Consider the following 70,970-nt stretch of genomic DNA (forward strand, 5'->3'; position numbering starts at 1 on the left):
AAAGAGTGAGAGAATGAAAGACACTCCCTCAACTTGATCAGAGGCAGCCACTGAACATTCGGAAACATACAGAATAGCAAACTACTTCCCCTAAGCCGAATGACTGTGTGGTTTATTTCTGGCTGGTTAACTTTATCGGGGTGCTTGTCGATTACCATCGGGAGCAAAGCAGCCCTCAACAGCAAGCCCAGGACGTGTGTGGGGGTTGGCTTCATCCTTATACACAGAAGTTTGATCATCAAACAAAATCTAACAAATGTCACACGTCCTTAGAGTCCCTGGTCTGGACAGGTTGTGCGTGCGTGCGTGCGTGTGTGTGTGTGTGTGTGTGTGTGTGTGTGTGTGTGTGTTAGAGGGTTGAATCTGATCTAGAATGCTATAAAAACCAGTCCACTCAGAAGAGTTGAAAGAATAGGCACAGAGGAAGACCCAGTATCATTACAGGATTCTGCAAAGGGCCCCCTCTTCTGCATCCGCTGGGACCGGTAAATGATCATCTTTTCTCACTGATATACTTCCTGGATGAGCGCTATATTTACACAGAGGGAGAGAGGGAGGTGATCCGGTTTGGATCACGGATGGATAGCTGGATAGCTGGCTGTGTGGAGGTGCCAAATGTGTCAGTGTTTATTGGGTCACCTCCTCACCAGGCTGGATCATACAGCTGGCAGCGATCATAGGAGCTAAACATACCAAGCTAGCTGTTATTTAAAGTGCGGTCTCAGCTCTGTGTGTCCCTGTATGGTTGAAAGTGCACAGTCAAATAAAAAAAAACTAGCCAAGCCTCTTCTAAATGGTTTAAATGGACCTAGTTCATCTTTTTGCATGTTATAATTTAAGAAAAGTATTCAACAATGTGACGTGTGATTGCAGGATTCTGTATTACTGTAGGTAGACAGGCAGCCCCAGTTCGATATGGGAACCAGATGAGGGCTGGTTTCATGGTGCAAGTGGAAACGAGGTATTAGGGGGTCTCTGACAGCGCTGGAGGTTAAAGTGGGGCAGTAAGATCCATCCAAAATCAGCCACCGGGGTCTGGACTGAAGACAGGAACACTGATTCGCAGACTGGGAGAGAGGGCTGGAATGCACCCCTCGTCCCAGCTTCTCCCTCCACTCAACACACTCGAGACTGCTCATCTTCATAATGCACACTCCTTCACTGAGACACATAGCACAATGCAGAAATGTAATAGAAATCAGTCCTTTTTTAACCAGTTACTTTATATATATATATATATATATATATATATATATATATATATATATATATATATATATATATATAAACACATACACATACTGCAACTCTCGTCAAGCATTTTGTAACCCACTGGAGTCTTTTCCTCTCGTTCTCGGCAGAGCCAGCTGGCTTCTCCAAGAAGCAGCCCCAGCATTGATTACCGGTTAAATATAACCCGAGGAAGTGGCAGATTGTTTGTTTCTAGGGTTGCGGTGGAATATATTTGCACTTCTCCACCGGCTCGTGAGATATCGGGTGCGAATTCCACAAGGCACTAACTGCTGCCTCGCTCCTCTCCGTCTCTCTCTCACACTCTTGTAGTAGGTGGCCTATCCTGACAGGAGCTGTGATAGCACCCTGAGATCGTTTAAATGAACATATGTTCAGTTAATTTCACTGTGTGGCTCGGCGTGTGTGTGTTTGTGTGTTGTTGGTTGTGTGTGTGGGTCATTGTTCTTGCATGAGACCTGAATGCTCTTAAACATTTCTGAAATGAGACCTTGTGATACAACGGAATGAATACCGTTTGGCCTTCAGTTCTCAAACTGGGCTAGATGTTTGTTAATTTCTCTTTTTATTATTCTTATTATTTATTTCTTAGCAGACATCCTTATACAGCTGTTACAAAGTATCACAATACAAAGTACCACATTGCAAAATATCACCTTACACAATATCACCTTCCAGATGAGAGCAGTCATAAAGTACAGTAAAATCACTAGAAAATAAAATCAAATACAAATAAGAGCAAAATAAAAAAAATACAGTAAATAATGACCTTTAAGAGCAAATTCGACTAAGAGCAGTTAAACTGATAGCAAAGATATTTGCATTAAGGTTCCATTGAGAGCATGTAGTAAGTACAATAAATGGATAGAAACGATTTCAAATAAGAGCAATTACAAAAAACATGAGTATGGTTACCTATAAGAGTAAAAACAACTACAAGATAGTTATAGTTAGGCGCAGGAGTTTAGTACAGCAAGGTATGGAGCAGTTCAGTGCAAAAACAAGCTGATGCAAGTACTGGTACAGTTGGGTGCCATCTAGTCCAGTATAGTGGAGAGCTGTGAGGTTTACAGATGCTGTCTGAACAGGTGTGTCTTGAGCAGGCGCCGGAAGGTGGTCAGGGACTGAGCAGTCCTGATATCCGTGGGCAGGTCGTTCCACCACTGAGGGGAGAGGGAGGAGAAGGAGGTGGGAGAGCGGAGGGGGGAGGGGTACAGCTTTTCCCAATAAAGCCATATAGTCATATACAAATGACTAGCATGATTCTAATAAACAGAGTGACTCCTAGTAGAGCAGAACTTTCCTTGCATTTATTTGGGAAAGGCATGCATGAAAGCCTTATCTCTGTGTCATTCTTGCATAGAGATACAAACAAACTTGAAGGTTTTCCTCGATCACGGCACAGCTCATTGTTTTCCAAAACAAAGAAAAGGAAACCTGTTTCTCTTTCGTGCCCACTTTGATGTATGAAAGCAGTACTGGGATTGAGTTGAAACTAGTATTTTTTTTGTTCCAGCAGAAATCGAGCCAGAGTGGAAAAAAGCAGAGGTATCAAAACACTGCTAAAAAAAAAAGTGGGTACCAATATGTGTTGAGTACCAATATGATATTAAGTTATAAATGCCCCGAAGATTTAAAAAAAAAAAAAAGTGTTTTTTTTTGTCACTATTCCAATTCCAAATCCTTGAAAGGACGCAGTTATTCAACCAATTAAGACTTAGATCGAGCTTAATCTCAAGGTGCATTTTTGTAATCTTTTCACAGTCTTGATGATATATTTTCTTAAAAAATAAGAAGATGGAAAGTGTCATTGTTGTGGGTCTGGGTGTGGGGGGTGTTAGGTGGAGGGGCAGCGTGCTCGAAGCAGCAGATTCGGAGGAGGGGGGTTATTTTCACACCTCTTCACACAGCTTTCACGACCCGAGCTGGAAGGTTTTGTTTTTTAAAGAAACTCCACAACCTCAACGAAGAAAAGTCCTTTAAGCTTTCACTGGTTTTGACAACTTTGAGACGTGACAGAACATGGCTTTTTATAGCAGTTCACTTTCCTAACTGAAAAAATGCAACTCTTAAAAACTTCCATTTCAACTATTTATTTATTTATTTATTTATTTATTTAACCAGGAGATGTACCCTTTGAGACAGAGGCTTCTTTTACAAGGGGGTCCTGGAACACTATCAAACATGCCACTGTATAAAAAAAGACAATTACAATTGCTATGCTTTGTTTCAATTTGCTACTCTCTTACTGTGGGAAACTTTGAGAAGGGTTCAGCGATTACTCAGACACTAGAAGGCAATTTTGTTTTTCAGAAAAGTCCCGCGCGTACGGATTCCAGCTGGTGAGTGGTTCAACCAAAATTACAAGTTAGTCATCAAAATGAACACTTAGTAACTGAACCAGAGCCCGCTTCAGAAGAAGACTGAGATAACAATCTAACTGAGCATTCTTCCTACGACACAGCACTGTGCAGACATTGTTTTTTTTTACATTACGCAAGGATCTGTAACCCCAAAGGGCCAAACTGTGCTGAGCAGAAGTACGTCGTCGGAAAGCGGTCAAAGACCGAAAATAATAATAATAATAAAAAAAAACCGACGGAAATGTTCGGCCACTTTTGTTTGTTTGCATAAATTAAATCAATCCCCCAATCCAACGTGACTTTTTACTGATGCGCTATGACCTTTACTGCCTCCTCGGTCAGCAGTCCCGGACAAAAATGACACCAGCAAGCAGGCAGCCATCTTTAAACTACACCCCGCCCAGACCTGCCAAAGCCTTCTATCAGGCCCACCGAGAGGGCGGGGAGGACGGGGAAATTTCCCCGGGGCCCAACGCCTCGAAGGGGGCCCAACGCCCCGAAGGGGGGCCCTGATGTGCTTCTGTGGTGTAATGATTGTGTATCCAGGCGCTGTCAAACACTTCCTTTCACACAGTGATTTGAACTTTCGCATTTCATATTTTACTACACCAAAAAGCTGATTGCATAGCAATTTTATGTATTTTTTTAAAGACTTGTAAAAACTTTAAAAGTACCCTAAAGTTGCACAATATATACCACAGTATGAATTATTCTATTATTAAGATCTATAATTTGCTCAAAACAACGTGGTGCAGCAGTTTTTTAGAAAAATGAAACACAATTAGAAACACAATTAGAGAATGATCGGTTATATTGCTTAAAATACAAATATATTTACTAATACAAGCTATTAGATAAGAGCAGAGATGAGTGGTTTATGTTTGGCACGGGATAAATAAAATAGTGTATAGCAACCATTAAAATGTAGTTTATGCTAAAAACGCATGTTATTTGAAGTAAGCTTCCAATTAATGACTATTACACATGGAGTTTGTACAAAAATATATATATATTTATTCACTTACCTAAAAAAAAAGTTTGAATACTGTAAATAACTTAAACATAACTACTTTGAGAAAGAGTAAACTATCCTGCTGCAGATTTTAATTGAGATATTGAAACCTCTACGCGTTGCTGACAGTTTTCTTCAAACCCATTATCAAAATACTGTATCGGTTGAAATGATCTTTCTCAAACACTGTTAAGATTGCAAGTATCATTGCTTGGTTTAGAAGCTTGGTTTAGACTACAGTATAGTACAAAGTCGGATGAATGTAGTACCAGCTGCCCTCTGTTGTTTTGTGATGGAGGAAGGAGGGGAGAGTTAAAAACATTGCCTAGAGTGGTATAAGCAAGGCTTTAAAATCGTTTTTATCTATTTTTACACTCCAATGGCCTGATCGACTAACCCTTATCACCATCTCTCTCTAGCAGGTTGGAAGTGAAGCTGACCTACGGCACAGGAAGTGACGGGCTACCGGGATGCAAACGGTTCAACCTTGTCATCTGAAGCACGAGGCTTGAGCCAGCCCCTGGGAACTCCCCTCTTTGAGGGGTGGTATTTAAATAACCAGGTGCCAGGAGTTTGAACAATCTGATTCTTCTCACCACAGCATAATCAAGTCGAGGCAGTAGGTTTACTAATAGCTTAATAGCTTACTAATTTAGATTTTCATGCACCCACGATTTACTTAACATCTCACTACTCCTGGCTCCTGATCATTTTAATATAACTGAAGAATTACAAAAATAGATCTATGATGTGTATTACTGTTGGCTTAGTACAGGGACTTTTAAACAATATTGTAACATGTGTTATCATACTATCCCTGGTATGTAATAATTATCACTGGAGGTATGGGGATGAGTTGTGGGTTTAGAGTTCTACATGTATGAATGTTACAGTTCTAGATTTGAGAATATGTTAGTATTATGAGATTGCATCTATGTTATTTATTGTATGGTAGTTGGCGTGGGAGTTCACTGGTTGCCCATCACACTGTGTGGTGTTACAATCCCCACCCTCCCTCTCAACTGTTGCAAACTACTAAGGATAAATGTGTTTGTAGATAACCGTACTTGTCAAACTAACGATGGCACCAGAGCTGAGGAGAGGGCATGCCGCAGGAAGTACTAAGATGCAGCAAAATCCAAAATCTGAAGCAAACGTTTCAACTAGAAATTGCATTTCCATGTAACAAAAATAATCATAAGAACATAAGAAAGTTTACAAACGAGAGGAGGCCATTCGGCCCATCTTGCTCGTTTCGTTGTTAGTATGATCCCAGAATCTCATCAAGCAGCTTCTTGAAGGATCCCAGGGTGTCAGCTTCAACACCATTACTGGGGAGTTGACGAATCCACGCTTCTTTGGTTCCAGATGATTTGAAATATCTTCTGCACAAATAAGTACGCGTAACAAAGCAATAGGCTTTGACTGAATTCCCACACTGAACAATACCTTTGGCTAAACATAGCTGAGATGAGTGTGCAAATGTATGAGAGCATCCGATTGCTTCTGTTGTTCTGGGTTTGTCGTGCGTATGAAATCAAACCACTGGAACTGAAAATCTTGGGAAATTGTTAAAATAGGCAAATGAGCGATTGTCTAACTTAATTGCTATTAACATTCGTTTCAAATAGTAAGAGAAAATGCACACAGAAATGGTAAAATACATAAGATTGTTTTTTTAGAAGTTGTTTATGATGTCTAATTAAAGCACAAGGTGGTCTAACATGTCACACACGGGTGCCTATTGTTCCTATAGCACTGATTACTGACCGGAAATTGAAATTTTAACACCCAGAGCTTATCATGCACTCATATATATATATAAAGGACATAAATGACAAATGTTGATGTGTTCTACTAAATTTGCACACGACTGTAAGAATGAATACACTGTTTAAACTCGGCCTTTTAAATGTTATATCCTTGGCAAATCCATACCAAAATGCATTTGTAGTATATCCCCTCCAGTCATTGTGAGCACGATTGTACCATGGTTAAGTTTCCTATCTATGCATCTATTTTATAATGCAAATCTGTTTTTTCAAAGTTTTTTGGGGGGGTGATGGGGGGAGGGGGGGGACTTCTGGGTTATGAAGAAGGAAAATAAAAAATGCTAATGTTGCAAAATGTGGATTAACTTCATTTGTGTGTGTGTGTATATATATATATATATATATATATACTGTTTAAGGAAGGACAACGGCCTAATGGCTACAGCCAATAATCGCGTTGCAGTTTTCTGGAAACGTCGCGCGGGGTAATGTTACATTAGTGTAAATGACGGGTTTTGAAGTAGTGCAAAAAACTATCCAATAAGTGTTTTAAGAAAAAGACCAATAGCACACCATATTATCCCTCAAGTGAGTCTAATTGTGCTCCAAACCACATTCTCTCGCCTTTAAAAGGCGTTTGGTTGTCTTCACACAGTCCCCCGTTCGGTCTTCACACCCGCTGCTCAGCAATGTTTATTCAGACTGTCTTGTTAATTATTCTGCCTGTGTTTTGTATATTAGGAAGGCAGACTTAGATTATCGCTTTTATTTGAAGCGTTCAGAGTTTCGGGTGTCTGTCTAAATCGTCTCTGGCGACTTTGATGTGACTTCTCAAATTAGCTGTTAACACGTCTTTATGTGTAGAATGAGATATAGGGGCAGTTATTTTTTTGTCAACTTCCCCCACAGAGTGTATAATCTAAGTGTGTACAATGTAAAGTGGTCTGATGCGCTATGGTCTCGAGGATACAGCAGCAGTGTCTCCCACCTGGGATTGAACCCACGACTGTCCAGTCAAGAGTTCAGAGCCCTAACCACTACTCCACACTGCTTCTCTCTCTCTCTCTCTCTCTCTCTCTCTCTCTCTCTCTCTCTCTCTCTCTCTCTCTCTCTCTCTCTCTCTCTCTCTCTCTCTCTCTCTCTCTCTCTCTCTCTCTCTCTCTCTCTCTCTCTCTCTCTCTCTCTCTCTCTCTCTAATTTGAATTATTAAAAAAATATTCTCAGGTATAGACCCTTGAGATGCACCATCTAATTTACAAGGGTGGCGACAGGAAGAGACACGTGTCAAGGCAAATGCAGTAATTGACATATAAGATTGGCTATAGCCCAGGGTTTAACAAAACAGCGCTTATTTGTAAGTAGCCGTAGAATGATCTGACATGGATAGGAACTTTCCCCATTTGTACTATGCCAAGTAAATATGCCCAGTGTCTGTATTGCCACTGTTAGTCAAACAGTGTATTGAATTACCGGTATCTGTTTAAGTGATGCACAGTTCAACACGAGTCTCTGTAAATCGCTTTGGATAAAAGCGTCTGCTAAATGAATGGCTAAATAATAACAAAATCCTACAGCACAGCACAGCAGTGTGTAGTAGTGGTTAGGGCTCTGGACTCTTGACTGGAGGGTCGTGGGTTCAATTCCAGGTGGGGGACACTGCTGCTGTACCCTTGCGCAAGATACTTTACCTAGATTGCTCCAGTAAAAACCCAATTGTGTAAATAGGTAATTGTGTATAAAAATAATGTAATTGTATGTAAAAATAATGTGTTATCTTGTAACACTTGTAAGTCGCCCTGGATGAGGACGTCTGCTAAGAAATAAATAATAACACGTTTATTTGTGTTGATATTTTATTTTATATAGATGCAATATTGGCAGTGCAATAGGTAATTGACTCAACTCCAAAAAAAAAAAGGCGTGGAATAATATTTAAAATTGTTACATTTAGTGACAAAGAGTCACATTTAGTACATTGTCATATGCCAATAATTTTCTTCAAGGTAAGAGACAAAGCGGAATTCTACGGGACTTGAACATAAATTATGTGGATATGTAGAGCAACTACATCAGATAATATAATGAGAATATATTTCTGCCATAATGGAATATATATATATATATAGTCCATTACACAATATATATACTGTGTAATCATCCGACCAACTTTACGCAGACACATTTCTAAGAATTAACAGAGTGGGAAGAGAGATATGAGTTAGATACGTTTAAATGAATTTGTCATCGTTTCTTGAAAACTGTAGATGAGTCGCTCAATTATATTATGTCAATGCTTATAACTTGAATTACAGCCTACTATAGACTACTATTACTACTACTGCTACTACTACTACTACTACTAATAATAATATTGAGCTATAAACACACACACACACACAGACACACAAATAGGACTCGTTTTTTTTTTTTTAACTGCTTTCCTTTTGCCAGAAATGCAGTATATATTATTAAGTGTTCTTATTTTTGATAAATGGATAATGCTATTATCTTGCAAATGAAGCGTTTTAACCGTATGCTCGTGCAATTCCATACGAGTACCATACTGTTCAATGACTGTAGCAATACTGCTGAACGACCCAGCACCGGCTGCCATCCCAGCACAGCAGCCAATCAACGGGCAGAATAGAAATCTCTTCGAGAAGGTCCCACCCCCTCGACCAATCAGGAGCGGTAAAAACGATATATTATTTAATAAAGAGAGCATGTGTTTTAAGGGTTGAAGGAGCTGAGACAGCGGTTTGGAACTCAGTTAAGGACTGATCAAGCACGTCTATAGATGAGGGCTGATATTTTTTTTTCTGTCGCTTGTCAGTAGCATCATCCTTTGAATTTGACCAGCAGGTGATGAATACAGACCTGATAACACGATTTATGACTGTTTAATTTCGTGTAGTTTTATTTATTAGTGTATGTGTTTGAATTGTGCTAGCTCTTTAAAGCACACGCAACTTATGCCGGAGCGGCACACGCTGACAGATGCTGTACGTGTAAATGGGCGGACTGTATACAAACTTGGGTTAAACTTTCTATGTCAGGATGTTGAATGGGACTGAGGCGATAAGTTTTGGCAAAGAAGCAGAAACGGTCAGCCACCATCACCCCCACCACAACAAGGATCCCTCGGAGCTGAAGATGGGAATTCAAGACGCAAGATTTTTATATCAGGAGCCGAACCCGACCGGACTGGAGAACTGTTCCCTAGCGTTACCTTATTCCAGCCAGACTTTGCCCGGGAGTCAAAGCGGTCGATTTTTCACCTCGGCAGCCCTCAATAGCTGTCACTACAACCCCATGAGATCCCCAAGCGCAGGGGGAGGGGGGCAGCCGTACACAGCACCGGGGAGCGAAGTTTGCGCCGCTCCTGGGGGTGAGATGTACCCCCCTAGCAGTGACGGGTATCCTTCCAGCCTGTTTCACCACGGGTACCCACGGGCGCTGCTCGAACCCTTGCCCGGATTTCAAGTTTGTGGGAAAACGCAGGCGGTTTTAAATAACTACCCGCTATGGGCGAAGTTTCACCAGTACCAGACTGAGATGATCATCACTAAACAGGGACGGTAAGTGAAGTAAATTAATTAATTAAGCCTTATTATTATTATTATTATTATTATTATTATTATTATTATTATTATTATTATTATTATTATTATTAGTCGTCGTCGTAGTAGTAGTATTGTCATTTGATGTTTTTATTGCAAATATTCAAAAAGGCTAATTTGCATTTACGATTTATAATCTGGTGTACAAAGTTATTTAAGCGCAGCTATCTGACGCTGTCACATGCATGGGATATTATTCTTAAGACTCAAATGCAAAACTTGTCTTACGTGCAGATCTAATAGCACAGTGCATACGTACTGAAGCGCTGTGTGGATTGCGTGGAAGCGTGCATGCCTGCTGCCGCAGGGTGAATTGTCACCCAGAGCGTTCGAAGCTGATACCTGTTGCGCTGCGGTGTGTTTTTACCCAGTATAAACACAGAGCTGTTAGTGTCGCTATGTCGTTTAGGACCGGGAGCGCGTTCCTCGTTTGCAGTACTAAAGCAATCACGCTGTGAATGTTTGTGCTGTTTGTTTTGGTTTTATTGCCCCACACACACTCATTCTGCCGGACACAGACACACAAAGGCCAAAACCATCGTCTTTTGAGTATGCTAATATTTATTAGCGGAGGGAAAATGTCTATGCTGCCATGAAGCGTTGTAAAATAAATCTGGAGCATTTAAGTCACACAGAATTGAATAATACCCTCAAGTGTCGCCTGACCATTTATTCATTTTAATTGCATCTAGGAAGTTTTTTTTTTTTTTTTGCAACTGTAAAAAAAAGGGGGGGGGGGTGGTCATGACGTATTTAGATATTTTAATATACATATAGGCCTATACTGTTTTGGCCCATTTAATTTTGTAGATGGATGCACATTTTTTGTTTATTATTATTATTATTATTATTATTATTATTATTATTATTATTATTATTATTATTATTATTATTATTATGATTATTATTATGATTATTATTATGATTATGATTATGATTATGATTATGATTATGATTATGATTATGATGTTGTTGAAGCTGACACCCTGGGATCCTTCAAGAAGCTGCTTGATGAGATTCTGGGATCAATAAGCTACTAACAACCAAACGAGCAAGATGGGCCGAATGGCCTCCTCTCGTTTGTAAACTTTCTTATGTTCTTATGTTCTTCTTCTTCTTCTTCTTCTTCTTCTTCTTCTTCTTCTTCTTCTTCTTCTTATTTCTTTGAGCATAAACATAAGCCATACATTTTCTTATAAGAGGTTTCACAGATCACAAAGCAATACAAAAAACATAAAACCAATCAGAGAAATATTACAAAGGAGAGCAATGCGTTTTGTATAGGGTTGCAGATATGAAGGATTGAGTTCTGGGACGCTTTCAATGAGCACTTTGACCCTTAAGGAGACGGGCTCCAACCACTGTTCACATCAGACCATGAGCCGGACGCCCTATACATCTTAAATTTATTTTGAGTCAGAAAATACTGTGAACAAGCTCCCACTGCCTTCAAAGGAATGTGCAGTCTCGGGTTCAATTAGGCTACTTCGTTCTAGACACTGAAATTAGTCAACAACAAAAAAAAGCAAATGTTCTCCTCTTTTTGTTTTAAGAAATGCATTTAAAGTGTGAATAACGCTTGTAATGAGTGTCACACCTATACAATAATGTATATATCAACCTCTTCTATAGAGTCTTATATAGCGGTATTACATGTGTTAAATACAGTTTTTATTGTAGATACCGTCTTTATTTCCATGGCCCAGTGGCAGCCGCTATATAATCCTTTAAGAATAATGAGTCGAGTTCTTCACGGTAGAACACACAGGTTCAGAACGATAAAGACACGATTCTGCAAAGCTGGATTGGAATGGTTTTAATAAGAGCGAAGTGCAGCGCCCTGTATGCTGCACAACATGACTGTGTCCGAAGAGACCGTCAGTTTCATTGCATGTGTCTAATCTTGTTCTAAGGAGCTGCATTATAATAATGGGCCTATATTGTGTTTGAAGAAGACATATTGAAAATCAGATACCAAAAATATTAAGGTACAATAATGTAAATATAAATGTAAAACATATATACAAGTAGGCCTACAGGTTATTCAATGCAATAATAATAATAATAATAATAATAATAATAATAATAATAATAATAATAATAATAATAATAATAATAATGTGTTTAGATTTTACATGTTATTACTGCTATCGTTGATTCTGTTTTGCTTGATTATAAAATGTTGAAATGTTACAGTATATATATATATATATATATATATATATATATATATATATATATATATATATATATATATATTCAGTCTGCTCGATGCAATGAACACAGTGTAACACAATTCGACTTTGTCAATACGTGTGCGTTCGTAGAATCGGGTCGATTTTTAAAATACAAATTGTACCAATATACGTTAACTTAAATTCAAAGTTCAGATGCACAATAAACTAAAAAAAAAAAATAAGCAAAGCTTCAGGTCGATGAAATAAATCAAATCAATGAGTGCACGTTACGCTGCAATAGGTTATGGTTTACATGAAGTAAATTATGAAACGCAACACCAATATAATGAAGTAATTCCCCCACAGTGTTCACACCTAGTATACCCTCGTTCATGAAAGCCAGTATAACTAGTATTTGACCTATATAACGCTTTACAATACATTCAAAACAACATAAGCGTTCTCAATACCTGGAAGGCGAAACGTGTATTTATTATTTACATTTCTTGCATAGTTAACACTGAGGCCTGCTTTTGGAATAGGCCCTACACACACACACACACAGACACAAATACACACGCACACACACACACAAATACACACACACACACACACACACACACACACACACACACACACACACAGACACACAAATACACACACACACACAGACACACACACACAGACTCAAATACGCACACACACACACACACACACAGACACACACACACACACACACACGTTTGCATTCCTATATTTGTGGGGGCTTCTCACTGACTCTCACTATATGTTTATTTACTATTTCTAACTCCAGTCAGACAAAACTCCACACGGGGCGAAAGTCGACAACAAACTAAATATTTTGGCACTTTTTTTTTTTTTTTTAAGGCAAATTTAGTTCTTTAAAAGGTGTCTTACAAAGTGGGGACGTCCACCCCCCTCCCACACATATTTTAAGAATTAAAACATAAAAAATAAATAAATTAATAAAAACTACAAAATGATCACAAAAGTCTACTAATAGTAGGACAGTATTCCATGTTGGATTTCAAAATGTCACATTTGACATATTTTTTTTGTTTCAGTTTTCTGTTAAGTATATGGAAAACTACAAAGCGCTATAGAATAAGTTAACCTAACCTTATTCAGCAGGTTGCATTCGCCTTATGAAGCAAAATGACTTAATTCTAGAGGATGATGCAACAGTTCTGCCCACAGCTGTATATATCACACAGAAATATAATTTCAGTACTTTTTTTTTTGTGGTCTTCATGGTTGTGACTGGGTTTTAATTATTTTTAATTATGGCACTGCTATCCTTGTGGCAACTTTTAACAAGAACTAAATAACAAATGAAACGTACGAAAAAAACAAAACAAAAAAATGGAGGACGAAGCAGGTTTATGTTTTGGCCTGTCAATTTGAACAGCTTCTACACAAACATTGCCTGGCAGTTGCTGTACACCTGTATCGCAGGGTTGTAAAACACTACACTGTATGGTTATATTCACAAAGCATTTATAACTTAACACCACTTTGTATGCTAAAATGAATGCATGGCTACTTCATATGAGGAGGAATGAAAACTTGGCATTCTTCAGGCATTTTGCAAATCATAATGGTATAGCCCACCTCAGTTCAACATTTAGTCAGTACAGTTTTACATTTCTCAATTTGACAACATGACATGCATCTTAAGCAGTAGTCTGTACTGCATGGTATTCTACAATATTGCACTACAGTATATTGCTCTGTTAAAAACAGCAGACGTCTGCATGTGTAAAGACCTGCTTTGATTCATTAAATCAAATTCTCTATTGTGAAGAGGCTTTACTTTTGTACACTAGAATATTCTCATGCTTTAGCATGCAATTACTGCATCCAGATTACTGCATTATATGGTAATACTGCTGTAATACTGCACATTAAGCACGTTGTAACTATGCACAATAGCATTGTAATTATGTGTAAGTGCCCCTGTATTTACTAAGTAACTACTATGTAAATACACAGTAATTAGACAATGTGTTGCCAAATTAACATTGTAGCACAGTGTAATAAGTTGACATCATTTTAATGCACTACTCTACAATACACTGCCTCCATAAGACTACAGTATTAGTACTATACGTCTAATCTTGCATTTTTAATAGGTGCAAATTCAAACATGCAGTACAATTATTGTATCTAACTGCTTTGAGATAGTCCAGAAGTGAATGGCAGGTAGCTACTTTAAATAAAAAAGCACTACAGAGGAGCAGTATGCAGGGCAACTTTTAATATCTCTGCTATAATAGCACACAAACATCTTGTGTCACTCATGCATGCACTTGCACAGTCTTGAGCAGCATGCAGTGTTTCTCGTGTTTCGCTTGTATTTGGTTGGGGTGTTTTTAGTACAGAAGTAACACCCGCAGGTGCTGAATTTAGTGGGCAGCAGAGGGCATTTGTAGTGGCACACACATCAGCAGAGAGTGCATGCGGGCATTATGACTTGAATTTGAAGTTGTGGGTATTCACCAGCGCATTGAGGTTAACAAGGAGCAAGTGATCATAACAATATAGTTAGAGAAAATTAAAATAAATGGCAGATGATGCCAGTTAAAAATGTTCTAAAAAAATGACAAAATAGGAGGATGCCACTTTTAATAGGTTACATGTTTAAGTCCCAATCATTATCTCTGGAGGGTTAAAACGAAAACTACAACACAGTTTTTTTTATTTATTTATTGAATCCTCAATCGTAACATTTCAGTAAATCATAGAAGGCAGGAAACTGAAAAGTTTGTCACCAGACCAAAAAGTTCTTGTTTTGTTCTGATTGGTATTGAGCAGTGGAGCTGAGCTTCATTTACCACTGCATTCGAATACGTGTCGTCACTTTCCACTGTGTGTTTGTGATTCAGGTAGAGAACTCACAGTTTTTTCCTTTTCGTAAATCTGACAAAGCAGTTTTCTTCATTAAAAATATAATAAAAACACACAGCTGAAAGAGATTTGAGATAGAGCAGCGTCTGACGTTTCAGCACTGTTATTGAGATCCAGCACTGATAATGATACAGTACACATTACGATCAAGCATGTTCATGAAGTTGATTCTTGATGTCTATTTTGGAAGAATGACATATATTTTGAAACTGTTTACTCGGGTCGAAATGAACTTCTAGCCTACTTTTTGAAAAGGAAAAAAAAAACAGTTCATTTAACACAAGCTCAATCATATATATTTAACAAATAAGGTTGTTTCTGTTTTGTAACTTTATTTTCTTGCACACAACTCAATTTAAACAAAAACTTTGAAATCTAGACAGCAGTAATAATACACAGATTGTAATCTCGTTTTAAATCCTGCAAGCGGAGTCTCCAATAGAAATTTAGGAATTTGCTGCCACTCAGTAGTTGGGGTGGGTTTAAAGTATTCAGAATGAATCAACGACAGATACAAGTGCCAACTGCTCTGGGAAAGGTCGTTTTTGTTTTGTAGTAGCTGTGGGTAAGGGGTGAAGTAAAGGTGAATTGAGTAACCATTTCCACTGTTAAGGTTTGTCTTCATCTTTTGGTGTGGCGTTTCAAAGGATTTTAAACTCACAGCTAACAAATACAGCGAAACCTCTAAACAGGACATTCAAATGTTGGGGTAGCCGTTGCACCTAGACAGCCTTTTAAGCAAGTTGATGTACTAATGCCATTAGCAATCTGCTTAGCTATCAGTATATTGAAGTGCAGCATGCCGTTTTCAAGGAAATGCTATTGACTGTAACTCTTCAGAAAACATGACCCTTAACCCTTACTACCAGAGCGCTCTCATAACTACACAGTGCTTTGAAGACTTCCTTTTCTTGTGTATTTAGAGCAAGCCTCAAGCCGAACTGTGGTTGCAATGAAACCTGCCTGCCCCTTTTCAAGTTTCCTTCTAAAACAGGGGTTGAAAAATTGACAGTTACTGTTAATTCCGGGTCAGTGCCTTGGTAGAGTGGCAACGGTGTTTCCTCACTTTACTACAGTAATGCTAGTAAGTTTAGTAACTGTGACCGAGCCATGACCCCCCCCCTGGGGCTAGAGCATCCAAAGCTGGCACCCTCCCTGGCGTGCCGTTCAAGACAGAAATAGACTAGCGAGATGCACAGTTATATGCTTCGTTTCATAGCCTCAATGCACAAGGTTAGCGTTTTTTCTAGATTTTCTTTAGGTTATTAGAAACTAGGGTAAACAGACGTTTTACTGGGACCGTCCCCGTTTTCAACTGTCCTGACATTTTTTCCTCAAAGCTTCCGGGGTTTTTCCATGGTGCCAGAAAGCACTGCTTACGTTGATTAGGTGAGCAATCACATTAAAATATGGTTCTAGAATAATATTCTCCATATAGGCTACTGTACTAAATTAAAAGTATGCATAATGCTAGAAAAGAAGGGTGCAGATAACAATCTAAAATGTTGGTGAATGAACGCAGTGATCACATGCAGATTAAATCTTGATACACATTGTAATTCCAATACGTTCTTTTTATATATATATAATACACCCAAGATAAAGATAAAGCATTGAAAACCACATACACTGCACCTGCAAAACATTGCAGCACGCCAACCGGGGGGCACCAGGCGATGGGCATCAAGGCTTGGACGACCACCAATGCAGGAAATGTACCCAAGAAGCTTAGGTGGCATTGCCCGATGATACGGACACAAACATTAAAACCAGCAGATTTTTCAAGTCGGTTAGCATTGCAAAGTGGCCTGCTGAGTGCCTGCCACTCTGCAGAGTAGTTCAGGGTTGTGGCTGCAGATATAAAGTCACATTGTTTCTGAGCTACTAAAACGCTCTTTAACTTGTATTTCCTGTTCACCGGCGAGGTGCTGCGGTAACAACTTTAAAATGAGGACCATTGGTGCAGACCAATTCTAATTACAATTACACATACAACAGCATTCTCTGCAGAAATTACACTTACATAGAAAATAAATAGCTACACACATTAACATGTTTGATCTATGTATTCTACCGTGCAGCAATCACAGGTACAAATACAGAAACATACTATAGAACTTTTTCAAACAAATGGGTTCACCTTAGGCAAAAATCTGGAAGGCAAAGTCTAGGGGACTGTAACTTCTGTGCTTGGACAGTCTCCACTGTCTGTGTCTGTCTGTCCCTAGTGCTTTCAATGAAACTCTTGCTCTCGCATATGCAAATTAATGTGGTACTTTTCTGATTTCCTATAAAAGGGTTTGTTTTAATAACCCTAAAAATATCACCAGAGTCAATTCAATTCAGGAAAGTGACACAACCTTTTTTTTTTTTTTTTTTTAAATAAATAAAAATTTGCGTGGGTTTATTCAGGTTTCATATCATAAAGTCAGCCACAGGTTTCTGTTTTTAATTTGATCAGGACTTGAGTCTGGAGTTTTCATGAATTAAATCTGCACTGAATGGATTAAAGTGATTTTGAAGAATGTTAGCCCATTAAGTGCCACTGTCCTCATCTGAGGACAGGTTACTTTGTAATTTTTTGAAGCATTTTAAACTGGCATCTACCTGTTATTTTAATTTTCTCTTTAACTATATTGTTACGATAACTTAATCTGATTTTATTAACCGAAAAACATAACTGGGCAAACCTGGAGTCCTGTTACACACAATACTTTTCACGTTTTTTTTTTTTTTCAAGAGGATGGTTATTATTATTATTATTATTATTATTATTATTATTATTATTTATTAATTAATTTATTTCTTAGCAGACGCCCTTATCCAGGACGACTTACAATTGTTACAAGATATCACATTATTTTTACATACAATTACCCATTTATACAGTTGGGTTTTTACTGGAGCAATCTAGGTAAAGTACCTTGCTCAAGGGTACAGCAGCAGTGTCCCCCACCTGGGATTGAACCCACGACCCTCCGGTCAGGAGTCCAGAGCCCTAACTAATACTTATGCCCAAGTAAAAGTTTCATATGGCAATATCCATTTTAATTCTGGAGCTTAATACTTCGTAAAGCATCCTGCACTTGGAACGCCAAATTTGACAGAAAGCAGCAGAAGGGAAAATAAAAAAGAGCCCAATTCTGTGAAGCTGGCTGGCTTTAATAAGCGGTTTCCTGTAAAAAGACTTGCAGGGTCTCGTGACACCAATCAGAAATGTGCCTGATTGAAAACCAGAAAGCAGAAGTGAAAAACATGAGTGGCACATGCCTTCCTGGAGCAGTCTGGCAAGACCACGATCCACCAGAGACTATACCCAACTCTACAGTACCATCTTAAGTGAATTTTTCATTACAGGGTTCTGGCTATAGCAGCGGTATAGCAGGTAAACCATATTTAAAAAAAGCATACCAAACTATGGTAAATGCATAGTATAAAAACAGGAAAAAGCCAGAGTAAACAGCAAAATGACCATGCAAAAATACCCTGGCTTCTGAATGAGTTGCCAGTGCTACTTCATAGCATGTTGCATCGTATCATTGTTGCATTTACATGCAGTCGTGTGCAAATGTATTAGAACACCTCCAAATGTGTCATTTATATCCTTTATGGACCTACCCGGATGAAAACCTCTGGGGGTGAGAATTTCAATTTCCAGTCAGTAATTGGAGGATTGGAGATCCCTGTGTTAGACCACTATGTGCTTTAATTAGGCATCTTAAACAACTTCTAAAAAGTGTCCTGCATTTTACCATTTGTGGTTCTGTATTCCCTTTCTCTTGCTATTTGTAATTAATTGCATGTGTGACCTGTTAAAGTCTGGTTTATTGTAACTGGGTGTATTTAAAGGAAAACTACCTTGATACACCCCCATTGGCTGAAGCCAGGTGAGTCACTCACCTCCCTCCTCTCCTTCCTTTGTGACACAAGGGCCCAGCCTCTTGGCTCATCTCTTTCTGTTGCTCCCAAAAGCACAGTTTCCACCTCCCCCAGCCCTCCTGCAGCTGTGTTGGTGGCAGCGGTGGGATCTCAGACCTGGGTGGGAGGTGGAAGCTGTGAAGAGCTCATTAAAACTCAATGTAGCCGGCACTGATAAAGTCGAGCTGCTTTATAAATGACTCACCTGAAAAATAAAACCGCTACAGCTTTTCATTCCTGTTGAACTCTCTCACAGTTTCCAGTGATTTTGTTTAAGATGCAGAGTTTTTGAAAAATAAAATAAGGCATTGATATTTTGAATATTAATCTGGATTAATTCTGATCAAACGGGCAGTGAAAAGGATTTATTTACGCTCCCCCAAACATCTCTAATAAATCTTAAAAGTAGTTCATAAGTTTGTCAACTAGTTGATCTAAGTATTTTTTAAATTTATTTAAGGACTTCCTCATTAAGAATTGTAATGAATCAACAAAACATGAAAAGTTTGTAACAAGTATTATTATTATTATTATTATTATTATTATTATTATTTATTTCTTAGCAGACGCCCTTATCCAGGGCGACTTACAATCGTAAGCAAAAACATTTCAAGCGTTACAATACAAGTAATACAATAAGAGCAAGAAATACAATAACTTTTGTTCAAGTAAAGTACAAGTTTGACAAACCACAATTCAATAATACAGCAGGTAATAGTGATAGTTACATCAGGATATGATTAAATAGTGATAGTTACATCAGGATGTGATTAAATACAAAGTACTACAGGTTAAAAACTTGGCAGATTACAGTATTCTGAAGTACAGGATTAAATGCAGTAAAATAGGGGCTGATAAGAGCAAAATAAAGCACATTTACATGAAGGGTGATAGTGTCCCAGGATACAAACAGAGGAGTTCTACAGGTGCTCTTTGAAGAGGTGAGTCTTAAGGAGGCGCCGGAATGTGGTCAGGGACTGGGCAGTCCTGACATCTGTAGGAAGGTCATTCCACCACTGCGGAGCAAGGGTGGAGAAGGAGCGGGCTTTGGAGGCAGGGGAGCGTAGCGGTGGTAGAGCTAGTCTTCTAGTGCAGGCGGAGCGGAGAGGTCGAGTGGGGGTGTAGGGAGAGATGAGGGTCTGGAGGTAGCTGGGTGCAGACTGGTCAAGGCATCTGTAGGCTAGTACAAGAGTCTTGAACTGGATGCGAGCGATGATCGGGAGCCAGTGGAGCGAGAGTAGTGTACACACAGTCGTAGTTGATGTACTGTTGTGGTCGTCTTCGTCAGCATTTTTAGCCTTTCTAAAGAAGTAGTCTGTAATAGAAATTCCTAATGCTCTTTTAATTGCATCTAGAGGACTGACTGAATTTATTATTATTTATTTCTTAGCAGAAGCCCTTATCCAGGGCGACTTACAATTGTTACAAGATATCACATTATTTTTACATACAATTACATTATTTTTACATACAATTACCCATTTATGCAGTTGGGTTTTTACTGGAGCAATCTAGTCCAGTACAGTCCTACACCTGTTTAGTTCAGTAGAGACAGAGCCTCTTAGCCACATCTCTGCAGCTCTTGAGAAAAAAAGAGGTGACTATGCAAACTGAACTGGACACCTCCGAGAGAAAGCTGTCCATAGGTAAGATACTTTCCTTGACAGAGACCTGGAGAACTGAAGCTAGCAGTACCATTATCAGACCAGAGCATAAACAGCGGGTGTTGAACACACCACACAGGGAAAAATAAAGGTGTCAAAATATTTCTGTTTTTCTCGGCTCCCTTGCCTAACGAATCGCTGACCTCCCTGTTACCTCAGATAACTGCTGTGTTAGAAAAATCAGTTCACAGGGTCCTCTCTCCCTCATCTTTTATTAAGCAATCATATGAAATATTCACCCTGCCCCACTTTCAGAGCGTGAAAATCCTTTAGCTAAAAATAGCCTTCTTGTGGCTCTAGTGAATTTAGTGCTACTGGGTGTTTAATAGGCATGATGGAGGCTATAGTGAATACCACACATGTTACCAGATTTTTTTTTTTCAATTCAATGAAGCTGTATCAACTCTGAAGCAGTTCAGATTAGTATATATTAAAACAGTTAGCATTTTAAAATTGAACCATTAGGTATATATATATATATATATATATATATATATATATATATATATATATATATATATATATATATATAAAATCAGTTATAAAAACGAATTATTAAACACATAATCAGAATTATTAAACAATAATCCATACGTTTTTTTTGTATAATAAATTACTGCTACAGTTTTGTAAATGTCAATACAAAATAGCAAAATCGATTTAACAATTGCACTGTTTCTGAAAAAAATGAAGGCTGAAAACTGCCGACAATCTCAGTTTTTTTTTGTGTAATTGTAATTACTGCAGCTGAATTGTAACTGCAATTGTAATTTAAATTTAAACCTCCTTGTGCTCTGTCCTTCGGAAGAGACGTAAAACAAACGAGGTCCTATTGGAAGTGACTCTGCAGCAGCAGTTGTTGATGATGCATAGTTCACCCCCTAGTCTCTGTAACTCGCTTTGGATAAAAGGATCTGCTAAATGACTAATTAATAATAATTAATCCCAGGCGGATGTTCCCCTACCTGAGTTTCAACATCACAGCTCTGGACCCAACGGTCCATTACAACGTATACGTGGACGTGGTTCTGGCGGATCAGCACCACTGGCGCTACCAAGGAGGGAAGTGGGTCCAGTGTGGCAAAGCAGAGTGCAACATGCCAGGTAAGAGCAGACACTGAACCTGCACTGTGTGTTACAGTGTATCGCTGTGTTTATGATGCTGGTATGGTGTGTTACAGTGTATCGCTGTGTTTGATGCTGGTATGGTGTGTTACAGTGTATCGCTGTGTTTGATGCTGGTATGGTGTGTTACAGTGTATCGCTGTGTTTATGATGCTGGTATGGTGTGTTACAGTGTATCGCTGTGTTTGATGCTGGTATGGTGTGTTACAGTGTATCGCTGTGTTTGATGCTGGTATGGTGTGTTACAGTGTATCGCTGTGTTTGATGCTGGTATGGTGTGTTACAGTGTATCGCTGTGTTTGATGCTGGTATGGTGTGTTACAGTGTATCGCTGTGTTTGATGCTGGTATGGTGTGTTACAGTGTATCGCTGTGTTTGATGCTGGTATGGTGTGTTACAGTGTATCGCTGTGTTTGATGCTGGTATGGTGTGTTACAGTGTATCGCTGTGTTTGATGCTGGTGTGGTGTGTTACAGTGTATCGCTGTGTTTGATGCTGGTATGGTGTGTTACAGTGTATCGCTGTGTTTGATGCTGGTATGGTGTGTTACAGTGTATCGCTGTGTTTGATGCTGGTATGGTGTGTTACAGTGTATCGCTGTGTTTGATGCTGGTATGGTGTGTTACAGTGTATCGCTGTGTAAGTGCTGGTATGGTGTGTTACAGTGTATCGCTGTGTTTGATGCTGGTATGGTGTGTTACAGTGTATCGGTGTGTTTGATGCTGGTATGGTGTGTTACAGTGTATCGCTGTGTTTGATGCTGGTATGGTGTGTTACAGTGTATCGCTGTGTTTGATGCTGGTATGGTGTGTTACAGTGTATCGCTGTGTTTGATGCTGATATGGTGTGTTACAGTGTATCGCTGTGTTTGATGCTGGTATGGTGTGTTACAGTGTATCGCTGTGTTTGATGCTGGTATGGTGTGTTACAGTGTATCGCTGTGTTTGATGCTGGTATGGTGTGTTACAGTGTATCGCTGTGTAAGTGCTGGTATGGTGTGTTACAGTGTATCGCTGTGTTTGCTCTGTGCAGGTAACAGGCGTTACATGCACCCCGACTCGCCCAACTCTGGAGCGCACTGGATGAGGCAGGAGATCTCTTTCGGGAAACTCAAACTGACCAACAACAAGGGAGGCTCCAACAACACAGGGCAGGTAAGAGCAGCAGCATGCAGACACACACTGACACACACACACACACACACTGACACATACAGTCAACACTCACTCACTGAGACACACACGCTGACCACTGAGCACTCACACATGCCCTATAGCGCTAAATACAGTAAAACAAACAACACATTCAATGCCACACGTTCCTGCTGTTTTTCGGTTACAGTGCCAGATCCAAAACAGAAAGAAATAAAGCAGGTTTTTCAAGCACGCCTGTTCACTGAACTACAGATATAAAAATGTTTTTTAAGTCTGGTTCCAGCAATACTACCCTCTCCCTCTCTCTGCTTAGATGATCGTGCTGCAGTCTCTACACAAGTACCAGCCGCAGCTGCACATTGTGGAGGTGAAGGAGGACAGCACTGAGGAGCCACACATGATTTCCAAGACCCAGACCTTCACCTTCCCCGAGACCCAGTTCATCGCTGTCACTGCCTACCAGAACGCAGACGTGAGTGCATCTCTTTGAAGGATCTCTGGTAGCAGAATACTACAGCGTTCTGTGCAAAGATCAATGGCCAAGTGGTGTGCAGGGTGAGGCATGCAGTCAGGGGAGCATAGGTTCGCATCCTGGGTGTGCCAAGTCGCCGGTCTTCATTGGGGATTTCACAGGGAGCATTGGTTCTGACGCTAGGTTAGGGAAGCAAAACCACCAGGGACTGTTTCTCCTCATCGTGCTACAGCGAACCCTGCTGGCCAGGCACCCATTGAGCTCGGAGCGGACACCTGCAGGGCTGGCCTTTGTACTCCAGAGGCCGGTAGCTCGCTGACATCCACTCTCGAGTTCCTGGGTGTAGGAGAAAGCTGGATTGGTCGCGGGATCAGAGGACGCCCACTGAACCTTCAGTTCTCCTGAGCAGCTGTGGGGAGGAGAAAAAAACAATTGGGCAATCTAAACTGGGGACAAAATCGAGGGTATTATTATTGGGCCGTTTTTTTTAATAATTACTAGCCATCATTTATGTTCTGATAATTCTCTATTTCATTTTTTAATACAATACACAATATTCATTCTCTGTTTCCCCTTGTCCTTCTTAAACAGATCACCCAGTTGAAAATCGACCACAATCCCTTTGCTAAAGGGTTCCGGGACAATTTTGATGCGTGAGTAAACTTATTCTTTTGAAGGAGACCAAAATAACAAAGATTATTGTTTAGGAAACTTGACATAATACCGTTGTGAAACAGCGTGAAATATTTATTCTTAGACCGTGGTGTGCCATGAAATAAGCCTTAAAAAACATTCAGCCCAGCGCTTGAACCCAGATCCAACTGCATGCTCCTTGTTGTGTTTCCCAGGATGTACGGGCACATCGAGAATGACCGGCTCACCCCCTCCCCTACTGATGCCACCGGCTGCCAGCAACTCCTGTCCAGCGGATGCTACCCCCAGTCGTACCGGTCAGAGCCCTACCTGAGCCCCCTCCAACAGAACCGTTACTACAGCCACGATCGGGCAACCGTGGGTCTCCCAGGGCAAGCCAAGGAGCCTGGTGTCAGCAGTAGCAGTCCGCACAGCCGCTGGTACCACCCGGGGCAGCAGACGCCCACCACGGCAAACCGGCTGGACTTCAGCTCCTACGAATCCAACTACGCCGCCAACGCCTTCGTCTCCTACAAACCCTTCCCCATCCAGACCTCCGCACACCACCCCCTGGGTTACTACCCGGAGCATCCTTTTGGATCGTCCACGGCTTCAGGGGCGTGGGGTTCCAGCCGACCCACTTCCCAGTACCACCACCACCACCATCACAAACCCGGGCTCAGCTGGTTCAGACCGGCACCGACTCACCCCTCCGTAGCCCTGGAGCTCCAGCAGGGCCAGCCCACTCTCCCTGCACCCCAGCAGGACAAGGCAAAGGAGGCTGGAGGGGAGGACTCCTCCTGGTTGGAGCCCCCCTCGGTGAAGTCCGTAGACTCTGCCGATTCGGGGCTGTTCGAGGGGGCGGAGAGCAAGAAGAGGAGGGTGTCTCCGTACGCCTCGAGCACAGAGAGCTCGCCCCCGAACCGCGCAGCAGAGGCCTGCGAGAGGGACTGCAGTGGCGATGCTGGCTATTACGGGTTTTACACGAACTGAACGCAGAACCTGCCGCAGAAATGAATACCGAAACGTACTTTTCAAAATAACACCCAACGATTGGGATGGTCCTTAAATATGGGTCTCCTGAACTCTCTCTCTCACACACACACAATCTCACGAACGCTGTTCCCGTCGCCCGTTTTTTTTTTTTTTTTTTTTTGCGTGCTCAGCCAGGTCACGTTGTTGCTGTTGTCATTCGTTTATTCCATTGTTGGTCATACACATCAGAATGAAATGGTACCGTGTTCATCTAGCAGTCTTCAAGGTTTTATCGCACTTAAAAATGAGAAACGCCATTAGAGTCCATCCTCTAGACTTGCCTTTCCCACTGAACGTTAGCGACCCCTGCTGGTGGAATGCCCACACACATCAAAATCAACTTGGTTATTTCTCCAGTGCTCACAAACTGCCCTGCACTGAGAGTAGTGCCTAGCCCCAGTGCCTACAGTGGCTCCTTCAGGGTGTGGAAACTAAAACGCACATTCTGCGATTGTTATGGTTACCAGGGAGGGTGTTGACCCTAGTCTCACCTCAACCTGAGGTATTCTGGGATTTGTAGTCCACCAGGTGAATTGGCTAATGAGGTAGAGTCCGATTGTGTTTGTTAAAAAGCAGAAATGAACAAAGAAAAACAAAAAAAACCTTCTGTGTAAATACTGGTACTGCAAATGAAATGAAACTGTGTATGTTTTTTTTTTATTACAGTGAGAACCAGATGATAAGTGATGTGACATCATGTTTATTGAATATATATTTTTAAAACAAGGTATTTTATTTTAGATTTATAACCAGCCCATATATGAATGGGATAGACTTGTGTCCTGACCAAAAACACAAAAAGCAACTGAAAATTATTACAGACGTTTGGAATCACTCAGGAATCTGATGGACTGTTTTATGCTGTTGCTGTTTATAAGTAGGCCTACTGGGATGAGCAAGAAGGGTTTTTAATGCTTGTCCTGCCTGAAACATTTGAGCAAGATGGGTTAAACAAGATGTACCTTTGACCCTTTCATGCATGGCGACCTCATATGAGCCGAGCGCCATTTCCCCTCCCATATAAAGCAATGAAAAATGAAAAATAGATTTATCATCTGTTCAAAGCTACTTTTTTCCTAGCTATTTTTTTTTATATTTCATGCATAACAGGATTAAAAAGAGAGCACCCTGTAAAAAAAACAAAACCAAAAAAAAACTGTCATATTTTGGACATTTTTAATGCTCAATAAGTCAATCGGATCATGTGACCTACAGCTCAGCACAGGAAGTGATGCAATACCAACATGAACCAGTATACTGTATTCTGCAGCATTCTTGAAAACGCCTGTAGGTGGATGCCTATACATTTCCCCTCACCATATAAAGCAATGGATAACTTTTCAATGAAAACTATATTTATTAAGTGTCCAAAATTACTTCAAATTGTCATTTTTTTCAGCTATTTTCAATATTTCATGCAGAAAATGGTTCAAATAAAACAGTACTAGCAAGCCAAGGGGAACAATGATACGGTCGCACATGCTGATGAGAAGCACAAGAAATGATTTTCAAGCCTTGGTTATACCAGTCCTTTAACAAAGGGGAGAAATTATTTAGCCTTTCTTCTTTCATTTTAAATTCAACTTTCAAGTAAACAGTTTATTCAGGGAGGGGTGTTTTTTTATTTTTTTTATTTTCTTTTGGCTGGTTATAGCATTTTTGTAAATTTGTATTTGAAAGCAATGTTGCACCCCCTTTCCAACTTATTTGTAATACCTTCCACTTAAAAGGGGTACTTTTATATCAAGTACATTTTTCTGATATTTCATTTTTCACCTATTATGTGTGTTCTGTATTATCTGTTGATGTTTCTGTGCATATCCGTATTTACCAGGCCTAATTATCCCAGCAAAAGTTGCTATTAAAAAAAAGGCTGGGGAAGAATATTAGTGATGCTCACGGACGCCCATAGGTGCAACACTAACATTCTTCCCCAAGGTCTACTTTTTCAGACAGAACTTTCGCTGGAATATTTAAGAACGGCAGATATACTAACAGTATATTAGAAACAAAATAATAATGTTATAAAAAATCATAATTTTGAATATATGATTTACGGTACACAGAAAAAAAAAAAGATTTATTTATTTGAAGCTGGCTTTAAATGGAGAAAATGTGCAGTGTCTTTTTTTCTCTCTCTCTCTCTCTCTCTCTCTCTCCAATGCCCCACCAAACTTAATAAAACAAACTCCGGGACAACATCGACTTTATCCTAAAATAAAATAAAGTTTTTAATCAATTAAACCCTTTGTGTGTCATATCAATAACTCTTATTTTGCAGTGAAGACACAAGTACCAATGCAGCACAGGCACCAAATCTTACCTACTGATGGCAGAAATAGTTTAAAAGACAAAACAGAAACTTGCAAGGCTCTTCGGTTTTAAATGTGTTTTCAAAAGGCACGCATTTAAAAAAATAAAACACACACATTAGTTCGGTAGATTTTAAATGATGTGTTCCCTTTTTTTAATGGAGAGTTTTATATACAGTACAAAAAAAAAATTACAACAACAATTGCGGTCGACTGTGCAAGAATCTAAAATTGAGTCAGTTTACAGATTGTTTGGGCTTAGATTTTTATATAGTGACACAGTGACACCTTGTGGCCTCATTTTGCAATTACAATCACTGATCGATCTACTGCAAGATTCCTGTAAGTGTTTATTCACAGATAACATTCGTAATCTCTAAACCTCGATAACTTGTGCTCTGAGTTCGGTGTTATTGGAACGAGGCGACCATGAAAGAATAAACTTAATGAACTGTTTCAGTAAGATTGTTTCCATTTTAATTAAACGCAGGACAACTACCAGCTTTGCAAATCATCGTCAAATAAAATCATTCATTAGTCTTTCGTTCATATGCAGAAATGCTATACGTTCGCTAGGAATAAACCAAAATCATTTTTGTTTTTTGCACGACCCTCACTTCTATTAAATATCCAGATAGACAGATAGATAGATAGATAGATAGATAGATAGATAGACAGAGAGTAGTGTGAAAACCTATTAGAACACCCCCATTGCTTCTGTAGTTTGGATTTGTTGTGCGTATGAAATCAAACCGCTGGAACTGCAAATCTTGGAAGACTGTCAAAATAGGCAGATTCGTGATTGTCTCATTTAATTGATGTCTTTATTACACGTGCAATTCATTTAAAATAGCAACAGAAAAGGAACACGTGATAAAACGCAGGATAAGTTATTTAAGATGTCTAATTAAAGCACACAGTGGTCTAACATGTTCACACATGTGTGCCTGTTGTTTCTATTATTTATTTCTTAGCAGACGCCCTTATCCAGGGCGACTTACAGTTGTTACAAGATAGCACGTTATTTTTACATATAATTACATTATTTTTTACACAGTATTTTTACATACAATTACCCATTTATACAGTTGGGTTTTTACTGGAGCAATCTAGGTAAAGTACCTTGCTCAAGGGTACAAGCAGCAGTGTCCCCCACCAGGGATTGAACCCACGACCCTCCGGTCAGGAATCCAGAGCCCTAACCACTACTCCACACTGCTGCCCATTACTGACCGCAAGTTGAAATTCTCACATCCTGAGGTTTTCATGCAGGAAGGTATATAAAAGGATATAAAGGACCAATCTTGAGGTGTTCCAATAAGTTTGCACACTACTGTATATTTATATATATATATATATATATATATATATATATATATATATATATATATATATATATATATATATATATATATATAAATAAAAAAGACATGCTTTGGAACAGACAGTAAAATATGAAAATACATTATTTAATTACAACAATTGCATCCAGTAACATGTTCATGTATTTATGAATATGGCTTTTTCTTGACCTGGGAGTGTAAAGGTGGGTCACGTTAATAAGTAGTGTGCGTGTGTGTGTGTGATCTGGACACACCAGGCTCTTTCAATAAGGGGTCAGTGCATTAGAAAAAAGGGTGACTGACCCTGAACCCAAACCAAACAGATCCTTAAACAGCACCGTGGATTCACCAGACGGATGCCGCTGTAACCATGACAGCCCGATTCAAGCCAGACTGAGTTTGTAATTTTAAATACTAAACCGTGATGAATTGAGAATGACATTGTTATGTCAGATTAATAAAATTAAAGCTGAACATCAATTATATTGCTTGTTTTTTTTTTTTTTTAATGCCGCCATACGGACAGCAGCGCTATAATTTCAATTGAATCGGAGCCTGTAAAACGCCAAAAAAGTATAAGGTTTAGGGAAGAAGTGCCTGGTAGACAAGGGTCTGCTTAATAGATTCATTTTTTGTTTTCTCTAATACTTCCTAACAAATAGACGTCACAGATATTTTTTGTCAAAACTTTGTGCTTAATTAACGTTGTCTGTATCCTTAAAACACACACACACACACACACACACACAAATCTAAATGAATCCAGAAAAATTCAGGTGTGCGAGATCTGTTTGGTTTGAACATTTAAGTCATACAGTAAACACAATACTGAGTATTGCCAATTTGGTAGACCCCCCCCCCCCCCCCTTCACCCATCCCTTAAGAACCTATTACAGCAATCCCTATTCAGCTGTACAGGATACATATTAAAACATTTTGTAATAGCTCCTTTTTTTTATATATTTTTAGTACATTGTTATTATTTCATAATATTTGCTATAATACACAGTTATTCTTCACCAGTTCCAGACTGGTTTCTGTAGGTATCTCCTACTGGTCCATCCCCTGTGAGGGAGTAGAAATGTTCCGAGGTTGTGTGCTTGTGGCTCGATCGCGTGGATCACTGTCACCACAGAACAGCGTTGTCCATTTCTGAAAATCCCGGGTCCTTCCTAACTTTCCAGTATGTCCCGTTGCTAAACCATAACTCCTTACCACTGACGTCCACCGTTCTCCTGTTAACAATATTAAGAGCAATAATAATTAAAGTGTTACACAGTTTTTAGTCTGTGTCTGGCATAAAACAATGAAGATCTATTGAAGGATGTATTGCCAGCAATCAATTATTAGTAAAAACCACAGAAATGCTGTCAATTATTTAGCTGCAAAGTAAGAGATTCTTAATAAGAACTCTGGTGAAACATCAACCTGCCTTTTATTGGACATGGCACTAGCGTGGGCACTTCAATGATGATTATCAGTGTCGGGCAGACCCAACATCAAGGTAATCACGTAAAGAACATAACAGCAGCATTCATGCAAAATAAAAGCACAGCTAAGTGTAATAAAGCACAGTGGAAGCATGGTCAAGCGTGGGGAAGCATTGTAAAGCACAGAGAGGTATGGGGTAGAAAACATGGCAAACTAGTGTCTGGTAAATGCCTACTGTAAGCATGGGCAAAGCATAGCCGTGCAAAAATACTCTGGGGGACTCACGTGAAGAAGCGTGGCTGGTATGGCAGTCCGTTCTCCTCCAGGACTTTGCGACGTTCTCGCTGGAGCTGCTCCACCCGCTGCTTCTCCATCTCCGCGGCCTCCACATTCCCCTCCTCCAGGTACCTGCCACACACAAACCCACCAGCAGGGCGGCGCCACACCAGTGCCGTCAAAAAAGACACAGAGTTTCTTCTTGCGCTTGACAGCGTTAGTATTACGATGTTCAAGTGGGAGTGCAGTTATTAATGCACAGTTGTATTACATGTGTGGTTTGCATGTATATTGGTGTGTGTTGCATGCATGGTTTGTGTTTGCTGTGCATGTTGCGTGTGCGGTTTGCGTCGCGTGTGTACTGCGTGTGGTGCCAGTACCTCTGGTCGGGTCGGAGCCGGGTGTCGGTGGGCGGCAGCAGCAGCTTCAGCTCTGGGTTCAGCTCGTTCAGCTCCAAAGCGTACCGTGTGAAGCCGTAATAGCGGTCGAAGTCGGCAGGCATGGGGTCTGTAAACCAGCAAAGACTCCTGGTTAATAAACATGATTGTAATGAAGCTAGCACTACGTTCCCAGTTCCACTGCAAAAGAGGCACATTCGCAGACGGTATTAGCGTTCTAATGCCATTTCACCATCGATAAACTCCTGATAAAAGTGAACCCCACTTTGCTGTCTCAATCTTTGCTCAGTTTCTCTAAAGGGATGTGAAAATGGGTTTACTGTATCATCACAAATCTAAGTGCATCTGCCTATGTACATACAGAAACAAACTTGGTACACACTTGCATACAGAAACTAGTTATTTATGCTACACGATGGATGATGAATGAAATACCGGAAATCATTATTCTGCTTCAATAATCTCCAACAATTATTCAGTGGTTTAATAAACTCCAGCATGGACACCTCTCCAACAGTTGCGTGCAGCCTCTAGGTTTGTAGCAGAGGTTCAGTAAAGTGGTAATTGAGTCCCAGGTTCGATTTCTCAGGGGATGCCCGCCCCCTGCCCCTGTGAAATCGCCCTCTTACTTGGTTTCCAGATGCAGTGCGTCTTGGGGGGGGTCCCGCAGTAGATGCCCTCGTGCCAGCGTCCCCCGAGTCGATGGATCACCGTGCCAGCCTCGTCCAGCACAGCCCCCTGCACCTCATTCATATTAGAGCCCCAGTACTTGGACTGCGGAGGAGAGGAGGCGAGATTCATCCATCTGTTAATTCGCTTGGATTAACGTTTCAGGTAACAGTACGACGAGATGCAATAACCAAGACTTCTGTCAACTAGGTTTGTTCTTCTGGTTACATCCCAAACCCCTTTCCCACTGATCTATCAATTTGGGACTTTAAGAAACTATTGTATTTCAAAGCGTTTCCTCCAGTCTTTAACTCCTATTGTTTTTGGAATGAGGTTAAAATGCCTGTTAAATTTGACAAAAAAATAGACCCAAACAACTAAGTAACATGGCACAACTTCGCATTTGGAAGGTGTCCGTTTCTCATTTCGTACCATTTACATACATTTTCCTCTCCTTTCAAGAAAGTTAATTCAGTACGCAAAACTTCTCCAATAATGCCTTGATCCGATATCTTAACACTGATGAAAGCATTAGTCTGAATATTGTTCTTCAAGAAACAGCGCTGTGATCAGCCACAGGTTGCCAGATCGGTGTGTCTTCATTCCCAGTTCTCGCCCCTCTCTCTGTCTAGCCCCTCTCACCTTGCAGAAGGTGATCTTGCACTGGCAGATGCTGCTGCTGTTGTTTCGGATCACCACCTCCCCGTAGTGCTCGATCCAGCGCTGGCCGCTCAGGATGTTGTGAATGCAGGAGGTCACCTTGTTCCACTCGTAGTGGTCCCCGAACCTGCAAGCACACGCGCGTCAGACCCGGGTTCCGTTACAATTCCAATTCCAAATACACAAAAAACGTAACTACCTTTAATGCGTTTTCTCTATTTAGTCTAAATAACCCATTCGATAATCAACAGGTACAAATACAGAAACATACCAGATCGAGTTTTTCAAGAAAATGGGGTCACCAAAGTAAACGCATGATTCAACCGGGAATCGATCAATGATATGTTCCTATCGCAACCATGCCACACACGCTGCACTTCTCTAAATATTTAAAAGAGGCGTCACAGTTTGAACTCACTTTGTAAGAGTGACGTTCACCATCCCTACTGGAACGATCTCCAGCGACTTCCCCCAGAATTTGTTTTTCCACCTGACGTCTGCAAACGAATAAAGAAACAAGCTAAAGCAAAAACAGAGACCACAAAGACAGTGGCTAAAGTACTGTACCAGTATTTGAATACACACGAATTCAGTGCACAATGCGGCTTACCTTGCCAGAAGATGAAGTTGTCAGACTCAGCCTGACACACAGAGATTGGAGGGTGATGGCTGACCTACTGACAGACAGAACGTTACTACGGCGACACAAAAACAACAGAAGAGCTTGGCGGCTTTTTATCACTGGTACGTTTTTCTCAATAAAAAAAAAAAAAAGGAAATGTTTACCGCCAACAGGAAGTGGTTCAGAGGCTGACAGGATGCGGTTACCTGCTCGCTGATGAAGCGGAGGCCCTTATCCTCTCGCTCGCACTCGTACGTCTCCCCCAGAACCGGGTTGAAGGGTTTACTGCCGGACCGGTGATACGCAGAGGCGTAGGCCGAGATAGCGAACGCAGCGACGAACACCTTCAGAAAAACAGAAAATAATTAATAATCCAAGAGGCTGGAATAAAAAAATAAAAATCGGGGCTTTCAAAAGGGAATCGGTCAAATTAAACAATTTAGAACTGTGCTGGAACAAAAGGCCAGAAACGAAAAGCAAAACGCTTTATTTTATAAGCGAGAAATCACTACAGTTCTTAAACCACCCGAAGATATTTATTTGAAGGGTTTGATGTGGGGCAGGAAGGTGAGTTGGGCAAGTTGACGAGAGAGGGATAACCGGAGGGCGGTGTTAGAACAGGTGAAAATTGGGGCGCGGGGGTGAGCATGGTGGGGTTAAACAAAGGGGATTGAGAACAAGGGTGCGGTAATAACGCAGGGAGGAGGGGGGGTGGGTGATCGTACCATCCTCTCAAAGGGGTCCTGTCTCTGGTTGGCAGCGTCCAGCAGCTCAGAGTACTCCAGCTCCTCACACAGTCTCTGCAGGGTGCCCAGGGGCTCGTTCAGCTGCACCGGCATGGAGACGCGGGACAGATCCTTCCCAATGTTGTTGCGCATGATGTTCCACAGGCTGATGTTGCTGGTGTTGGGGCCGGGGGCTGGGAGGCAGGTCCGCCGGCCAGCGTACTGGGCAGCCCTGCTGGGGATACTGGGAGCGCTGGGAACAGTCACTGCAGGGGAGAGGAGAGGTCAGACTTGTACTGGTGCTGGTAATGCAGCTACAGAGTTTTGTTGGGTGAACTGCACCAGCAGTGTGGAATAGAACACAGTTGCTTTTTACCACGCGATAGACCAAGCACACAGACATGGAGAGAACCAGTAAACGGAATACATGTGATGGAAAAATATTACTTACAGAATCGGAGACCAACAATCTCTCCAAAGACCCTCCCCCATCTCCCAGGCCCCTCCCTCCTCTCCCAGGCCCCTCCCTCCTTCCCTCTCCCAAGCCCCGCCCTCTCCCAGGCCCCTCCCTCCCGCTCACCTTTCCTGAGGGTCGCGGCTCCCTCCCTGCAGTCCAGCTGCTCCTCGGAGTTGCTGTAGGTCATGTTGCTCACGCAGGACTCTGCGTCGGAGGCGTCGTTCTCCGAGGAGCTGCCGCAGACGACGACCTCGAAGGCGTCGAAGAATTCGGCTTGGGAGTCCGACAGAGACGCCGAGCTGTCATTGGAGCCCTGCTGCTTTAGAGATCGCTCACCGACGCCAGGGGAGACCTGCTGCAGAAAAGGGCAGCACTTCAGTCAAACTCGTAGCTGCATTTAAGTTAATGTTACAAAACTGTAATAAATACGTACAAACTTTAGGGACTAAGAAACTCAGAACAGTCCAAGATCTAAGATCATAAGCATTACTGGAGGTAATTAACAATTTATTAAGATCAATTTGGGGTTTGACCAAGGATATAAACAATTATGTACTAATGTTTCAATCTTTGCCGCCTTCAGCATGCTTATTATTATTATTATTATTATTATTATTATTATTATTTATTTCTTAGCAGACGCCCTTATCCAGGGCGACTTACAATCGTAAGCAAATACATTTCAAGAATCACAGTACAAGTAATAATACAATTAAGAGCAAGATAAATACAATGACTTTGGTTCAAGCATTAAGACAAACTAGAAGGATCTGTTGGTTTCACAGATCCCAGGGATGTAAATCCCTATTGCATAGCAGATTAGTCCATTCCTGGTTTAAGAAGACACTCTTGAGCTTGTTACCCATACACTCTGTGGCTAATCAAGCTTGTAGTAAAACCTGGAACGGGTGATAACTGCTACGCAACAGGAGTCTTATTTCCAACCCTGGAACTTGTTGAAAACGTCAGTCTACTTAAGTTTTGTTTCTTGTAGTTTTAACAACAAGAATTCTGACTGTGTTCTGAAGCCATGGGTGATTAAGTTAATGTTATTTATTTTACCCGTTTCAACTATCATTTAAATGTTTAGGTGTAATGATAAAGGCTGCGTACCTCCTCTTGGCTCACAGACACAAAGGACGCGATGGTGGAGTCCGATGAGGTGGACAGTGAGTGAATTCGGGTCAGGTGGGTCTGTAGCTCCATGTTCTGAGAGGAGACCTGCAAAGGAGACACAGAAGATAAGAGGTGGGCTATTAAAAGTGGGTTAAAAGCAAATGGATGTCTTATTCCAATACAGCTGTGCTCTGGAGCAGTATTTTTAAAAGGGGTGTTGAATTGAAAAGGGGGAATTGCTGGGGGTCCCTACCTCTGACAGGGCGTTGCGCAGGTTTGCTATCTGTGTGACGGGGGTCTCTCTCTGCTCGGGGTGCAGCCAGCTCTGATGCAGGCGTTCTCGCTCCAGAGACAGGGAGTCGAAGGCACTTTTCAAGGAGGAGTGGACTGTCACAGGGGGGAGGGACAAACAAAGAATCACTTTAATACAGCCGGCCCAAATCATAGCAAAACCTGGAACGGATCAAACCGCTATGCATCCCTGTGATTTTTTTTTGGACAACTTTTTTAAACTTTTAAATTGCATTCCACTGCCTCAAGATGGCTTCCCATGTACCCGCATGGACCTCTCAGAACTAGATTTCCCATCCTCCTCCTGCTCACATATGTAACTGAGATGGATTTACCAGTGAGCAGGAGGATGATGGGAAATGTAGTTAAAAAAAGTGGTCAAAATGTAAAAAAAAAAATTATTAATAATAATAATAATAATAATAATAATAATAATAATAATAATAATTAAAACAATACACTCACTTTACGTAAACAGTTGTAGCAACACATGGGATCATGTAACACAATAAAATAAAAAGGTCCTTATGTACCCTTTAAGATCATTATTAACAAAGACTTATGCTGCAGAAGTTCTCTCGCTCTGAGTTAAGTCAATATTTTAAGGTATTTTACAGTTGAACCCTTTCATGCATAGCTACCTTATATGAGGACGGACACAACACTGCTCTAGTCTTTCTATACATGGGGACATATGGAAGACGCAAATGCATGATGACCTCATAGGAGTCGGATGCTATTTTTTTCCTACCCGCTATAAAGCAAATGACAATTCATGCTCACCTTTCTGCGCCAGGCTGCAGAAGTTCTGCTGGAGCTGGCTGGACTCTGGCTGGAGGGAGAAGGCACTGGGGAGGGGAGGGTCCAGGCAGTCAGGCAGGCTGGGGTCTGAGGCATGGAGCCGGGACGAGACAGCCTGGTTAAATACAAGATCAGTTATACTTCCACTTCTTCCTAGGTCTTTTCACATCAGCAGTGTCTTAAAAGGTTAAAGCGAATGTTACTGGGCTGAAGGCACGTCAATCAATAGGGGAAGCAGCTGGTTGGTTAATGACAGGAAAGGTACCGTTGGTGGGGTGGGGACAGTTTTCACCCTGCAGGTGACCTAGCAAATGCAGGGATGTCAATAAGACTCCTATTGCAAAGCAGTTTCACCCATTCCAGGTTTTAATACAAGCTTGATTAGCCGCAGTGTGGATCGGTAACAAGCTCAGGCGTGTCTGATTAAACTCAAACCAGGAACGGCTCAAACTGCTTTGCAAAGAGAGTCTTATTCCCGTCCCTGAAGTGCAACGCTAACTGAAAGCAAGGCTTGGAAATGGAGATTTCTTGAGAGGCATGCAGCGAATGGGAGTTTACAGCAAGTAATTGTGAGATACAAGAACTTTAAAAACACAGGTGAGATGTTTAAACACAAACAGGGAGCACGCTGTACCATTAAGACTCTATTTCTAACTGGTCTGACTGTCTCTTCACACAGCCCTGGCCCTAGCCTGCCCCCTGGTGGTGGGTGCGAGCGAGTGCAGCTCACCGTGCCTGCAGCTTCCTCCTTTGCAGAGTTTTTGGTGCACCAGATCTTGGACGATCGCTTCTCCTTCTTGGGTCTCTCCGACACCAAATTCTGGGATGGAGGGATGGAAATTCTAAGTCATTGTAAGTCACATTAGCAGCAACTGCGCTTATAATGGTCGCTGAGAGCGCAGATCTCTCACTCAGAATGTCAATGACAAACCATTCAAAACGTTTAAACCGCAGCTGGCTCTATATAAACAGATCAACTACGTTAATATCAGCTGTTGGTCTGTTTTTATTTAGATGTAATCACTTCATACGTTCATAAGCAGATTTGAGTGTATTTTCTCTTGCACTCTTTGTATGACACAGCAAAGACCGCATGAGAAATACACTCTCAACTTCATCAGAGGCAGCCACCGAACACTTCTGTAACATGCATGAGTGTTGGAGAACGACACTCCCATTGCACAGCTGTCTGAGTCGTTCTAGGTTTTTAACCCCAGGGGTGGCCAAAGTTTGTTCCAACCCTGTTCTAAATTGTTTAATGGAACCAATTAAAACCCCCATCGAGACGCTGAAATAGTTCATTATCTCATTTTACCCATTAAACCTGGAGTGGAATACCCCTCCAGGGATTGCGACTGGACAGTCTCAGACTGCTCTGCAATGGGAGTGTGGTTCTCTCCCTCCCCCTGCCCTGGTTACCTGGCTGTCACAGATGAGGGGGACGGAGGCGACTCGATGGAGCAGCTCCAGACTCTGCAGCAGCCTCCACAGCTCGGTCAAGTTTGTCTGGCATTCGGAGAGCTCTGGAACAGCACAACAGACGAAGAGAATTTAGAGTTTAGAATTTAGAATTTCTAGTAGCCAAACAAGCCCTAAAGGCTCCCGGTGATTCAGCATCAACAGCACGGCTGAGTGACCCATTCCATACCCTCACCACTCTCTGTGTGAACTGCCTCTATCCCTGGGTGACCCATTCCGTACCCTCACCACTCTCTGTGTGAACTGCCTCTATCCCTGGGTGACCCATTCCGTACCCTCACCACTCTCTGTGTGAAGAACTGTCTCTATCCTTTCCGTTTCTAAGTCTCTCCACTTCCAACTGTGTCGCCTGCTCCCCGTCCTGTTGAAAGCTTAAAAGTATTGGCTTCAGAGTCAATCTGTCAAGTACACACAGCTGGTTTCTACAGCTGGTTCAGACGAGAAACTACATCACCTCAAGGATGGAAATAAGACCTATTGCACAGAGCTGGTTTTGAAATCAACACGCTAATGAATGGCTTTAGTGCCGAGAAATACTTGTGAAAAGTTCTGTTAAATAACATCAGGTACTTCTCTGAATGAGTTTCTTCCAGCTCTGCTTACCCCTGGAGCACGTCTGCATGTCGTCAGTGTGCTGCAGCCAGGCAGCCACCTTACTGTCTACCTCTACAGCCAGGGAGGGGATACTGTGCAGGGGGCCAGACTCGGGGCTTAGATGCAAGGGATTGTGGGGCTGGATCTGAGAGATCTGAGAGAGAGAATTAAATGTAGAATTAAAAAGCAGTATTTAGATCACTATTTGTTAAAATATGATGGTCAAAAACCATATATATATATATATATATATTATTATTATTTATTTCTTAGCAGACGCCCTTATCCAGGGCGACTTACAGTTGTTACAAGATATCGCATTATTTTTATTTTTACATTACATACACACTGCTGCCCATATTCTAACTGCTAGGGGTGGGTCCATATATATTTAACTTATATAAAGAGGAATAAGGGAATGGCCAAAGGATTTAATCAGTGAGATATGGCGTTACATTACTATGGGCAGTTGTATTATATGTAAATAAGTTATAGCCATGATGTATAACATAAACTAATGAATTTGATTTCTGTATAAACACGTATTTTCTAAAACAATATTTTTATTCGCCAAAAAATATCAACAAATAAACAGGCAGTGCTCACCAGACCCAGCAGAGCTCCATTGCTGGGCAGGGGTTCAAGGGCAGACAGCGATGTGAGCATCCCATTCTGCAGCCGGGCCAAGTCGCTCTTGCGAAAGATCCGATGAGCGCGGAGACGAGAGACCCAGGCAGAGAACACTTCCTGAGACTTCCCCTGCGGGAAACCCCCCAAAAAAACAACACATTGTTACACTTCACCACGTCCCAAACTTCAAAACACTCAATCAAAACTTCTAACAGCAAGTAAACTGTTTCCGCTGGTGCCTTCAGGGTGCTGCGTGTCTAAGAATGCATTACGTCAGTTTTTTTTCACCTTAAATTTCAATTGGCCTTTTTGAAGTTACCGATGGAATCGCAAGAACGAACAGATGCTCACATCATCTCCCCCCTACAGCATTCTTATCCGTTACCAAGCAGGGACGGAAATAAGACATTGCAGTTTGGTCCATTCCTGGTTTTGCTACAGGTTTAATAAGACACACTATATACCTTGAGCTTGAACCTACACACTGTGGCTAATCACGCTCGTAGTAAAACCTGGAATGGGTGAAACTGCTACGCAATAGGAGTCTTATTTCCATCCTTACCAAGTTTATGAAAATCTAATAGTGTCTCTTTAGTGAAATTAAAATATGCAAAATGCCAGAGAGGGTCCAGTCTAGCGATTGAAAGGCAGTATTTAAATCTAGGTTGGCGAGACCCCAACATTTTTTTTTTTTGGTGTAACACAGAGCCACCAGAATTTCCCGGGTACCTTGAGGTGATACAAGTTGTCTTCAGCATCCAGATCAATGCGTTTGGATTTCTTGTTGACGGACATGACAGACAGACTGACGTTGATCGAGCCGCGGAGCTTCCCCTTACTGATCTGCAAGTAGAAGGAAGAGGAGACTCACACCAGAGCCATCAGACTTCCAGTCACAACTGCTGGGAATGATGCAGGCGTGTGTCCCAGCAGTGGTTTGAATGCAGGGCTGCAGTGTGGAAGGTAGTGGTGTTAGAGAAAGCGCTGGGCTGCAGTGGGGAAGGCAGTGGGTTTCAGTAGCTCAGTGGTTAAAGAAAGCGCTGGGCTGCAGTGCGGCAGGCAGTGGGGGCTAGACTATGTTAAGTCCCTGCTAGTGGAGTTATACTCTCATCCCTGGCTCCAAACCACGCGCTGAATGATCAGCAGAGGGCGTCAGTGTTCACAAACTCCACAAAACAACCATTTCCGATGCAGGCCAGGGAAGAAGCTAGGGTATCTGCTTGCACTCGCTGGTCAGAACGAATCGCTGCTCATGATTCAAAGCTAGCGGTTCTTACTTACATCTTGCTGAGTCTTGGCGTATTTGAGAATCCCGCTGTCCAGCACAAAATACCTCTGAAAGACACCGGGCAGAGCGTTAGAGGCCATTCAAGTTTTAATTCATATACCATTCATACCCGATTAGCAATTTGCTATTGGAATTATTATTATTATTATTATTATTATTATTATTATTATTATTAAACTATAATTAGATACATAAATGGCTCTTTTTAAATGTATTTGTTTATTTTATATATACAGTATATATATATTTTTTTGTACCTTGTGCCATCCCTTAAGGGGCCACTTCCTCTTTTTCAGCAGGTACCCTTCCTGCTTATCGGGCTGTGCCAAGTCCCGCCCTCCCCCTTCGCCTCCACCAATCTCGTTCTGCGGATCCTCCATCACCTCCCAGTTCCTCGAGCTCTGCGGAGAGGAAAGCAGTCAATGAACTCCTCTCTGACATCAGCGATCGCTCATTAGATTCGAATCCTTGTTTTGCAAAGCTGGCCACACCGCCTTGTTGATAAACACAATCTGCTATTTGATTAGCCTTACAAGCAAGCAAATTATTAGTTCAATTAAGGGTTTAGTTAAGTAACTGAGAGCTCAGTTGGAATGAAAACCAGCAGACACAGGGTGTCCCCAGGACTGGGTTTGAGAACTCCTGTGTTAAATGAAAAAATGTATTGAGTACCGGCTGATAAATATTTCTGTGTCACAGCACACAGTTCAGACATGGGGTGCATCTCCCAGCTTACCTGCCTCGTGCCCAGGTGTCGGGAGGAGGCGGTGCTGTTGCTCCGCGAGGGGGGCGGCGGCTTGTGGCGAGGGGGCGGGGCCTTCTCTGTGGAGCTCATCCCCGATTGGTGTCCTCACAGCTGCCCGCCTGTCTGTAGCAATCCAGGGTGTAGAGGAGTCAGAAAACAGGAAGGGAGTCCCCTCTGAGCGTCATAGTGAAATCTGCAGAGAAACACGTTTAGTTCTTATTAAATTCCCACTGCACTGCACAGGCACAGCACTGACCTGTCTGCGTTAACCTCTGTGTTAGTTTAGCCCTATTATTTTCAAGAGGTGACTAAGTAATCAGATACTGCTTCAAACCCCTGACTGGGTCACACACTGGCTGCTAAGCAGCACAGAGTCTTATTTCCATCCCTGCCCTGTACTGTGAGATGAGTTTACTGTTACACTCTGGCACACGTATCCCTAAGCTCTTTATTGAGCTTAAACACAACATGATACCACGCGGCGCTGTGCACTATTAATAGAGTCAGACTGAGGAATGGAACAGTGACAAGCCTTCACTGAAATGGCTGAAATATTCTCTTGATCCGTTTTGGATAGACATAGTCGATATGCATGGGGTGTTAATGCTAGGGTAGCCTTGGGGCTTAATTAGGTCACGGGGCACTGTACTAGAGAAAGAGAGAGAGAGAGAGACCCAGTGTGTATGTAGTGTGTGCTACATAGTGCAGGTGTTTCAACGAGGGTCCCATTCCCCCGCCTGTGTCTCAGGGTTTTCATACAGCGTGTTATAATGAAGGCTGGGGGGGGGGGTACATGTACTTAATGTCTACTAATACCAGTAAGCTGCTTAAACACAGAATCATTGACTTACATAAGAGATTCACTTAAAAACACAGGGACTGGCATTGCTATGAAATTTGAAGTTTACTGTATGAAAACGTGCTAAAATCTACTAAAATCTACTACAAGTGTGTGTGTGTGTGTGTGTGTGTGTGTGTGTGTGTGTGTGTATTTACTGTACAGTAGCTGTCAGGCAGATGAACACGATGAGCACAGAGATGGGATGCAATGATAGTGAAAATACATGCAAAATTCTCCCACCTGCAAAACACACCTCCCCCTAATCTTCCTGGTTTTAGAAATCAAGCTTACAATTTTTAGCAAAGCCAAGAAAAGTTAGAGGAAATCTAAGCAGATCTATTTCAAATCATAATTCTAATTAGTTAATATATTTATAGATGTTTCTATTCTAGAACGCCAGCCCTGGGTAAAGGTCCCATTTCTAGAATCAACAGCCTCACCTGCATTTTAAACACTTTACAAAAATATGACATGCTGTCTGCTTTGGATTTGAATACGCCCCAGCCAGCCACCCACAAACACTGCCATATAACTTAAACAGGATGAGTCTACTTGGCTATTTTTACCATGCTATCTGAAGAGGGCGGAAGACGTAATGCTGTAGCTATTTATTAAAGTTCTTTTTTTATTATTTGTTTATTTAGCAGACGCCTTTATCCAAGGCGACTTACAGAGACTAGGGTGTGTAAACTATGCATCAGCTGCAGAGTTAGTCAACCGGACTCCCCAACAAGAAAAATTAAAGTCATCCTTTTTAATTTCAGAATTAAAAAGGTCATATAAGGTGAGGCCATCCATTGCTTACATTTTTTGTGCTGGAAATAAGACTCCTATTGCATCGCAGTTTCACCCATTCCGGATTTTAATAGCAGCTGCTTGATCAGCCCCAGTGTACAAGTTCAGGTGTGTCCCATTAAACTCACTGGAAAACCAGGAATAGATCAAACCACTATGCAACAGACTTCAATAGGTTAAATTGGCTTTTACCTGGCCTGAAGCTCCCTCATTCCATTCAAATCACATGCCAATGTAACTCTCTCTCTCCATATGCGTACAGCAGACAGGGCTAGCAGAGTTGAAAGGTCACCTTGTCACAGGAAGTCTGTTCAGTACCTAGGGCTTAGGGTTCTGCAGACAAGTTCCAAGCCAGTTAAAGGCAGATTTCGAGAAATGATAACAATATGGGTGCGCCAGAACCACTCAGAATACACGGCTTCTTCAGTTTATACCAACCGTATTGTGTTCAAAATAGTTCTTAACATTCCTTCCAAATCACAGCACAAAAGCATAAATGACTGGAGCCCTGTTTCCCACCCCCCTGTAGGAGGCTGTGTGGTCTGGTGGTTAAAGAAAAGGGCTTGTAACCAGGACGTCCCCGGTTCAAACACAGACTCTGAGCAAGCCACTTAACCTCCTTGTGCTCTGTCTTTTGGGTGAGATGTAATTGTAAGTGACTCTGCAGCTGATGCATAGTTCACACACCCTAGTCTCTGTAAGTCGCCTTGGATAAAGGAGTCTGCTAAATAAACAAATAAGGCTGTGCAATGAAACTATGCAGCAGGATGAGTTTGCATGCAGGGACCCTCCCAGACCTGCTCAATGGAGTGTGACTCAGCTGCAGAGCATTGCAGCCAATATCAAAGTTGATGATCTTGTTCATGGATACTACAGGAGTTTGATTTCTCTGTGGGTTGATGGGTTTTGTGATCTTGGCTTTGCATCACGAAATGACCACCACACCACACTCTCACCCTGCTAAGAGAAAGGGTGCTCCCTCCAGTCCAGGGCAGGCTTGAGGCATGGAGACTGAACTGCTCCCTCCCTCCCTCACCCACCTTAGAGAAAGGCAGTGTTCCTGTCTTGGATCACCACATTGTCAATGTCTCAGGTAGTGAGAGATACTAGTTTGTAAAAATGCCCCCAGCCTTTGTCTACAGTAAAATCAGCTCACCTGCATAACAAAGCTCTTGAGTCGTTGCATGGCTACCAATTCCAAAAAAAAAAAAAAAAAAACACACACACACACAACAAAGTTGTCATTTCCTGCAACCACAGAAGTTTATAAAATTCCAATAATAAAAACGCTGTTAAAGTACAACCAAAAAAAAAAAAAAAAACCCCACACCAGGACAAAGAGCTAAGAAAGGAAGTCTTATGATTAACTGTACCGGCACATTCAAGCAGGCCAATAAGACAAAAAAAAGTACAGCACAAACAACCCTGTCTTATTTTATTTAATTAGGAAGAAAAAAATGTACTACCAACAACTCCAAAATATCAGTCATTTATTTTTATTTTTTTGCATAAACTTTTTTTTTTTTATATACGTTTCTGAAAGGACCTTGTAGGGCCATGTTGAAAACATCAGCTAACATAAATGTTCTTTTGCTGTGGGTGGTATCTATAGCGGTGCTCAGATGCCTGACTAGAGGCGGGATTGGATTACCTATTTGCCCACTGAACTTGTGAGACGGGTTGCTCATTAAAATCCTTTGCATGTTTTTTTTTTTAAAGAGGAGATGATTATCTATCCAGGGATACCAAGATATTTAGCGAGCAAGTAGTCTGAGTGAAGTTATCCGACAACAAACTCCCCTTCCCCAGCAGTGCTGCTTTCCTAGAAAAAAGGGAACATTTCAGGGGACCTTTCATCTTGCTCATTAAAATACTGAGCATATCTTTAAAGAGGAGACACTATTCAGAGATACTCGGGTGTTTAGTAAGTAAGGGGTCTGAGTGAGGAGACATGGGCAATACAATCTCCACCTCTAGTCTTGCTGTGAATCATTTTCCAAACTTCTGAACACTACTGTGACAGAGTAAGACTTAAGAGGTATCCGACAGTGCCATTAAAATGCAAACGTGTGTTAAGTCAGCAGAAGCAAATTTCTCCTCAACGCAGCCCACTGGTCGCACAGCACAGCGAAACACTCGCATGCTATTAAAATACACACCCTTTTACTGATGCTTTGCATACAAGAGTTCACAAGTCCAAGGCTCATGGCTGGCTTATTAAACCCATTGTGAATCCAGGCACGGATCAAACTGTTGTGCAATGGGAGTCTTGTATTTCCATCCACACATTTAAAATGTTATCGGTAACAAACAGAGTTTTTTTTTGTATTTTTTTTTTACTTAGCCTGAGCTTAGAGCACAGCTTGTAGTTGACATTCATAACCTCGTTCTGTTGCAGTAGGGCTAGGATTGTTGATGTTTGTGGAGTGTAGAGTTACAGACTAACAGGTGTACAGCGGTGAGGGTGAAGCTTGCTGCTCAAACTCCAGTACCTTGTGGGAGTGTAGATTTAGTACAGAAAGGACAAGGAGGTGGGAATGGTATATTTACTATGGAACAGCAAAAGGATGGAAATAAGACTCCCATTGCACGACAGTTTGATCCAATCCTGGTTTTCCTAAGAGTTTAATAAGACACAGCTTGGCTATTCAAGCTTGTAGTAAAAACTGGAATGGCTGAAACCGCTATGCAACAGGAGTCTTGTTGCCATCCCTGCGTTTCTATGTACAGCAGGAATTCATTTGGCAAGGCTTTGCAAATTCTGACGGGAGTGCATTTGTTTGCCTGAGCCTCATTCAATAGGCAAAGTCTTTGAGTTTTCCGATTTTTAAACTCCCCCCACAAACAGCTCTCCATGTGCACAGCAAATGAAATTCACCAGCCCTACAGTGCATACACCTTCTGGACAGGTCCGCTTACAAATCAACATTGAGAAGCAGCAACTTCACCAAGTCACAGGGAGAAACTACAAAAACACGTGACGCTGCATTGAGAATGATATTCGGTTTTTATTAGATTTCGTTTAGGACTGTTTTTTTTTTTTTTTATGTACCGGTTTAGTTGTTTTGTTTGTGTATGAAGCGCTTTGGGATCCTTGCTATAGTAATGTGAATTGTACTGTATTGTATTATTATACTGTACTTTGACGGTACCGGCACCTGCAATTGATATGATTTTTTGTTGGGTAAGCACGTGTCGGAACGCTGAACGTCTGCTATAAAAATACCAAACACTATACTATTGATAACTTATTTATCCGTTACTGAAAAGTCATGAAAAAAAGAGACAGAGGAAACTACCGCCAACATATCTGTTGTTGTAACATGCAGTCTATATTATTTACACCAAAAAATATTCCTTTAAGCTTTAAATAGGTACGGTCAAATCCCTTCTAATCACCCCAAAAATAATTAAAGTCGACTATCGCCCTTTGACAGGTAGCGAGCAAGCGCACTAATTAACTGGTTATGTATATTCTGCATAAAATTAACAAAACGGTACCACTCAGGACACCTTTTTGTAAAAAAAGAAGTGCCGTAACTGCGATCTACAAGCGCACCAGAAACACCCCAGCATATATTCGGTGATAACAGCAGTTTTTTATGAAATATTATATACAATCCCCTTACCTGGGCTAAATATCCGACCTCTGCGATTGCCGTTTCCTGGATAATGCTTACAGCTGGCAGGCGTGATGACGTCACTGCAAGCCCCACTCCAGCCATAGAGATTCGAATGCAGACACCTCTGGCCCCAAAGATGAGTCATTGACTCTGTAAACTACTGCCACCTAGGGCTGGGAGGAGCTAACCGCAGTCGTGTCTGTTTACTTGTAACGAAGAAAGCATTGCTGGACTGTATTGATGAATTGTTAGCCACTGAACAAATTATAAACCTCCACAATTGTACCATAATGGTGTTTACGTTTATTTACTGCATCCCGCTATCATTGTGAGAATACAGCATTGCTATCCAGTAATCTGAACTGTACGAGGAGCTGACCACCTTTAATCAATCCCATTTAATTATGGATTTAACCATCGCGCGCAATTTGATTTTAGTGGGTAACATTTAATAATTTACATTTTAAAACATTTGTAATAATATCGTCAATAATATGCATGCACGCTTTGACATTAAGAGATAGATCAGGTCGCATCAATAAATAACCCTTTCAAGCTTGGATTATTGAAAATTGAAGATTTATTATTATTATTATTATTTTTTATTTTTTTAAGTAGTTTTGGACACATACTAAATTTATGTTTCATTGAATAATAAATATATAAATAAATAAAAAAAATGAAGACTATAGAGTTATTATTTGTTTTTATCAGTCCGCATAGGAGGTGTGCAATATAAGGAACAGCAAACAGTTGGAACAGTGTTGATAAAAATGCCATGTATGCCTTTTCCGGCACGCTGCTGGTTTGTGAATACAACCCAGGTTCATACTGGTACATGCTGTTATAAACCACCTTTATTTCAAAGAAGAGATGGACAAGTGTGATTTATTGCCAATTTTTGATTTTAATACAGATTTTACAACATCATGTGCTGCCAGGACTTCAGTCATTTTGCTTGTGCACAAAATGAATATCTGAAATAAGACCCCAATTGCATAGCAGTTTGAGTCATTCCTCGTTTTACTATGTGCTTGATTAGCCCCAGCATATAGGCAACAAGCTCAGGTGTCTTATTAAACTCAAAGAACAACCAGGCATGGATCAAACTGCTATGCAATGGGAGTCTTACTTCCATCCGTGCACAGAAGGATCTGTAGCAGTATGGGTTTGAGATGAAGGCGTTGCAGGAGTTATCATTATTTGACATACCTGAGCGTGTTGCCTATACAAGCTGGTAGTAAAATCTGGAATGGGTGAAACTGCAATGCAACAGAAGCCTTATTGCCAGGCCTGATTTGCCATCGAGGGGAGGTCACTCAAGCGTAATAAACGGCGGATTTGAGGGACGAGTAGGGGGCTGGTGGTCGATCAGTTGAGTCCCTGTCTCTATTGTGCCTCTGCTCCCTCAGTCTCCCCGCCATCCCCCTCACTCTGCTGCTTCACGTACTGCTGCAGCAGCCTGGAGAGCTGCAGGGGGTGATGCTGCAGGAGGGAGGCGGTCTGTGATGTCATCAGCGAGAGCCCACCCACCACTTCCCCTTGGATGACGGCCAGTGATGGCAGCTTGGAGTAGTTTAAGACCCCCTGTCTGCTCAGCAGAGCGTCTTCAACACAGGCCCCTGGAGAGGGAGAGGGGGCAGTCAAACACATATCCGAAAACCCCATAATCTACAACCAGATGCAAGCAATAAATCACACACTTTTGTAGACTATAACACAGGGCACTGTACGATACAGGAAATATTCGGGATATAGACGCTTGTGATCCCGCTTACCTAGCAGGATGATATGGGGCATGGTCCTCAGAGTCTGCAGCATCTCCTTCACTTTGGGCTCCCTGCTCACCAGCAAAATGTTCTGTCCGATGAAGAGGGGAAGCAGGTTCGAGTACTTGGAGTCCGACAGGTAGGACCTGGCCACCTGCAGCGAAACCACAAACCAAAACTTTGGTTCAGCTTCAAGGAGGCATCAGAGATTCAGTGCAGGCATGACATCCACAGGGATGGGAATAAGACTCCTGCTGCATAGCAGTTTCACCCATTCCAGGTTTTACTATGAGCGTGATTAGCCCCAGTGTGTTGGTAACAAGCTCAGATGTGTGTGTCTTATTAAACTCATACTAAAACCAGGAATGGATCAAACTGCTATCCAGAAGAGGATACACAGAGGATCTGTAACAGGATGGGGCCCAGTACCAGATCCTCTATAAGTCCCATAACCAGAAAATAACAGGCTGCAAAACATGAATCTACTCTTAAGAAGGTCAAAGCGATAAACAAAGTTAGTCAAAGCCCAGTGGGACAGAGAAAGATAAGACGCCATTTTGATCGTTTTAGTTTGTTCATCACAAAATAATTGCACTTGACTGACAGACTGGCGTTTCTTTGTAAACAATCAATCACAACGCAGTGTTTGCAAGATCAGGCACTTGGTAGGCAATATACCGCGACTGTGTGAATGCGTGCGGACAGGAGCGCTGGGCGCGCGGTGGCGTACCTGGTTTGGGTAGAACTTCACCGCGATGCCGTGTTTCATCAGCCGGTGTTTCAGTTGCAGCATGTCCTCGGCTGTGACGGCGTTATTTTGGAACACGGCGACCATTTTATTATCACGGAACAACGCCTCCACTTCCCTCTTCAGCAGCCTTGTTAGACCGCTTTCCTGGAGACAGAAACAAACAAGGAATGTCCAATTACACACCAATTCCCCCACACAGCAGCTCAGGAGATCTGAAGGTTCAGCGGGCGTCCTCTGATCCCACAACCGAGCCAGCTTCCTCTTCCACACCCAGGAATTCGAGAGTGGATGTCAGCTAGCTACTGGCCTCTGGAGGACAAAGGCCAACACTGCAGGTGTCCGCTCTGAGCTCACTGGGCACCTGACCAGCAGGGTGCGCTGTAGCGCAATGAGGATAAACAGTCCCCAGCAAAGATCACTTTGCACATCCATTTTTAACATATAGACATGTTTTTTTTTTTTTTTTTTTTTTTTTTTTAGTTACCTCCTGGACTTGTTTGCTTGGGGGGATGATGCACCTCTCAGAAACAGCAGGCTGGGGAGGAATGTACTGTGTCAATGCCATCAGTTTCTGCTTAAGGAAGTGCACAGGCTTGCGATGTCGTGTGACAGACTTGGAGCCGTGGCGCACGCTCTGAGTGCAGGGCAGCCAGCCTGCAGCGGGGTAGGGAACAACAAAAAAAGCTGATCATTAGGAGGCTTGGTGGTCCAGTGGTTAAAGAAAGGGGCTTGTTACCAGGAGGTTCCAGGTTCAAATCCCAGATCAGCCACTGACTCACTGTGTGTGACCCTGAACAAGTCATTAAACCTCCTTGTGCTCCGTGCTTCGGATGAGACAAACAAGGTCCTATTGGAAGTGACTCTGCAGCAGCAGCTGTGATGCATAGTTCACCCCCTACTCTCTAAGTCACTTTGGATGTTAAATGACTAATTATTATTAATAATAATAATATTTAGGATCTATTTCTTCAGTGTTAGCGATGCAAGCACTTATTTGGAGGGCAATTCTGACAACAACATAAAGCAATTATAACCAATACATCATATATTCAGGGTAACTATAACAATTGGAACAAACAAATTAAAATCTTTTAAAATGGCTTTTATAGATGTCTAAAAGTCAAGTGATAAAGGTACTACAAGCGCAGGATGAATGCGATTGTTATACTACAGGGATGGAAATAAGACTCATTGCTTAGCAGTTTCACCCAATCCAGGTTTAACCAGGACTTTGATTTAGGTACAGGTAACAAGCTCGGGTGTGTCTTTTCAAACTCATCGGAAAACCAGGAAAGGATCAAACTGCTATGGAATGGGGGTACTCTACACCACTGAATACCATAACCTGTCTGTGAGAGCAACACAATCAGTGTTTTGTTGTATTAAAAATGAAAAAAAGATAACAGCGAACCGTTATGGTTTAAAGGTGGAACACAGGTGAAGACAACGACACAAAACGTTACTGTTAAAAAAAATAAATAAAATAATAAAAACAATACCAACGCCACTAAAGACAGCAGTACACTACCCAGTCAATAAACCTGCCGTTTCATTAGTCCAAACACCACATTTGTTTCAATAACTGTACAGTTAGCTGCGCTTATTTCTTCAGCTGTCATACCCTGTGCAATACCTTATGTAAACTTATTAACTTGAGTTAACCGCTAGCAACTCCGAACTGTTAAAACGCTACATCTTAAGTTTATACATACCCAATTTCTGCACAGCCCTGCTGCACAAGGTCGTAGCCATCTTGAACCGGAAACACTACCCGGCAGTGTTCATTATAACAAACCCTCGACGGGTGCTCTACAGAGTTTAGGCTCCGGGTTTTAGCTCAGCCCCTGCAGGGTATGTGGGACTCTGTATGAGAGTTATTCCGGTTTTATAATCTAAACCCTATCCAAAAAACATTTCAGTTCCTCTGAGCGTCAGACGGCCTGACTCCGCCCTGAACCCTTGATGCTGCATTGGCACTCATATCGTCATTTTGGTCACACTATCTGGTTTGGAAGCTGGCTTTTTGATAAGATTGTAAGAGTTTGAAACAAAGACTGTGCAAGGATGATGCACCGATAATAAAGGATACAGTACATTGCACAAAACGTGCATATCCTTGCAGTCATTAAATAAATCTGAAAATCCCTTGAATCACAGGGATGGAAATAAGACCCCCATTGCATAGCAGTTTGATCCATTCCTGGTTTTACAATGAGTTTCATCATGGTACACCTGAGCTTGTTACCTGTTACCCGAATCAAGCTTGTAGTAAAACCTGGAATGGGCAAAACTTCTGTGCAACAGGAGTCTTATTTCCATCTCTGCATCATCCAAGCATATCCTTTTATGCATTTTCTTTTTGGGCAAGGCATCCTTGTATCACCTTTGCATAGCTCTCGTCTTAAACTTTTGCTTGATCCGAGCACATAAGAAAGTTTACAAATGAGAGGCCATTTGGCCCATCTTGCTCGTTTGGTTGTTAGTAGCTTATTGATCCCAGAATCAAATCAAGCAGCTTCTTGAAGGATCCCAGGGTGTCAGCTTCAACAACATTACTGGGGAGTTGGTTCCAGACCCCCACAATTCTGTGTGTAAAAAAGTGCCTCCTATTTTTCTGTTCTGAATGCCCCTTTATCTAATCTCCATGATGTCCCCTGGTCCTTATTTCTTTTTTCATTTGAATACATGTTCACATGCTTCTGTAGTTTGGCCAGGTACTTAAGCAGAGGGGAACACGACCACACTTTTTAAGAAACTGGCTTGAAACCTGGTTACGGGAGACCTAGTTTGAGGCAACTTTGATGTATCAAACCCCAAACCTCCCCTGGTGTGCCATGCAGTGACCTGAAACCAAGTTGCAAGCCACAGACATTGAACTGCATCAAATCTATGAGCTTCTAAATGGATTTCGAATTGTTCTAAATATACAGCAATCATTTAATTACCAAAATCCTGGTTTGTGTGGAGCAACACAATACCAGCATACTCTTTCATACTACACAGCAAGAGGAGAAATTGGCCCTTAAAACTCTACTTAAGACGTCTTCTTGTTTTCATGCAAAGTCATCAGGTTACGTTTTGTTTTGTTGCTGCCTGATCTTCCAAAAAACCCCAAAAAACAAAGGACACTATTACTTTATTCATTATCCTATTTATTGTTAGACACATCAATTGAACAATAATGAACAACACAGCTACACTGGCTCGACAAATAAATCACATCACAAACTACTGATTACACATCTTCAATTTAGTGCGCGAGTCAAGTTCACATTTTTGTTGGTATTCCGTGCGAGAAACGAATCTATACAGCAAATAAAAAAATTAAACAAAAATTCAAAAGGAGATGGAAATGCTGGGCTCCTTCCGATTCTTCAGTCCCTCTGAAATGTACTTTAAGACACCACCACTTGAACCACCGCTCCATTCTATGTGTACCTTAAGGGGTTAAAAGAAGCAGGACTACACTTACCAGAATGCATTGCTAGAAGTATCCAGAATGCATTGGGGTTTGAGTTAAAAAGCTAGAAGTGTCCCAAAGAACATTTGAATCTTATGGTAACCCTACTATTAGCACTGGTGCTAATTTATATTTATATATATATATATATATATATATATTTTAAACAGCAATGAACACCTGAAGCAATACATCCAAGCAATAAACATCATTGAAATGTTTTGGTAGGACACTGGCTGGCTGATCATTGCTCCAATCTTAATACAGTGAAAGCTGCAGGAGATATGATGTCCACTGCAATTAAACAGCGTATAGGACAGCAACAGCCAGAGACAGGGTGTTCCAATACGGTACAAGAGATTGGCACACCCAGGGGCACAGCCAAGTGTGGTTAGACACCCTGGAGTGTGTTATTAGTCTTAGAAAATGGCACTCCATCCCACCCCTCCCAAAGTGAATGGGCTGTCCACTGAATAGGACAGAGTGGTTCTGGAAGTTCCAAGCTGTGCTGGTATGGTGACACATCTGCACGGGTTGGAATGCTCGTTAGCCAATGAGACTGCTCCCTCCTCTGTTCTTGCCATTTGATTGGCTACGGCCTGAACAAAAACAGATCTTTGCAAAGCAATGGATGCAATTGCTGCCGAGTCATTGCTGTGTTCTAACCAGTGCTAGGATAACATGACCCAGTGGCATTTTTGCCGTTGTTCCAGGCTGAATGGATCCACAATATTACACATAAAATCAGGGGTAAAAAGTCCTCTATGTGCACTGGCATGCTACGGCTTTATGAATACAGCCCAAATCCTTTCCTACGGTGTTTAATTTTATTTTTTAAAACAAGAACCAAACACGATCCAAGATCTCTTAATAAACTCTCAAAGTTATCAAGCTCAAAGACATTTGTAAGGCAGCAGCACACCAGCAAACACGCCTAGGGCTAATGCTTTATGAATACGACCCTAAGTCAAGTACAGCGGGCTAACGATCTGCCTAATGCCTTCAGCAGTGTTGGCTGGGTTTCTAGGGTTGAGCTTATTTTGTTCATGCACCTGACTGTCATTATTAGGGCTGCAGCTGTAGGGAGGAGAGGGAGGGGGCTGGCTGAGTGCAGTGCAGTGCAGTACAGTGTAGTGCAGTGCAGTATGCTACACTATTGTCAATTAGCCAGGGGCTGAAAGGAGGAAGGAAGCTGAAATCCCTTTGCTTGAGCTGGATCTGCAGTAAAGAAAAAAAGGAAACAATATTATTATTATTATTATTATTATTATTATTATTATTATTATTATTATTATTATTATTATTGCCAATTGTCCTAGCAGAATTGAATGGTCTGTAACATATGAAGTAAAACATCTGATAAAATTTGCACAAGACTAAGTCCAGATATTAAAAACAGTGTGGCAGTATTTCTGGATTCCACGATCACTGGCGCTTTATAGAGAGGATCATAGAGCACAGCTGTGTGAGGTTCGGGTACCGGTTCTAGAGTGACTGGTAGAACTTGATCTCTGTGTCCACGCAGTCGAAGAACAAATCCGCCACTTCCTCTGCATCCACGGCCACGCCCCCTTTCAGCATCTCTGCGATGTCATCAATGCCCTGCCTCTCCAGGTCCCGCATGGTCTGGTGGAGCTCCAAGCCCCGCCCCTGCACCAAGAGGTCAACGGGGGGTCAACAACAACAACTGGAACACCTGTGCTAGAGTCCAGGAGCAATAAATAACAGGCTGCAAAACATTAACCTAATCAAAAATACTTTAAGGGCAAAGCGATACACAAAGTTAGTTGAAGCCTGTGGGTTAGCGAAAGAAATACCCGCTCCTAAAAAGTTTCCAATATGACTTTGCAACTCAGCTGCAGAGAATAAGAGTCCTGTTGCATAGCAGTTTCACCCATTCCAGGTTTTACTACGAGCTTGATCAGCCACAGTGTGTATGGGTAACAAGCTCAGGTGTGTCTGATTAACCTTGTAGCAACACCAGCAATGGATCAAAATGCTATACAATGGGAGTCTTATTTCTGCACATTATTTGAATGGAACAATGAAGCCTAGATTGAAAACGGCAGCCCCTATCCCGATTCCCGGTCCCACTTGCCGGCTCGCTCTCCATGGTTTCTAGAGCGTTCTGGTGCGCGCGGTACAGCTCGTGGCGCCGGTCCACGGTGCTCTGGAACCGCGGCAGCTTCTTCACGGGATCGTCGGCTCCGAACCTCGGGGAGACCACCTGGGGCACGGAGGTCATCTGATCCACGAAAAGAAAGGGCTTAAACACGGACCTGCGGGAGGAGAGGACAGCACCTCAATTCTAACCCTATAACGGGCAGTTAGTATAACCTGATGGGGGGGGGGGGGGGGACTGCAAAAAAATCCAGTGGGAAACTTTTTTAAGGGGTGCTCACCGGGAGGGGTCGGGGGTCGCTGTGAAGAAGTGCACACAGGGCAGGGTGGGGTCCCGGGGCAGGATAGAGGCCATGCTGGCCGTGGTACGAAATCCACCGGAATCCATGCAGATCCCGCTGGCCTTATCCCGCAGGATCTCCAGCATGGTCCCCAGACTCACAGAACCTGCAGGAGAGAGAGAGAGAGAGAGAGCGTCATATCCTGCAATCAAGCGCTGTGCAACTTCTTATCAGCAACTGGTTCTGTGCATTTCTGCAACAAGGTTAAAAAAAAAAAAGGAATTTTCTGCACAACAGATTCAGAGGGAAGGTTGGTTAGATTAAACCAATAAGGCAGTGAAACTGATTTAAAAGCTCTTTCGCTGGCGGGGCAGTGACCAGCTGGACGCTTGCTTTCCTCACCGTTGTGTTTGCTAAGCAGTTCCTTTCCCCCGCAGTAGCGCCGTTTGGCTGCCTCCATCCTGGCAGGGGGGTTCACAGGGGCGTAAACCTCAGAGAAGCTGAACCCCCCCTCCCCGCTCCACCAGCCCTCGGCCCGCGCCAGGCTCCGCAGCTCGGGGTGTTCCGTGGAGATCTCCTGCCCGATCGTCAGCTGGTTCGAGATGTTCTTAACTCCAGCTGCAGGGGGCGCGAGAGAGAGGAAACACTGAGCACCCACCATCAAGTCTACCTGCCACACAGTCTGTCAATCTATGTTATTAGCAATCTATTTTTTACTGCCTGCCTGCCTATCTATCTTGTCTGCCCGCCCACGTTGCTTGCTCACCGGTCACTCGCTGCGCTGCCCACACTCTCCCGGCCGTCTCCAGCACCCAAGCCTCTGCCCGGTCTGCCAGCAGGAAGGTGTTGTGGTAGCTGAAGGGCGTGGCCTCCTCCCGGCAGTTCCCCCCCTGCCCGTGGCGCTCCACGAGGCCTGCGATCACGTCCAGCGCCTCCTTCGCAGTGCAGCCGCGCTCCAGTCCCAGCCTGCAAAACCACCAGCGCATCATTACAGATTCTGACACTCCCAACACCGTGTGCTAAGGAATGTCCGTACCAAGTTTCGACACATTCGACCTCCTGGGTCTAGGTCAAATTCAAGCTGTATCGCAGGCTACGACTGCTGTGGAGGACAAAAATGCAATTAAAAACCATATGAAGAACCAGTTTGCCTGAAACGACCCATAAGGTTTATGCTACTTGGGTCCATCAGCCTGGTCACTCTCTGGTGTTAAATCTCTGATGTTTTATACACACAGGGGCCCAGGTAAAACACCTCCGTTAACAACAGATTATCAAGCACAATGCACCTGTGTCTGAACCTGTACCTCAATAGCCAGGCTCCTTTTAGGCTTTCAGTTGTCAGACTGCCTTACGCTGTCTTGTATTGTATCACATAGGCTGTTTCCCGGCAATATACATTTGCTGCACCAAGGAGCAGAGATGGGGGCAGATCTATCTCAACACACAGCTAGGGGTTGGGGCTCAATTTCAATTCATTTTTTAAACCAATTCCACTGCTAGTCTTATTTCCATTCCCTGCGATTACTTCGCCAATGCAAACAAACGCTTCCTCTTGAAGTTCAGAAGCTCTTCCGTACCTGACCAGGTCCATGCCCAGCAGGGCTTCCCCCTCCTCCACTGGGACCTTGGTCCACACAGCCTCGTTGCCGATGCAGACTCCGTGCTCGTTAGCCCCCATCTCGGCTCCCCACAGCCAGGCAGGCCTGCTCAGGATCACTGCATGGGTGCTCTCCGCCTGCTCGATGGAAATGTAGGTGCACTGGCAAGAGATAAGAGACACCCGATCAATGCAGATCCCATTGCATCCCATTGTGATCCACTCCTGGTTTTACTAGGAGTTTCATAAGACACACCTGAGCTTGTTACCTAGACACACAATCAAGCTCAAAGTAAAACCTGGAATGGGTGAAGCTGCTATGCAGTAGGAGTCTTATTGCCATCCCTGCAATTATGAGGGGAGCAGCGATAAAACACACTGATGGCTTTAAGATGCACGTATAAGATATAGGGTTGCCACCTCTGAAGTAGAAATAAATGGGACGTCTGTTAAGTTTAAACTCCTGTATTCATACAATAGGAAACTCGGATAATATGACTACTGTAGCATTGACAACCATTTCATATTGGGAATGTACTGCAGTAATATTCTAGGCTGAGTTGCTAACTTGTGATCAGTTTAGGGTCCTGGCATTTAGCATACTTAATTCCCGGGACACCTTCCTCACAACCGGGACGATCCAGGGAAAGCAGGGCCAGGTAACCCCATGCAGAAGTCTGAGTGTTCGACTCACCTCCACCTTTGACCCCGGCTCGTGGGCGGCTGCGGGGTAATAGACAACCTCCTGGACTTCGTCCCGCGGCCGGTCTGAGTTCTTCCCGAAAATGACGTGCTCCCCATCGGATCCGGGGGGGAGAGCCACGAAACAGTCGCACGACCGGGGCGGGACTCCGCAGGACATTCTGGGACACGCAGAACGAGAGGAAAAAAAACAAAGGAAGAAAAAAACACAAATATATTATGTACTAGGGGGGGGGGGGGCATCGTTATGTCATGTATATTATTTGTTTAAGGGAATACAGTACTAATAATAATAATAATAATAATAATAATAATCTGCATTATTTTATAAAAACAACACAAATGCTTCCCAAATAAATGCAAGTTCTAAAAATGATATCGGGAGGGCTATGCATTACCATTGCAGCTATACAGACCACTATGCCACGTTTCTTATGATAACATGTTATATTTTTATAGAAATTGCTTATCCCAGCCCTCGCTCTTCATGGCCTGTCAAAACTGTGCCAGTATTTATCTGTGCCCTTATGCAATGCGTGTATACACGGTATAGAACTGTATGTTTTGTCAGCTGTCTACAGTTCAACGAATGCACACGACAAGGAAAACATACCGCGTCTGACAGTGTATTTAAAATACGGGTCGTATTATCTTACTTGTTTTAAATGCGTATGCGTTTGTATTTGCATTAAACCAGCTTAGCTTACCTTTCACACAGAATAGCGTTACACAGAATCTGCTGAGAATGATCTCCGTGAACATACGCACAAACTACTCCCGGCAGCCAGTGTGTGAATGATCGGATGAGGTGATGAGAAAACAAACAGCGCCACGCCGTGGTCACCATCTGGATTATCATCTTAACAGTCTGGATGCAATTTCATATACTTATAAAAATGGAGTTCTGATATAATATATTATTCAAATTCAAGGACCTTCAAGGATATGTTGTGCGATTGGGGGGGGCGCTATTTATCAAAACAGTGACAGAACAGAACAGAACAGAACCAAATATATATATATATATATATATATATATATATATATATATATATATATATATATATATATATATATGCCTTTAAATAATAATAATAATAATAATAATAATAATAATAATAATAATAATAATAATAATAATAATAATAATAATAATAATAACAATAAATACATAAATCAATCATCCCTTGTTGATGTGACTCATTTATATAAGCCACAAAGTTCCACTAATCTCCCAAATCTGACATCCAGACAGAGTGGGTTGGGTAGGCTGAGCGCTGTGAGCTTGTGTCTACAGACAACAATACAAAACAGTGGCACCCCCACAAATCAGACAAACCAGAACGAACAGCTGGCATCTGACACCCACACACGGCAGTCTGTATTTCTATTGGCACCAGACTGACAATGCAATCCACAATACCTTATACCAATAAACCCCTGGGGTGCAACTATCAACCTTATTGGTTAGTATATTGGCACCTACCGCTAAATAATGTTACTGGTAGTTTTTATATATAAGTAGTATATGGGAGTAGCGTAGCCCTTATAAAAGTTTCCCATATAGTATATTAGTGTATAGCATAGGTGACGCATAGGTAAGCATGGTAAAGCCCAGAGAATGCATGGTAATATGAATGATGGCAAACCAGGTAAATGCATTGGACAGACAGACAGACAGACAGACAGAGAAAGGAAGAGACGGACAGACAGACAGACAGACAGAGAAAGGAAGAGACGGACAGACAGACAGACAGACAGAGAAAGGAAGAGACGGACAGACAGACAGACAGACAGAGAAAGGAAGAGACGGACAGACAGACAGACAGACAGAGAAAGGAAGAGACAGACAGACAGACAGACAGAGAAAGGAAAAGACGGACAGACAGACAGAGAAAGGAACAGACAGACAGATAGGGCAGAGTTCTGTGTTATTTTAATTGAAGCAAGTTATGTTACCAAATACATACATTTTAAGGCGATATAATGCGGAGGCTGTGTGGTCCAGTGATTAAAGAAAAGGGTTTGAAACCCGGAGGTCCCCGGTTCAAATCCCACCTCAGCCACTAACTCACTGTGTGACCCTGAGCAAGTCACTTAACCTCCTTGTGCTCCGTTTTTCGGGTGAGACGTAATTGTAAGTGACTCTGCAGCTGATGCATAGGCGTCTGCTAAATAAACAAATAATAATAAAGTATAGACGAAAATCTTCAGTATAACCGTTCTCCTCCTGTACTGAGTCATGCGTTGACAGTGCCTGATTACTCACTGCTGCTGTCTAACCCTGTGTGTGAGGTGGGAAACGCACAAATGGGGCTGCCTGTAGTGACATGTGTCAGACTAAAACATTGCAGCGAAACACCCCTCATTAAAACTAAACGATCAAAGGGTTTCCCCTTTTAAAACCCCCTTTAAAAAAAACAGAGCCCGTAAGTCTACCGCCAAGCCCAACAAAGGTAAATAATAACACCGTCAAGTGCAAGTGACTTTCGGAAGAAGATTTCTGCTCGAAACGTTTGTCACTGAATTAAGTTTCTTTTGCGTATAACACGACCTTATAAAAGTGTCCCATAGTAAAAGCTGAGCAAAGTGTAATAAAGCACAGTGAAAGAAGCTAAAGCATTGGCAAGCATTGTAAAGAGTAGCGATGGTAAAGCGTGTTAATAAACATGGCTAACCCGGGTAAGCTATGGTAAATGCATAGTATAATCACGACAAAACTGCACAAATACAGAGCACAAAATACTGTGCTAAGCTTTTATAAGGGACAAACGTAGAGTAGAAAAATGATCACACAAGACATCAAAACTGCGACGAGAAAACATGTTTATTTCACAGTCCAAACTTTTTTTTTTTCGTGTGCGTTTCACAATATTATAACAAAAACCCTACTTGGTTTCCTACAGTTGTTGTTTTTTTCGACATTAAAAAAACAGTAAAGAATTTAAAAAATAAAATAAAAACATAACCCACACACAACAACAAACTAACACATATTTTAGAACTTTTTTTTTTTGAAATCACGAAGATTCGAGACGATTATGTAGGCTAACAGTTAGTCTCCCACTTACAGATATATTGACATTGTGATTAGATACACACACAACCCGTCGACCAACCCTCATACAAATACACCAATCTGAAAGCTTATACTATTAAAATAAACGTATAATTCTGTGACCAGCATTTCCACTAGAAGTCTTTCTCAGTGTCTTCAGTGGTGATTTTTAAAGACAGTAGCCTATATCACCTTCAGTCACTGTGTGCACAATTGCACATTACTTTATAATGCGTATATGTTTTTGTTTTCAAAGTTTTGGCCGGGGGGGCAACTTCTCGAACTCTATAGAGTTCACACAAACTGGTTTAACATTTCAAAAAAATGTCATAAAAAAATGTGACCGAATGGGATGTTTTGAACTACAATGGCTGTATTTACAAAGCGTATTACTCCAGATTGTCTTTCAAATTCAAGCAAGGCAAAAAAATAAATAAATAAAAAAAATTAAATTAAAGTTTACCATACCAGAAATAAAACGACACGAACATTTCTTGTAGTTTCTTATTAATTTTATATTGGGGGGGGGGGGTTCCCCCAAAATGTGCAGGATAAAGACGATTTGGAGTAAGTTGCTTTGAGAATCTGGCCGCTTGAGAAAGCGTTGCAGTCGAAACATTTGTCACAGAATTGTAAACGTTTATTTTACGATTACTTCATAGCACTAGCATTATTATAGCAACGGTAGAACATGGAAACAAACTTAATATCCGCATTCCCCTCTTCAGTTGTACTAAGAAAAACTGCCATCCATCCTCTGGAAGGAAATCATAGTACATCCCGTTCAAACCCAGACTAAAACCAAAATCACAGACAAAAATGGCTAACCCTACTACAAAAATTCCATAATTTTAACACACAGCATTTTCCAAGTGTCATGTTTTAAAAAAGGTTAGAGCAGTTTCACCAGAATAATATCACGTTTTAAAATATGATTGCCGACACTGATGAATGGAATTGCAATTTTTTTTTTATTATTATTATTTTTTATATTAATTTGATGTCTCAGTGCCCCCTGAGGCGAGTGCTTTAACTGTCTCGATTCTTTGAACGGTGGGGGAGAAAAAGGTTTTTAATTTGATTCATGAGCTGAGAAATTTATAAGCTTTTTTTACTTCATTTCTAACATGAATTCAAAACTCCTTGTGAGGTCAGATACATAATCCTGTCTCGTTTAATAATGGATTGGGATCAATGCCTGCTTGTCAATTCCCTTTTGTTATCATTTGTTTATTTAGCAGACGCCTTTATCCAAGGCGACTTACAGAGACTAGGGTGTGTGAACTATCCATCAGCTGCAGAGTCACTTACAACTACGTCTCACCCGAAAGACGGAGCACAAGGAGGTGAAGTGACTTGCTCAGGGTCACATAGTGAGTCAGTAGCTGAGGTGGGGTATGAACCGGCGCCCTCCTGGTTACAAGCCCTTTTCTTTAACCACTGGACCACAACACGCCACTGATCAAAATTGTAATTAGTAGGACTCTGATAGAATGAGCTTCTCACAGTGGCAACAAATGACTTCAATTGAAAACGTCCCATTCAATCGACTGATTCTAGGCAGATCGGATGGTCTTGTAAGTCAATAATAATAATAATAATAATAATAATAATAATAATAATAATAATAATAATAATAATAATTTAAGACATTATTTAAAAAGTGAGATCCATATGAACTTGCTTGTCAACCTATAATGATCACACTGGACTGTGTCACCCCCCCCCCCCCCCCCCCCAAAATAAATAGATGAAACTTCTTAGCAAAAGCGATTCCAACCATTCTTATATAACGGTGTCGTTCAGGCAATATATAGCCATTCTGACCTACTTGTGTAACCAAGCTGAAATAACATTCATGGGATTAACTCAACTCACAGGATACGACACTCCCAATTCACTTTTGTAGAGATTTTGTTTGCTCGTACACCAGATCTACAAAGCTTTAGGGGTCAAACTTTAATGACAACGAGGAACAGCTCGATTTCCTGTGAAAGCCCTTTATTAAATACAAATAAAAGATTTCAAGATGTAAAAGGAACTATTTGTACAGTACAGGTAAACAACAATACAACAGTTAGCCCAACTGTTAAATGCAATACAGACGAGTACTTGACTAACTGGATTTAATAGGTATGGTAATCAGTGTGTGAGCCACACTCAGCGTATCAGTGCACAATTTAGTACATTTGATTTTAAAGTACTGGATTGCCAGAAGTGAATGGCGTCTTTCCATGATCCAAAAAAAAACAAACAAAAAAAACATTTAAGTGCCTCAGTAAAAAAAATCGATAAAAACCCCTAAAACTATTTAAATCTCTAGACAGCTCCAGCCTCTAATAGGAAAGTCGTTAGGGTGCACACCTCTAGAGGCAGGCTTTATTTACCTCGTAGACTAGGAGTCTAGTCTAAAAAAAAAACGCCTACAGCACCCTCCGATGCATTTTGACACTGCCGTCACTTTCGCAGGCTTTTCTGGTTGATGACGTGCCGTTAGTTGGGCTGGCCGCCTCCCCCGGGCGTGGCGCTGGACTCGGGTTCCCGTTTGGGTTTAAGGGTGGCGTCGGGGCTCGCCTCGAAGCTCTTGCTGTCGACTCCTGCGCTGGCCTCCCCCTCCTCCCTGGCCCCCTCGTGGGTCCGGAGGTGCTTGGCGAGGTGGTCGTTCCTCATGAAGACCCGGTTGCAGACGGTGCAGGTGAACTTCTTGGCGCCCGTGTGGGTCTGGAGGTGTCGCTGGAGCTCATCGGAGCGGGTGAAGCGTTTGCCGCAGAAGAGCCAGTTGCAGACGAAGGGCCGGTCGCCGCTGTGCCAGCGGAGGTGGGCCTTCAAGTGCGAGGTCTTGGCATAGGCTTTGCCGCAGCCAGGGATGTGGCAGTTGTGGAGATGCTTCCTCTTGCCATCCTCGTTGACGCAGGGCCCCAACCGCTCTGCCTCCACGCAGTTTGGGCAACGGCAGGCTGTCTGGCTGGAGCTGCGTGGCACGGACCGCCGGTGGCTCTTGGGCCTGTTGCCCACGTCCACGGGCTCCTCCAGCTGGTGGAGTTCCTGCCCCGTGACGTCCAGTTGCTTGAACCCATCCTGGGTGTAGAGGTGCTGGGTGGCTGGGGGTTGGTGGGAAGGGGGTCCGCAGAGCTGGGGCTCCGAAGCGTAGGTGCCGATGGGGGGCTGCAGCCCTCCAGCCTGGGTGGAGGCCTGGAGGCCACCTTGGACGTTCTGGAGGTCCATCCAGCTTGTGGTCCCTGAATGGAGGTCCCACCAGGAGGGCACGTCTTCGGTGCTCTCACTGGGGTGGGTGGGTCTAAACCAAGCCTCATAGGGGTGGGCCATGGGCGCGAGCTCAGTGAATACTTTTGGTAGCTGAATGTTGGAGACCTGGGAAGCCTGCTTCTGTGAAACGTTTAAATTCTCCACCGGGCTTCGATCATAACATTATATCACAGCTTGGAGAGGAAGAGATCCAGTCGGAAGAAGGAGGCAGCAGACTCCAGCGAATGAAGGAATCGTTCAAGTGGTCCACAAAGCAGTCAAGTTCTTTCCTGTTGAAGACAGAATAAAAACAAATAGCAAGATTAGGGGTCGAGATGTCTTTTCATTGCCTCTTCCTATCCTAGCCACCAACAGCACTGCCTTCCATGAAGCGAGAAGTTCCAGCCCTGCTTTAGCTCCTGAGATCTGATGACATCACAGTCCTTGGCGGTATGGCTGCAGGTCAGCTCATACAGAGTTTGTGTTTCTTTTGTGGTTGGAGGTGCTAGCTTGTTTCTGAATCACTGCTTGACATATTGATGTACATTGAAGCATGGCAGTGCCACCCAGCGCTGTACTGTACCTGGGGGAACATAGGGCTGTGTCTGAGTGAGACAGGACAGGGGCACTGCCAGTTACTATGGCAGCCCTGAGCTCCTTTCACATGGACGGACTTATCTGACATCCCCCCTTGCAGCTTATGTTATCCCTCTCTAGGGAATCAATGGCGATTAAACAAATATTGTGAAGCACACTTAGAATCAACAGGGGGGCTCAAGCCCAGCTGTAAGGTAAACAGTTGTGAGAGGATGTTTTCCAGCTCAGCCAACCCAGGATACACAGGAACAAGGAATTTCTCAAATTAGACCATCCACATGACCTCTAGGCAAACGCTTTGAAGCGCAGCTCAGAGACCATGCCGCATTGACCTTACAGTGCTGGCATGTGAGTTTTCTGGCTTAGTGAAATCCAGTTAGTCCTTCTAGGTCTTTGGCGACTGCACTGTTTGAAGTGGACAGTGTGTATCTGGAGCGCTTTGGGTTTTACTTGATTAATCTGCCTTTCTTTAAAAGGGGACACTAGGGCAACGGGCCAACTGGAAAATTATGGAAAGCGTTATCTTTAAAATAATTAAATTTAAAAAGCTGTGATTCATGTAACGTTAAAGATTTATTTTTATTTATTTATTTTTTTTTATTTTTTTTTTTATAAAAGACTGTTCAGAATAATTAAATGAAGCTTACAGTTCACAAAAAACAAAAAACAAACAAACAAACAAGCAAAAAACAAACTTGGTCTGAGAAAAAGTCGGAAGGTTATCCAGTACAGAATGACATTTAAAACGATTTTCAGTCAAAACGTTTGACTTAAACTCGATTCTTTAAAAAAAAAGAAAGTCCTTAAAAAACATTATTTTGGGGCATTTGTTGTCAATTTTCCTACAGCCCCTTGTGAAACTAAGTGGTGCGGCCTGCTTCTCTTTAGAAGCGGTGTATTCCCTCAGCTTTCGCATCCTAGGGCAGCAGTGTGGAGTAGTGGTTAGGGCTCTGGACCGGAGGGTCGTGGGTTCAATCCCTGGTAGGGGACACTGCTGCTGTACCCTTGAGCAAGGTACTTTACCTAGATTGCTCCAGTAAAAACCCAACTGTATAAATGGGTAATTGTATGTAAAAAATAATGTGATATCTTGTAACAATTGTAAGTCGCCCTGGATAAGGGAGTCTGCTAAGAAATAAATAATAATAATAATAATCCTAAACTACAGCTACGGAGCAGCAATTTGTAAACGCCACGGGTTGTCGTATTGATTCATTGAAGTGTCAGCAGCTGTCAGTAACGCCAATAACGCTTTACAGTCTTCGCACTATATCAAGGAATTTACTGTTCAAGCCTCTGCATCGACGGTCACCTCTAGCCGTTTCCCTCACTGCTTTGAATGTATGAGGTGTTAAATCTAGATTGCTGGAGCGCAGTGCAGTCAAGCCGGCGATGGCTTTGCGGTTCTGGAACATATTTTCTGCACTTTTCTATTCACACGCTACTGTCATTAAAAACGGATTTATTTACAAAGAGGGTTCTTTTGTGTTCAGTGTCAAATCTGTCTTCTGAAAGCCATTTAGAATGCATTTTACAATAAAGGGGTTAGAACGGGAGCCTGCGGTATGGGTGTGTGGTCGACGTACTTGCGTGTTAGTGTTAGGAAATTAGTTGAGAAGCGTTTGTCGTTGTACTTGTTTAAGGTCAACCTGTGTTCTTTGTAATAGATCAGACGCACTGACAGAATTGCATCATGATCTGACAGACGAATTCCGTTCATAATTGGATTTTTACACTGTGAATAAAGTTGGTTTTAGGCCTGGAATTTATATTACCCCCCCCCCCCCCCCCCCCCCCCAACACCAACTTTAAAAACTTTTAAAATTGAAGTAAAATAAAAACTAAAGTGAACTTAAGTGTGATTGCCCATATTCACAAAACGTTTTGTTTGTTTTAAGGAACGTTTTTATTAAATGTGTTTAGCACAATTTTTTTAAGCTTATAATTAGAGGCATTTGAGCAAAATGGGCTTTAAAAAAACCAGTAACGTTTTGTGATTGTGTTTTGGTACAATTATGCTAATGAAACGTTGAGATTTGGGTTTGTAAATTCCCCCCTCATTTGTCAGAAGGAAACTAGTAAAATATATGAAATACATTTTATTTTTCATCCCACAAAAAAGTGTGTCGCCAAAATAAATAAATAAATAAATAAATAAATAAATCTATATGAATGTATTTGCAATTTATGTCTGACGTGTTTATTTACCATCATGTTTGGTAACTTGTAATTAAAATACTTACTGCTAATTTTATAACATTGATAAATCAGAAATGTGACCAGTTTTATAATGTTCTAATGTGTTATAATGTTAGCTTCTCAGATTTGAAGGCCTCGGGTCTTCCATAGCCCCCCTTATAACTATAGCCATCACGGTGCTAGGTTTCCCTAATCTTTAACCTGTCTCCTACCTGGGATATTTTTAAAACAGGGACTTCCCAAATCTCAGCCATGTGCCATTAACAAAAGGAAGTTGCCAGCGCAAGATGCAGCTATGGGATACTTCTTAACAACAGCAGGAGAGTGAAATAAATCCTACCACGGTTCTCTATAGGTGGAATAACATCTTTAACAGTAAAACTAGCAAGAAACTACTCAGAATCAATCGTGTATACAGCCAGGTTGTTTCTTTCCTCGTGTTGTATTCCTAATGTGACCTGATGGTTTTCATATGCTATCCTATCCTATCCTATCCTACCCTATACTTTACTATATTAGACTCCGGTTGAAAGAAGTACAGTCACAATGCAGCATGTTCATAGCGTGTTTTACACCGGCAACATATTTAATTAGCTGGAAAGTACTGAAGTGAATTTGCTACTATTTTGGTAAATTCAGCTTTGTTTTTTTTTTGCCATTAGTGACGCATGCAAACGGCTTTGAAAGAAGATTATGAAAAAAAATACAGATCCTAAAACACCTTCGCTTACCTGCTAGCTGCTGCTCCTAACTTGTCAAGTGATGTTCTTTAAACTTTTGAAAACAACGAGGAACAGTGACACAGTGGAGTGATACAAAAAGACAGGTGAAGACTCCTGTACCCGGTGGTCTCCGGCTGTGATCCAGTGATCCTTATCCACAGTCGCTCATACAGTCCAACAGCTGACAGTGTGCTTTCCCCGAGTGCGTCCTTGAAACTTCTGCCTGTGGCTCCTTCTCTTCATACTGCTTTCATCACCTGCTTTCCGTACCTTTTCCCTCCAGAGTGGCTCCTCCCACTTGTCTGGGTTTAACCCTTCCAGGTGCAATTATACCTGGGTAATTAGACTGGAGCATTTCCACCAGACACCCCTGAGCCGTCAGCTACCTGAAATCTCAAAGTATTTAATCTTCTGTTTCACTTAGAAGTGGAGTCGTTTTAAAAGGCTTGTGGTTTACCATCAAACATATGGGTGTATGTATGTATGTATGTATGTATGCATGTATGCATGTATGTATGCTTGTAGGTATATGTACAGTAGTGTGCAGATCTAGTAACACCTAGATGTGGCATATATATCCTTTATATACCTACCTGCATGAAAACCTCTGGGTGTGAGAATTTCAATTACCGGTCAGTAATCAGTGATATAGAAACAACAGGCTCTCATGTATGAAAATGTTAGACCACTTTGTGCTTTAATAAGGCATTTTAAACAACTTCTAAAAAGTGCATTTTACCACGTGTGGCTCTGTGTTCCTTTTCTCTTACTATTTTAAATGAATTGCCTAGGTGGTCCATTAAAGTCAGATAATCACTATATTAGAGATAATCACTCATTTGCCTATTTTGACAAAGATTTTCAGTTCCAGCGGTTTGATTTCATATGCACAACAAATCCAAACTACAGAAGCAATGGGGTGTTCTCATAAATGTGCTTGTATTCGTATTAGTAATATTATTAATATGGTCATAATCTGAGTGCTTTATTTTCTATATACATATTCTTAATTTTACCCCTTTGGCCATGAGTTCTTATTATTATTACATTTCTAGAATTTTTTAGAACAGTTTTAAGTGAAGAAAAAGTTACCCTGATAAAAATCATATATGCATTATAAAATAGATACATTTATAGGAAACAGATAGGAAATGAAATGGCACAATTATGCATACATTGAGGGAAGGGGACACAACTAAATAGCAATGCTACTTTATATTTTATACAATATTTTCTGATGTGGATCATTTCAAACTCTCTCTCTCTCTCTCTCTCTCTCTCTCTCTCTCTCTCTCTCTCTCTCTCTCTCTCTCTCTCCATCTCCCCATCTTTGGCAGGAGATTCTAAGCAATTCCCCAAATATGATCTTTAAAACCAGAGAAAGATAGATCATCAAATTCCATCTTCATACAATGATGGAAACAATCCCACGTCATCGGGAGTGGATCTGCAAAGGTTTGATTGAATAGCTCAGAATTAACGCAGGTCAGAAAGCGGCGGTATATCTCTGGACTGAATGCACACAAACTCTACTTGTCTCCTAAGTAGAATAGACAACGGTAAGCCGGTTTTGCTTGGAGTTTTATCACAGTAAAAAAAAAAAAAGAAAAGAAAACACTTCTAAAGTTTGTTACGGTCTGATACCAACCTCACAATGTTACCTCACAATGTTACCTCACAATGTTACCTCACAATGTTACCTCACAATGCTACTGACAATGCAGCCTCGTGTCTACTTGTAAACTATGGCAACAGTTACAAGTCATGTCTAATCAGGCCTTAAATCAATAAACATAATTCTGAGTCCAAGATTATCTTTGGCAGACGGAATTTTTATCTTAGTTGCAAATACTTTTTCAAGTTTTGGGAAGCCTTTGATGTGAGGATATGTTTATGTATATATATATATATATATATATATATATATATATATATATATATATATATATATATATATATATATATATATATATATATATATATAGGTGATGCAAAACGTTGGGCCATAAGAGGTACATATACGGTATATATCTTTTTAAATTTATTTTTTACATTTTTAAATGTGGCTTGTGTTGTGTGTGTGTGATATATTAAATCTACATTATTTTGAGAGACACCTTAACCTTGTAATGTTTTCATTTGGCTATATTTAAGCCTACTTGAGCAACGGTTCCTAATAGATAGATTAAGCTTCCGAATGTCGTAATTTGTAGGGCAATAACGGGCTAACATGCGTGCAACGTCACTAGACTTCTACACTTGGAGAGCTATAGTTCATTAAAGATATAGGTGCATTGTATAGTTCAGCTCTTACATACCACAGATAATGCTCACTGATATGCAGACGCGTCTTTTTTTGGTGTCGATGGGGGATCCAATGGCAGTATAGTGAGTACGTTTGAAAGACTGGGATATTGACCAGTTCCAATGTAACGCGTCCGGCTATATGGAATACACGTTCTGCTCAAACTTTAGAATTTTTTAGTTGATTCATTTAGGTTGTGCATTTTGTGTTGATAGTTCATCAAGATAAACTAATCAAATAAAACCTGATCTATTTGCTAAACATTACTACAGTATTTACAAATGCCTTTAAATAAATCGGAATCTCATTTCAATGATAGACCTCTCTCTCTCTCTCTCTCTCTCTCTCTCTCTCTCTCTCTCTCTCTCTCTCTCTCTAAACTAACCATTAATAAAATATTTCAGTTGTTTCCTGATTTTCTTTCAGAATAGTAAGCTACTGTAAGTTTAATAATGCACATCCATTAATTGTATTTATGTGTGTGTGCGTGCCTCAGTGCGTGCGTGCGCGCCTGCGTGTGTGTGTGATTTATTGCTTAATTGCGCCGTGAAAGAGTTTTAAGAGCACCTTTAATCAACAGTCATCCTTTGTCTATCTCTGCCTTTGCTAAGCTGGTGCTTGTTCGGACTTGATCGAGTGCATTGACTTTTATCACCCAAATCTACTCGATGCTGAAAACAACCCTTTGGAGTTCAGTTAGCGGAAAGGCGGCCGCTACAGGGTGGGAGCACTCTTATAAAAGGTTACCACGGTATTCCTGCTTGCTGTTTCCTATGCTTTTCCCAAGCTTATACAATGTGTTTACCATAGCTTACCCTGGTTTGCCATACTTATTAAAATGCTCTACCATGCCTCTTACAATGCTTAACTATGCTTTGCCAGGCTTTCGCTGTGGCTTATGCTGGGCTTTTACTATGGATAACTTTTATAAGGACGGCGACGGGGAGTGATTGCAGGTTCAGTCACGGTAATGAACAATAGGGTCCCGATGGAGGATCAGTTGGTTCAGTTAAACAATAATCAACAGGGTTGGAACAAAGGCCAGCACTGGAGCTGTGGTGACCCCTGGGGTACTGAGACCAGGCGCAGGCAACTCGGGTTATCGATGACGTATATTAGCCCCTGGCTAGGGGGTTAACTAGTGCGATTTAATGGACGTGACAAACATGTCATGCTAATGACAATTTGATGTACAATGACATGAAGACATATGGCAAGATGTAGGAGGCAGCGTCTCATTGACTCATTGTGTGACCCTGAGCAAGTCACTTAACCTCCTTGTGCTCCGTCTTTCGGGTGAGACGTAGTTGTAAGTGACTCTGCAGCTGATGCATAGTTCACACACCCTAGCCTCTGTAAATCGCTTTGGATGAAGGCGTCTGCTAAATAAACAAATAAAAGATGTATTGAAATGTAATTTGCTGTAAAAAAATAAAAATAAATAAAAAAATGATGTTACAAAACTTGCATGCGTGTGACCTGAAATGAACATACTTTGTCATATAAAATTGAATTTCTTCTTTTTCACAGAATAATAACCCTCTGATCAGTTCAAAGCCTTCCAAGAACAACATCTATCTTATAGAATCTTGCATTTATTAATTGATAATATAATACAATAAGAACTAAGATTAGAAAACGCTAAAGCTTGCATCACGGCTGTATGAACTTGCAGAAAGTCCCTAACGCTGGAGACTGAATTAAATCAGAAGTAAAACCGCTATACCAGTTATAATGTATAGTGCCGTAAATTTTGATTTAATTCAGCTGGATGGGTATTTTAATCTCAGTGAGCCATCCGGGCCGAATCAATCTTTCAACACCAAACTACAGCCAGATATGTGCAGGTACGCATTAGGCTGTACTGCTTGCAAACTGTCAATCTATGGTGCATGTTCTGTGGTTCAAACTCAGAGCCCTTTGAGCTAAGAATCCTCTA

The 70,970-nt window shown here is 41.7% G+C and overlaps 5 protein-coding genes across 7 annotated transcripts; 1 reads left to right on the forward strand and 4 right to left on the reverse strand.

Moving 5' to 3' along the window:
* The first annotated feature begins 9,169 nt into the window (after positions 1-9,169).
* Positions 9,170-27,385, forward strand: tbx21 (T-box transcription factor 21). Its single transcript, XM_034055482.3, has 6 exons — positions 9,170-9,976; positions 21,655-21,809; positions 22,863-22,984; positions 23,298-23,456; positions 24,048-24,109; positions 24,305-27,385. Exons 1-6 carry the CDS (start codon positions 9,456-9,458, stop codon positions 25,080-25,082), a joined length of 1,797 nt encoding a protein of 598 aa, XP_033911373.3. The 5' UTR covers positions 9,170-9,455; the 3' UTR covers positions 25,083-27,385.
* A 1,502-nt stretch (positions 27,386-28,887) lies between these two features.
* On the reverse strand, positions 28,888-46,339 carry LOC117433230 (oxysterol-binding protein-related protein 7-like). 3 transcript variants are annotated; one of them, XM_034055314.3, is made up of 22 exons: positions 46,227-46,338; positions 40,953-41,154; positions 40,474-40,617; positions 40,210-40,263; positions 39,658-39,771; positions 38,905-39,057; positions 38,308-38,452; positions 37,645-37,748; positions 36,956-37,045; positions 36,208-36,340; positions 35,387-35,520; positions 35,131-35,238; positions 34,141-34,369; positions 33,561-33,826; positions 33,042-33,179; positions 32,824-32,887; positions 32,632-32,710; positions 32,196-32,340; positions 31,514-31,658; positions 30,867-30,993; positions 30,496-30,618; positions 28,888-30,014 (listed from the first exon to the last, which is right to left on the reverse strand). In XM_034055314.3, exons 2-22 carry the CDS (start codon positions 41,049-41,051, stop codon positions 29,906-29,908), a joined length of 2,703 nt encoding a protein of 900 aa, XP_033911205.3. In that variant the 5' UTR covers positions 41,052-41,154; positions 46,227-46,338; the 3' UTR covers positions 28,888-29,905. The 3 variants fall into 3 exon arrangements, with proteins under 3 accessions (XP_033911205.3, XP_033911204.3, XP_033911206.3); XM_034055313.3 differs by having other exon boundaries at positions 34,141-34,372; positions 46,227-46,337; XM_034055315.3 differs by lacking the exon at positions 30,496-30,618 and having other exon boundaries at positions 34,141-34,372; positions 46,227-46,339.
* Positions 46,340-47,107: 768 nt separating this feature from the next.
* Positions 47,108-50,602, reverse strand: mrpl10 (mitochondrial ribosomal protein L10). The gene is made up of 5 exons (XM_034055822.3): positions 50,453-50,602; positions 49,225-49,394; positions 48,720-48,884; positions 47,999-48,143; positions 47,108-47,842 (listed from the first exon to the last, which is right to left on the reverse strand). Exons 1-5 carry the CDS (start codon positions 50,490-50,492, stop codon positions 47,610-47,612), a joined length of 753 nt encoding a protein of 250 aa, XP_033911713.2. The 5' UTR covers positions 50,493-50,602; the 3' UTR covers positions 47,108-47,609.
* Positions 50,603-51,871: 1,269 nt separating this feature from the next.
* scrn2 (secernin 2) lies at positions 51,872-57,731 on the reverse strand. The gene is made up of 9 exons (XM_034055352.3): positions 57,612-57,731; positions 56,897-57,065; positions 56,183-56,364; positions 55,369-55,568; positions 55,005-55,220; positions 54,603-54,768; positions 54,299-54,479; positions 53,681-53,850; positions 51,872-53,418 (listed from the first exon to the last, which is right to left on the reverse strand). The coding sequence occupies exons 2-8, from the start codon at positions 57,062-57,064 to the stop codon at positions 53,686-53,688; spliced, it is 1,278 nt and encodes a 425-aa protein (XP_033911243.3). The 5' UTR covers position 57,065; positions 57,612-57,731; the 3' UTR covers positions 51,872-53,418; positions 53,681-53,685.
* Positions 57,732-61,946: 4,215 nt separating this feature from the next.
* On the reverse strand, positions 61,947-67,028 carry sp6 (Sp6 transcription factor). The gene is made up of 2 exons (XM_034055312.3): positions 66,736-67,028; positions 61,947-63,498 (listed from the first exon to the last, which is right to left on the reverse strand). Exon 2 carries the CDS (start codon positions 63,287-63,289, stop codon positions 62,456-62,458), a length of 834 nt encoding a protein of 277 aa, XP_033911203.2. The 5' UTR covers positions 63,290-63,498; positions 66,736-67,028; the 3' UTR covers positions 61,947-62,455.
* Positions 67,029-70,970: the final 3,942 nt, after the last annotated feature.

The sequence above is a fragment of the Acipenser ruthenus genome, chromosome 33 (genome assembly GCF_902713425.1).
Source record: "Acipenser ruthenus chromosome 33, fAciRut3.2 maternal haplotype, whole genome shotgun sequence".
Lineage (NCBI taxonomy): Eukaryota > Metazoa > Chordata > Actinopteri > Acipenseriformes > Acipenseridae > Acipenser > Acipenser ruthenus.

What these genes read in the sequence shown, in the direction of transcription:
- scrn2 (XM_034055352.3), bottom strand. Translation starts at nt 57,064, where the DNA reads ATGTCCTGCGGAGTCCCGCCCCGGTCGTGCGACTGTTTCGTGGCTCTC. An exon ending in GCGACCCCCGACCCCTCCCG is followed by an intron (nt 54,480 to 54,602) that starts GTGAGCACCCCT and finishes CTCCTCCCGCAG; the next exon opens with GTCCGTGTTTAAGCCCTTTC. An exon ending in AAACCATGGAGAGCGAGCCG is followed by an intron (nt 53,851 to 54,298) that starts GCAAGTGGGACC and finishes CTCTTGGTGCAG; the next exon opens with GGGCGGGGCTTGGAGCTCCA.
- sp6 (XM_034055312.3), bottom strand. Translation starts at nt 63,289, where the DNA reads ATGGCCCACCCCTATGAGGCTTGGTTTAGACCCACCCACCCCAGTGAG.
- mrpl10 (XM_034055822.3), bottom strand. Translation starts at nt 50,492, where the DNA reads ATGGCTACGACCTTGTGCAGCAGGGCTGTGCAGAAATTGG. An exon ending in CAAGCAAACAAGTCCAGGAG is followed by an intron (nt 48,885 to 49,224) that starts GTAACTAAAAAA and finishes TTCTGTCTCCAG; the next exon opens with GAAAGCGGTCTAACAAGGCT. An exon ending in TGAAGTTCTACCCAAACCAG is followed by an intron (nt 48,144 to 48,719) that starts GTACGCCACCGC and finishes GTTTCGCTGCAG; the next exon opens with GTGGCCAGGTCCTACCTGTC.
- tbx21 (XM_034055482.3), top strand. Translation starts at nt 9,456, where the DNA reads ATGTTGAATGGGACTGAGGCGATAAGTTTTGGCAAAGAAGCAGAAACG. An exon ending in AGCAGAGTGCAACATGCCAG is followed by an intron (nt 21,810 to 22,862) that starts GTAAGAGCAGAC and finishes TGCTCTGTGCAG; the next exon opens with GTAACAGGCGTTACATGCAC. An exon ending in CTGCCTACCAGAACGCAGAC is followed by an intron (nt 23,457 to 24,047) that starts GTGAGTGCATCT and finishes CTTCTTAAACAG; the next exon opens with ATCACCCAGTTGAAAATCGA.
- LOC117433230 (XM_034055313.3), bottom strand. Translation starts at nt 41,051, where the DNA reads ATGAGCTCCACAGAGAAGGCCCCGCCCCCTCGCCACAAGCCGCCGCCC. An exon ending in TCCGCTTCATCAGCGAGCAG is followed by an intron (nt 32,888 to 33,041) that starts GTAACCGCATCC and finishes GTCTGTCAGTAG; the next exon opens with GTCAGCCATCACCCTCCAAT. An exon ending in TACCAGCCACGCTTCTTCAC is followed by an intron (nt 30,015 to 30,495) that starts GTGAGTCCCCCA and finishes TATTGTTAACAG; the next exon opens with GAGAACGGTGGACGTCAGTG.